At 45.9% G+C, this 58,582-nt stretch overlaps 12 protein-coding genes across 12 annotated transcripts; 4 read left to right on the top strand and 8 right to left on the bottom strand.

Moving 5' to 3' along the window:
• Positions 1 to 867: 867 nt before the first annotated feature.
• LACBIDRAFT_335164 (uncharacterized protein) lies at positions 868 to 3,559 on the bottom strand (the record flags this gene model as incomplete). The annotated part of the gene is made up of 11 exons (XM_001890029.1): positions 868 to 1,214; positions 1,314 to 1,468; positions 1,524 to 1,545; positions 1,724 to 1,916; positions 1,959 to 2,103; positions 2,288 to 2,376; positions 2,488 to 2,554; positions 2,827 to 2,832; positions 3,197 to 3,207; positions 3,291 to 3,390; positions 3,546 to 3,559. The coding sequence occupies 11 exons, from the start codon at positions 3,557 to 3,559 to the stop codon at positions 868 to 870; spliced, it is 1,149 nt and encodes a 382-aa protein (XP_001890064.1).
• A 414-nt stretch (positions 3,560 to 3,973) lies between these two features.
• LACBIDRAFT_316754 (uncharacterized protein) lies at positions 3,974 to 4,480 on the top strand (the record flags this gene model as incomplete). Its single annotated transcript, XM_001890051.1, has 3 exons — positions 3,974 to 4,072; positions 4,127 to 4,226; positions 4,281 to 4,480. The coding sequence occupies 3 exons, from the start codon at positions 3,974 to 3,976 to the stop codon at positions 4,478 to 4,480; spliced, it is 399 nt and encodes a 132-aa protein (XP_001890086.1).
• Positions 4,481 to 10,010: 5,530 nt separating this feature from the next.
• On the bottom strand, positions 10,011 to 11,705 carry LACBIDRAFT_335163 (uncharacterized protein; the record flags this gene model as incomplete). The annotated part of the gene is made up of 5 exons (XM_001890028.1): positions 10,011 to 10,574; positions 10,635 to 10,763; positions 10,816 to 11,106; positions 11,190 to 11,522; positions 11,595 to 11,705. 5 exons carry the CDS (start codon positions 11,703 to 11,705, stop codon positions 10,011 to 10,013), a joined length of 1,428 nt encoding a protein of 475 aa, XP_001890063.1.
• A 2,516-nt stretch (positions 11,706 to 14,221) lies between these two features.
• Positions 14,222 to 17,418, bottom strand: LACBIDRAFT_316752 (uncharacterized protein; the record flags this gene model as incomplete). The annotated part of the gene is made up of 12 exons (XM_001890027.1): positions 14,222 to 14,635; positions 14,696 to 14,986; positions 15,043 to 15,231; positions 15,287 to 15,466; positions 15,522 to 15,621; positions 15,674 to 15,834; positions 15,888 to 16,092; positions 16,144 to 16,347; positions 16,395 to 16,471; positions 16,524 to 17,056; positions 17,120 to 17,167; positions 17,220 to 17,418. The coding sequence occupies 12 exons, from the start codon at positions 17,416 to 17,418 to the stop codon at positions 14,222 to 14,224; spliced, it is 2,601 nt and encodes an 866-aa protein (XP_001890062.1).
• Positions 17,419 to 17,568: 150 nt separating this feature from the next.
• LACBIDRAFT_335161 (uncharacterized protein) lies at positions 17,569 to 18,784 on the bottom strand (the record flags this gene model as incomplete). The annotated part of the gene is made up of 6 exons (XM_001890026.1): positions 17,569 to 17,732; positions 17,879 to 17,961; positions 18,110 to 18,177; positions 18,232 to 18,348; positions 18,446 to 18,503; positions 18,633 to 18,784. The coding sequence occupies 6 exons, from the start codon at positions 18,782 to 18,784 to the stop codon at positions 17,569 to 17,571; spliced, it is 642 nt and encodes a 213-aa protein (XP_001890061.1).
• Positions 18,785 to 23,286: 4,502 nt separating this feature from the next.
• LACBIDRAFT_316748 (uncharacterized protein) lies at positions 23,287 to 23,597 on the top strand (the record flags this gene model as incomplete). Its single annotated transcript, XM_001890050.1, has 2 exons — positions 23,287 to 23,352; positions 23,412 to 23,597. The coding sequence occupies 2 exons, from the start codon at positions 23,287 to 23,289 to the stop codon at positions 23,595 to 23,597; spliced, it is 252 nt and encodes an 83-aa protein (XP_001890085.1).
• A 4,428-nt stretch (positions 23,598 to 28,025) lies between these two features.
• Positions 28,026 to 30,018, bottom strand: LACBIDRAFT_295997 (uncharacterized protein; the record flags this gene model as incomplete). Its single annotated transcript, XM_001890025.1, has 8 exons — positions 28,026 to 28,656; positions 28,709 to 28,856; positions 28,905 to 28,997; positions 29,056 to 29,270; positions 29,363 to 29,366; positions 29,460 to 29,532; positions 29,787 to 29,814; positions 29,917 to 30,018. 8 exons carry the CDS (start codon positions 30,016 to 30,018, stop codon positions 28,414 to 28,416), a joined length of 906 nt encoding a protein of 301 aa, XP_001890060.1. The 3' UTR covers positions 28,026 to 28,413.
• A 2,249-nt stretch (positions 30,019 to 32,267) lies between these two features.
• Positions 32,268 to 41,629, bottom strand: LACBIDRAFT_295996 (uncharacterized protein; the record flags this gene model as incomplete). Its single annotated transcript, XM_001890024.1, has 24 exons — positions 32,268 to 32,998; positions 33,051 to 33,198; positions 33,246 to 33,338; positions 33,394 to 33,654; positions 33,700 to 33,813; positions 34,013 to 34,270; positions 34,328 to 34,564; positions 34,604 to 34,849; positions 34,908 to 34,974; positions 35,025 to 35,173; positions 35,223 to 35,906; positions 35,966 to 38,362; positions 38,417 to 38,488; positions 38,546 to 38,809; positions 38,861 to 38,957; positions 39,136 to 39,229; positions 39,269 to 39,293; positions 39,499 to 39,508; positions 39,610 to 39,724; positions 40,022 to 40,274; positions 40,743 to 40,797; positions 40,882 to 41,206; positions 41,259 to 41,435; positions 41,609 to 41,629. 24 exons carry the CDS (start codon positions 41,627 to 41,629, stop codon positions 32,408 to 32,410), a joined length of 6,753 nt encoding a protein of 2,250 aa, XP_001890059.1. The 3' UTR covers positions 32,268 to 32,407.
• A 1,054-nt stretch (positions 41,630 to 42,683) lies between these two features.
• LACBIDRAFT_295995 (uncharacterized protein) lies at positions 42,684 to 45,035 on the bottom strand. Its single transcript, XM_001890023.1, has 8 exons — positions 44,916 to 45,035; positions 44,733 to 44,860; positions 44,196 to 44,675; positions 43,820 to 44,134; positions 43,654 to 43,770; positions 43,522 to 43,598; positions 43,284 to 43,459; positions 42,684 to 43,229 (listed from the first exon to the last, which is right to left on the bottom strand). Exon 4 carries the CDS (start codon positions 44,122 to 44,124, stop codon positions 43,864 to 43,866), a length of 261 nt encoding a protein of 86 aa, XP_001890058.1. The 5' UTR covers positions 44,125 to 44,134; positions 44,196 to 44,675; positions 44,733 to 44,860; positions 44,916 to 45,035; the 3' UTR covers positions 42,684 to 43,229; positions 43,284 to 43,459; positions 43,522 to 43,598; positions 43,654 to 43,770; positions 43,820 to 43,863.
• A 6,696-nt stretch (positions 45,036 to 51,731) lies between these two features.
• On the top strand, positions 51,732 to 53,243 carry LACBIDRAFT_335154 (uncharacterized protein; the record flags this gene model as incomplete). The annotated part of the gene is made up of 1 exon (XM_001890049.1): positions 51,732 to 53,243. The coding sequence occupies one exon, from the start codon at positions 51,732 to 51,734 to the stop codon at positions 53,241 to 53,243; it is 1,512 nt and encodes a 503-aa protein (XP_001890084.1).
• Positions 53,244 to 53,770: 527 nt separating this feature from the next.
• Positions 53,771 to 54,346, top strand: LACBIDRAFT_316740 (uncharacterized protein; the record flags this gene model as incomplete). Its single annotated transcript, XM_001890048.1, has 1 exon — positions 53,771 to 54,346. One exon carries the CDS (start codon positions 53,771 to 53,773, stop codon positions 54,344 to 54,346), a length of 576 nt encoding a protein of 191 aa, XP_001890083.1.
• Positions 54,347 to 56,447: 2,101 nt separating this feature from the next.
• On the bottom strand, positions 56,448 to 57,213 carry LACBIDRAFT_335152 (uncharacterized protein; the record flags this gene model as incomplete). The annotated part of the gene is made up of 4 exons (XM_001890022.1): positions 56,448 to 56,704; positions 56,775 to 56,961; positions 57,023 to 57,118; positions 57,166 to 57,213. The coding sequence occupies 4 exons, from the start codon at positions 57,211 to 57,213 to the stop codon at positions 56,448 to 56,450; spliced, it is 588 nt and encodes a 195-aa protein (XP_001890057.1).
• Between the last annotated feature and the right edge of the window lie 1,369 nt (positions 57,214 to 58,582).

Here is a 58,582-nt window from a genome sequence, read left to right as displayed (position 1 = left end):
TGTGTCGTCGTTGTCGTCCGTTGATGCGTGGCCGTCGTCGTCGTCGTCCGCTGACCTGTCGTGTCATCCGTTGACGTGTCGCCCTCGTCGTCGTTGCTGACGTGTCGTCATCCGTCGTCATCGTCGTCGTCGTCCGCTGACGTGTCGTGTCGTCCGTTGGCGTGTTGTCGTCGTCCGTCGTCGTCGTCGTCCGTTGACGCGTCGTCGTTGTCCGTTGGAGTGGTGGCGTGGTGACGTGGGGATGGGTGTCGTTGATGATGGTGGTGGGTGAGGAAGAAGAGGGTGAGTGTGGATGATGCCAAATCAAATGTCGGCAAACGCCGAGGCTCGATTTGGGCATCGGCATATTAATGTTTATTAATATTATTGATTAGTAATGTAAATTCCAGTCAGTGCATTCCGGTGTCATTCCTTTTTGTCCATTCCGGGGACCATTCCGGCTACTAATCAGGAATGACATCATTCCCGAGGAATATTTGTCCCCCGGAATGTCATTTTGGCTGGTGTCTCTGCCAAATTTGATTCCTCTGGATTCCGCCGGATTCCACAGGAATGACCGGAATCCGGAAGGAATCAGTGGGGCATGATAAAGACCTCGTCTGAACCCATTGCAGTTAGCAACGGGCTGGACCAGGGATGCACGCTGTCCATGTACCTCTATAACCACTACAACGCGGGGCAGGTCGACGGTTCAAGAGGAAGGAGTGGGGAGATAGGTGGAGGCTTTGTGGACGATTCAATGGGGGCAGCTGAGGGGGGGACGATGGAGGAGGTGGTAGAAAACGCGATGGAGCTCTTCGCTAGGCCAGGGGGGCCGAAGGAATGGGCAGACACGCATGGGGCAGTCTATGACTACGACAAGTTCGCCTACATCGGTTTTTCGAGGAGGAAGCATAGAGAACCAGGGTCAAGAAGGCCACTGCCGGAGATAAGGCCAGACATCAGAATCGGACAGCATACCATACGGCCAACGAAGAGCCACAAGTTCTTAGGGTTGATAATGGACGAAGAGCTGCGATTCAAGGAACATGCGGCACACGCTTTAGCAAAGGGGACGAAGTGGGTAACACAATTTCGAAGGACGGCAAAGATGGCAAAAGGAATGAAGGGGGAGTTTATGAGGGCTATGCTATATGGGGTGGCGCTACCTAGCATGCTATACGCGGCAGATGTGTGGTGCGTGCCACCAGTGAGGAGGGAGAGTGGGAGGCAGACTAGAGGGATGAAGGGATTCATTGCGAGGATGGAGAGGGTTCAAAGGCAGGCGGCAATACAAATCACAGGAGCGTTGAGGACGACACCGACAGACTTACTACTCGCACACGCCGACATCGCACCAATCAAATACCACTTGCGCAAGATATGCCACAGCGCGGCACTGCGGATTGCGACACTGCCCCAGACAAATCTGATTGGTAAAGCCGCTAGGAAGGCAGCAAGAAGACACGTCAAACGATTGCCATCACCACTACACAACATTATGGCGATGCTACAGGTGCAACCCGATGAGGTAGAGAAAATACCACCTGTTAGAAAGCACCCACACTGGAAATCGGCAATAAAGACAGTCATACTGGAAAACAAGGAAAAAGCAGAGGAGAGGGAGTTGAATAATGAGGCGGAAATCAAGGTGTATTCGGATGGGTCAGGATACGAAGGAGGAGTGGGGGCGGCAGCAGTGCTTTACAGAGGGTTCAGGCCGGTCAAGGCTCTGCGACACTACTTGGGGACGCTGGAGGAACCACGGTGTATGAAGGAGAGTGCGTGGGGATGATGTTGGGGCTGGAGCTGATTAGGAGAGAGACAGGCTGGGTGATGGAAGCGACGATGGGAGTGGACAACCAGGCGGCAATTACAGCAACAGGGGCAGGAATGCCAGCTACGGGATCATATATTACCGACAAGATACACACGAGCTATCGAAGAGTCATGGAGAGGCACAAACACCTGAAACTCACCTTGGGCTGGGTGCCGGGACACAAAGGCATACCAGGCAATGAAAGGGCGGATGAAGAGGCCAAGAAGGCAGCAGAGGGCGCGCACAACAACACATCAAACCGGATACCATTCCTGATGAAAGGGCTGTTGAAGAGCAAAGCGGCGCTACGACAAGCGTACAGAGCAAAGGTCAAATTACAGGTCACCAACAAATTCAAAGACAGTCCCAGATACCAACGGGCTACACGCATTGACAGCACAACCCCTTCAAAGAGATTCCGGCAAATGACAGTGAAGTTATCACGCCGGCACGCAAGCATACTCATTCAGCTCAGGACCTGCCACATACCGCTGAAACATTACCTTTACCGGTTCAAATGCGTAGAATCGCCTCTTTGTGAGGCCTGTGAACAAGCCAATGAAACAGTCGAGCACTATCTACAGGAATGCCCTGCATACGGGCCCCAGTGCGACAAATTCCGGGCAGCAGTACACCGAGAGATAGACTCTATTGCGAAAACGTTGTCCGACGCGAAGATGCTACCACACCTCTTTGAGTTCATTTCGGGCACAAAACGGTTTGAAGAGCAATATGGCGACCTCACATACAAGGACTCTGAAGACAACTAGAAGCCAGCCCAGTGACGAAACGGCTGCTGCATCAGCCACGGCCCACCTCTCCCCTCTCTCCCTTCCCTCCTCCTTCCCTCTCCACCTCCACTCTCCCTCGCTTCCCCCTTTCTATTTCTCCTCTTTTCTTTTACTTCTTTCTTTTACCTCTTTCCTTCTCTCCTTCCCTCTCTTTCTCTTTCTTTTTTCTTTTTCTCTATATTCACTTCCCCTACATTACGCAACATATATTCTTCAAATCGCTCCATCATATCTTACCTACACCTAAATTACACTACAGGCCACCGCTGCCATATTATCACCGCGTGTCGCATTTGCAGACCCACCTTCACGGATTAGTAGACACCCGCATTTAGGCCAGACTCGCACGTAGACAGTCCTTGTATGTAAATTCCGGCATAGGGCTTCGCCCCAATGGAATAGAATGGAACGAAAAAAAAAAAAATTCATCCGTTCCCTGCAACTCCCGCGCCCTCCTGGCAGCATGTACGTGTTAGGTTTAAATGTGAAGTCTTTGTGTATGTGTAATTGTCTGCTTAGGTGTCATTTCAGTTCGTCGTAGGTAGTAAAAGGAAATATAGTAGTTTTGTTAGCTAAAAACTTGTGTAGAAGAGAATATGATACTCACGTTGCGTGAAACTGCCAACACATCAACAATGCGCTTGAAAACAATCACAGGTGTCAGTATTGTGCAGGATGAGCGACGCAGCGTAACTACTCACTTTGCGTCGCCTTTCCCACTCCTTAGGAGCCTGTCCCAGCTCGTAAACGCGAAGCGCCACCTTTCCGTAGCATGTCCATCTGTTCCCAACACTCCTGTGCCTATCCTACAGTGTTTACGCGCTTTCAGCGCTTTGATTAGAAGACAAATATTGATCTTATCACGCAATGTGATTCATTATAACGTGACTACAATAGCTCCCGCCAGCCTTGTAATCCATTACTATTATAAGGCATCACGGATTTTTCCGACACACGGCATCTTCCGCATCTTTGGTCACGGCTTCAATGCGTCCTCGAGACGATTTCCATGAAGATACGAAGATCCCTTCATATGTCTGTCTCTTCACGTACTGTGCTACTTGGGGGCCGCAATCTACTCCTAACTCAATAGGAGGCCATGTATCGTGTGAAGTAAGGTGTCACCAAGTCCACCATAAAAAAACACAGATAATAATATTACTGTATGTTCTTGCTCGATTTTTACATTCTGGGGCTCATAGGAACCCTCTAGTTAGTGAGAAACACAGGCCCAGTTTATGAGAACCTGAGTGGTGACATTCCCGCTCATCACAAGCTTTTTCCAGGGTCATCACCAAAAGACACAGAGCATGTCATATTTTGTAAGTTCTTGCTCGATTTCTACGTTTTGAGGCTCAAAAAAACCGCCTAGTCAGTGACAAACATGTGCCTCATTTGCGAGAGGCTGCACATTAATGTTCCAACTTGTCGCAAGTTTTTTTCAGGGGTCATCACTAAAAAATGCAGGGCATGTCATGTTGTTGTAAGTTCTTGCTCAAATTTTACGTTGTGGGACTCATAGGAACCACCCAGTTAGTATGAAACAAGGGCTTTATTTCTGAGACGCTGCAAATCCAACTTGTTGCAATGTGTTGGGGTGGCACTTCATCAAAATTCACAGAATATGTCATATTATTGTGAGTTCTCACTCATTTCTTACATTCTGGGGCTCATATGAACCATATAGTTAGTGGGAAACTTGGGCCTTTTCTTAAAAAAGCTGCGCATCAGCATTCGTCCTCTTCGCAATGCTTTTGATGGAGACATCATCGAAAAACACAGCCACGTCATATCATTGAAAGTCCTTTCTCAATTTCTATGTTCTGGGGCTCATAGGAGCCCCCTAGCTAGTGGGAAACTTACAGCCCATTTGCAAGAAGCTACGCATTGAATTTCGAACTTGTCGCAATGCTTTCGAGACATCACCAAGAAACACAGATAACACAGATAATGCAATATTATTGTAAGTTCTTGCTCAATTTTTATGTTCTTGGGCTCATAGGAACTGTCTAGCTAGTGGGAAACATAGGCCTATTTTTTGAACAATTGCACATTGACGTTTGCGCTCATCGCAAGATTTTTTTGGGGTGTCATCACCAAAAAACACAGAACATGTCATATTATTGTAAGCTTTTGCTTGGTTTCTATGTTTTGTGGCTTATAGGAACCATGTCGTTGGTGGGAAATGTGGGCACCATTTTTTAGAACCCATACATCTGCGTTCGAGCTTGTCACAATGCTTTTGGGGGTCATCACCAAAAAACACAGCATGTTAATGTGTGATATTTTGTTAATAATGTGTGATATTTGTAGAACATGTTGATAATGTGTGTGTGATATACATACATATTACCTACATCTAAGTAACATAAGATTGCTGAGGGGGAGGTCGGAGAAGTGTTCTCTCAGCCAGCACCGAACATAATTGTGCGTGAACAAACGGGGTCCAAACAGGACACAGAACACAAATCGGCAAACGCCGCGGGGTGATGGAGCGCCGAGAGAAGTCAAACTTGAGTCAAACGTCAAAATCCTACCGTGGAGATCCCGCCAACGCTACGTGGGTGCTTGCCTGTGTTTGCGGCAGGTGATCACTGAATGTGACGTTGACGCATTCTTGTACGATTCACGTTGCAAGGATCCGGATGGCTTCCCCTACACAGGTATAGATGAACGAATACATGCAAAGTCGAAGGTCGGTTGACATCCGCCTAGTGTTTGAAAGTCCGGTTAGGTTAGGTTATTGGGTGCCCAGGGGCTCTAACCGAGACCGAGACCGGTTAGGGTTCGTTCCCAGACCCAAAATAACCTAACTGGACCGAAGATAACCGATGAAAACCGGTTATTTCATTTCCAGAATTGACTAACCACTAACCGCGGTCCGGTTTTTTTGTGGTTAGGTCCGGTCTGGTCTCGGTTATTTTCCAGTTAATTAACCTAACTTCCAAGCACTACATCCGCCTGTGTTTTTCCCTTTGGTAAAACACTTGTATTGGGCCTATCTCACCAAAATCTCCACACTTTTTGACTCATAGAGAGGAAGAAAGAATATCCTCTCGGGAATCTCAGACCGAAACACGCATGTTTCCTCCTTATGCTTTTACTGCGCTCTTTGTCCATGGAAATCATGACTGGTGTGCCGTCCTCTGGCTGTTTCCGGCACAACCTATCCATCTCCACCTGTCTTCAAGTTGGAGTTACAAGCTCCACCACCTCGTCCCACTCATTGAACGACAAACCCCCAACGTGTCGATAAAGATTCCTCATATGGCATAATGGCAGGTCATTTTCTGTCGCTTTGGCTTTGGCTTCTGGGAACCTGTGTGTTCCGGTGCTTCTGAAGCGATCGGAAAGGCAGTGGCCGCAACAGACAAGAGGTGATTATGGGCGAAGAGTGGCTCTTTGTGAAATGGTTCCAATTTGGGGGGCAAGTAGGGTGGAGACTATAGTTGCCCAAGTGTGATGGAAGCGCTTGGACGCCATTCACTGCAGACGCTCCCTGTGATGTTGGGACACGCTTGTTCTGACGTTTCAAGGCTCTCCATGTATCCGGCATTGTTTGGACGTTGGCAGGTCTCTGTTTCTGACCCCATCTCATCATCAACATTCTCACCTCTCCTCTTCGCATTTTCTCTGGTCGCCTCCCTCCCCCTTCATCATCTTTCATGGATTGACCACCTCACAGGCTTACGCAGGCACCTTCTCATTCCCATCCCCACACTCCTCAGCCGGGTTCTATTTCCCAAGCCAAAGCCGCGTTAGCTCAGGGGTCAAGTACGGCCCATCTTTGAAGGCTTCACGAAGCAGTAGCAGGGTGCCTTTGAAGTCAGATGGTAATCGCAAGCTGTGACACACGATTTGTCTCGGGTTAGATACCTGTTCTTGTGGAGGGGGCTGGTTATCCTATCACGATCAGGATCGCGTTCGCTGCTCACCACATCCACCAGTACCACAATCCTCCGCCGCTTCTTCATCTTGCCCACCCTTCTTCAGCTTCCTACATCCACGTCGTGTGTGCCGACTCCCTTGGCTTCTCTGTTCACCTTCCCCTCATAAAACTTCTCCCTCACCTGGAGCAGCATTGACAATCCCCTTAATGCGCTTCTGCACGCATTCTCAAAGAAACTTGTGTTACTCAATAGACCCAGGCCAATCCAACTTGCTTCTGCTGGTGTTGTTGCGAGGGGTTCGAGAACCAAGGGCTATCTGGATCTTGACAGCTTGCTTGTGATTTCGTGTCGTTGGTTCTGACTTGTCCACCTTTGGAAATGTGGTGCGATTGAAGGTGGAGCAGGGAAATGGCATGTTCGGGCGGAGCGTGGGCCTCGTGGATGGCTGTGCCTTGAAGGCACTGAATAGACATGAGGTGTGAGAGGGAGGTGGGATGAGCAGACTCACAGACTGGGCAGAGGATGATGAACTTTGTTAACGAAGAAAGCAACCAAGGTGCTTGCATCGTGCAACATCCGTGGTGTCGCTGAGGAATTGGAATATTTCTTTGCTACTTGTGATCATGGGTGATCATTCATTCCTGGGAGCTCCTCTTGTAATCCGCAGTTTGACTCCTCTCGTCAGCAACTATCAACAACCACCTAGGTGTTACATGCTAGATGCCTGTGGTGGTCTTGGAGGCCAAGGAACGTATACGTCCTAGTTGAAGAGGACACGGGGAAGGAAGGTGTTCATGACGTGTACCACAGTCGTGCTGAAATGTCCGTTCTTCGGTGAGAGCATGACTGATAGGAGGTACGGTGTCCTCGTGCTATTGGCTTCTTTGCATTGCAGACAACTACAATCACAATCTCTAGAGGGGCAGCGAGACAATCCTGCGCAATCTGTGCGATGCACTCAAGTAAAATTTCAAGCGTCCACTCAAAGTTATATGTACCCTCTTTACCTATCATCATTACTCAGTGGAACGAATGCGACTCATTTTTCTTAACCATTTCCACTCCCCTACTTCGTGGAACTATGTTTCGTGCCAGTTCACCAGTGAATGAGAACAGGAAATAATATTGTTTGACGTCTGCAAGAGCAGTTGCATAATTGACCAAAAACTACTTATAATCAACTATTGTAAGCGATAGGACAGGGGTTCATGGGCTTGCTGACACCGACTTTAGAGAAAAAACATTCCACCTCTGGTTTGACACTGGCCAATAACACATCCTTTCCATAATGAGGCTTCCAGCCAAGTGCACAAGACCGATCAGCATGCGGACGGCAAGTGTGCGTAAGCAAAGGCCAAGGCAGGGTACTGGTGTTTGTAGTTGCTACAGAAGAAAATAAAATAAAATAAAATAAAAAGAGGGGAAAAGCAAGGAATATTTCTTATCTTATCTTATCTTACAATCATGAGCTATAAACTACTGACCCATTGTTCCATCTCCACCTACAACTGGCCTTTTGGATACCTGCTATCCCCCCCATCACAATCTACTCTGTTTGGAATTTTCCAGTAAATTTTATCTGCCCTACTGCCCTCAAATTCTGGCCTAGAGCATCATTTCCTGCTCTGATTCTCTTTGGAGGTAATTAGGGAGCTGAAATTGCTAGGACATCTTGTGCAGGCCTTTTATTAGCTAATTAAACTGTATTTTGTAATGGGCTAGCAGTGATATTGTGTGGGCTGAATTAATGCCCCCCTGTGATGATTCAAGAAAATGACTATCCACATCCAAATGATAAAGCCCTGGATTACTTTAAAAAATTTGGGTGGGAGCAATTGATCCTTTGCTTGATGGGCTGTATGTGAAGCACCTCCATTTTGATGTTCACAGGCCATACTACAGAATATATTTCGTAGAAGATATCATTTTCATTTCCCTTTGCATGATTACAATTCTGTACAATTACAGCTTTTTTTTGCAGTCAGGATCTCCCTGATTAATGCTAGATACTCACACATAAGCTTTAAAAACAACTGTTTCTCTGCAACAGTAGGATGGACATAACAGCATATTTTGTACCTTGACACAATCCCAAGTATCAGTTCCATTTTTTTACCCAAGGCTCAGGCATCAATAGTTGTTGCATAGCTGACTTGAATCTAATTTCTTCAGGAATGGGAAGAACCCCAGAAACCTCTTTTGTTTAGGCATACATTGAATGATTTACCCATCCTCTGATTTCAAATGACTGTGGCACTTCATCTCACATTTTTTCAGCTAATATTCAAAGCTGATCAATTATCCAAATGTCAAATTGACAATCACATTCTTTCCCTGTTGAATTTCTTATCCCAACAGTTATATTGTGATGTAGTTGAAAATTGAACAGTAAAATACATAGAAATTTTGTAATAGCTTGTATTTGCACAATAATCTCAATGTATCTTCTATTTTACATGATATAAAAATGTGGTGGAAGGCCGCAGAGAGGGCAAAAGTATACGAGCAAGCCAGAGATTACACAGCCACTTGCTATCACATAAGCGTGCTATAACATAAGCATAGCTATCACATAAGCGTAGCTATCACATAAGCATAGCTATTATGTAATAGCAACTACAAACACCAGTAGTCTGCCAAGGCCAAAGATTCTGGATCCGACTGGCCTGCATTCGCCAGAATGTAGTAGAGTTCGAGAAAACGTACCCTGAAATAGAGCTTCAGTTCTGCTTTGGTAAATGAAGTCGCCTCGGGGCTTGAGCCAATGCCCAAGTCAATGTCGGAAAAACCCGGGAAGCCTTATAAGGCAGGTAAGGCACGTAATCACCTGAACGAATTATAATCCAATTATAATCAAGGAGAAATGTACTATAATACAAGACGTGACCATTTTAACGCAAAGGGACAATTGTAAGGTACCACTCAATTGTAAATGAAACGAAAATTTGTAGTGAGCTCGTAGCTCAATTGTAATGTGCGATTTTCTTACTAGTCAATCTGCGGATTTGTAGTCGTGTTGTTACTTTGTACTGTTGAACAATTGTTATTAGAGGGAATCGAACTCTGAACCTATTGATTACTTACTTTGTTATGACGTGCTTACTGACTTGGCTATAGTTACCACTTGGTTATGGGGACATATTTAGCAATAATATCTAGCTTAATTTGTCATGACGAGCGCTAGGCTCGCAATACAGTTGATACAGAGTGCTGTTCTCGCTCCTCGTAAACTTAGCTAGATAGGTGAAAGAACAGTAATAAGTAAAAAAGTCGGTCCATAATGCAATAAACAAGTGAATCCAGTCAATTGCAGTAGCTAGACATTGATACAACGCAGATGTAGTAGCTCAGCATGCTCAATCGCCGTTCAACGGCTGCTCGTCGACAATGCCCTCACAATGCTGGACCCAGCTACTTCGCATTTGCCTTCAATTTTGCACCACGTGTCTGCCGACTTGGACGAGTGAGCGCCGCAGGTATTCCGGCACCTGAATCAGCATCAACTTGAACAACCGAAACCTGTTTTGGGCGTCAACCACAGGGAGCTTTAGCGGGTGGCGCAGGCACATCAGCAACAGCCTCGGAGGTTGAGGGAACTGGCGTGGGGACTCGACGACATCCACGGGGTGGATTGATTGATTGGGAGATGGGTGCGACAGGAGCAGGGGTGTGCGCTTCCATGTTTGGATGCAAATCCGGCGCCTGTTCCACATCTGAGTGGGCGTTCACACACTCTACATCGGTTGGAAGGGTCTGGGGGAGTGGGAGTGAGCTAGAATTTTTCGAAGTGGGAGCTGACGAAGTGTCGGCTCCCATACGCAGTCCATGGAACATGGAATCGAGACCTGGGTTTTCATCAGCGTCAACCCGGACATGTGGTGCTTCTTCTTCTTCGTCCTGTGAGTCGGGAGCGAGGAGGAATTGTGGAAAAACTTGCATGTTCCAGTATTTCAGGAGCTTTTGAACAGTTGGCGCATCCTGATTTTCGATTAAAAGCTTTTTGTAAGCTTCTGCCTCGCTCGCGTAGTTGATTCCTGTAAGTTTTCCGACACCATGCTTGTTCAGCTCAGGATCACCTCTGAGAAGAAAACGAATCTAGTAATAATTTTGTTAGCCAGAGGACTTATATGCCTAATGAAGAGCTGTGAAGCGTACGACAACTGCGGTGTTGCTAATAAATCCAAAGGTAACACCATCTACACGGCCGTGAAAGGGACTGTTTTTGTTGAATGCAGCTCTCTCCGATGTGTACGATCGTGGGCCATAGGCGATGAGATGTGCCATCTAGTATTGTAAGTAGTACGACGAGTGTTTAGAAGTCTATTAATGAAAATACTTGAGAAATACTTATGGAGATCAAGTAATCACTTCTGAACATGCCCTCTTCGTCATTAATATTGCCATTAGTATAGAGAACTGGTGCATTTGAGGGGTAGCGTGCTGTAGGTGTTTTCCTGCGGGGGTTGAAGCCAAGAAGTGTTGCAAGTTCAGGATTAGCTTCCATGCGCTTCTTGTCACACTTGGGATTGTAGTTGAAGAGGCTTTGGTCAAGGCCAAAAATTGCCCCTGTGCTCCCATGCGTGCACAGAAGTGTGTTCGAGCGGCCTGATGAGATGCTCGCTCGGAACTAATTGAGCACATTGTGAGTTTTTATGATCTATGCGAGAGGGAGAGATCACATACAATACTTCAGAAATTCTCATGCTTCACCATGTAGTCATGGTATTGAGGAGGAATGCACATGTAGAGCTCTGCAGTTTGGCCGGCTAATCTTGTTGTTGAATCGAGGTACCAGTCCTCGCTATCCCATGTGAAGTCAGGGCGAGAAATATCGAATGGGGAAGGTGTGCTCTGCTGAATCCAGAACGAGTAAAAATGAGCAAAAACTTTCCCTAGTTTACCGATTTCTTCGTCGTGTGCAGCAAGTTCTTGTGACAGAGCTTTGGAGCCATTGTTTTGACAACGGGAAGCGGCAAGTTCTTGTTTTAGCTGTTGGTTCTCAGCCTTCACAGCATTGAGCTGGCTATGCGCATCGTGCAGTGCCTGGCCGAAGAATGAAAAGTTAATAAAATCGGAGATCAAGGTGATGGCCATAAGTCAGTCAGTCATACTTACCTTAAGAAGCGCGGCAGTGTCCAATCCAGTGTGAAGCTCTGACCCGACGCTGCCGTGACTGGCTGTCGAGTTGTCAGATCTGGATGTGGAGATGGAGTCAAGGCCAATCATTGATGGTGTGAGTGACGTCATCAGAATAAACTAAGGGGAGCTTTCACGAATCACAAGTGAATCAAGAGTGAAAAGAGAGTGGGGATGTGTTTGCTGCGAGAAACTGCCTTGTTTAAATGAGAAGTGCGTATGGTACTGTTTCCTGAACGCATGCAACGGTGAATCGGATTTCGCTCCGGAATTTTGACAACATGCAGTATGCAAGGTCTACAATTTAGGTGTAGATAATTTGATCTGTTGTTGCATTATTGCGTGTCAGCTCGAGTAATGGAAAAATGAAAGAACAAGGTTGGGCCGGTGACTAAAATTAAATTTCGGTAACTTAACTGATGATAATACATTTTGAAAAGCATGGGCCGGAGAAACTTTGCCTTGAGGCCAATTAATTACCTCATCGACATGCATCAGATTAAATAACTCTAAACTTTTGAATGGGTGCCGATCTCAGTAGCACTTGTCTTGAGTAAACTTTGATGTGAGAATGAGTGAAGCAAGAAAGGCATGATGAGGGCAGAGAAGGGGGGGACGGAAGTGGCGGCAGAGGCATAACCAGTGCAGTTGGCAACTTTGGCTTTTGGATTCCTTGTCCATCATTGGACTTTACAGATGTCAGACTGGATTGCAGTATTGTTTCTGGGCAGCTAAAAAAATCTGTTATGCAAACGGTATCCATGGTGTCGTTTGACATGATGCTTGCAATTAGTGTTTGAAAGTCCGGTTAGGTTAGGTTATTGGGTGCCCAGGGGCTCTAACCGAGACCGAGACCGGTTAGGGTTCGTTCCCAGACCCAAAATAACCTAACTGGACCGAAGATAACCGATGAAAACCGGTTAGTTGCAGTTACTAACCGGTTAGGACCGAAAAAATAGAAATTCGATTAAAACGGCGTATATTTCTCATATTCCTTGCAGTAAACATTATTGCCATGCGTCGTAGCTTTAAAACAAGCCCAAGAACGCTAAATTCGGTGAAGAATTGACAATTTTATAATAATATTCTTGAAAGCCTACTATTTTAGCCAATAATTTAGAGATTTGACCATAACTCTGTCAGATTTTTAGTGTTTCTCATGCTTTTAGATGCGTTTTGAAGGGGTATAATAGGGTCGGTTGTAACCGGTCATAACCGGTTTTTTAACGGTTAGTTAACCGCAAAATAACCGGTTATTTCATTTCCAGAATTGACTAACCACTAACCGCAGTCCGGTTTTTTTGCCGTTAGGTCCGGTCTGGTCTCGGTTATTTTCCAGTTAATTAACCTAACTTCCAAGCACTACTTGCAATGGTGGCTTTGTACCCAATTTCGGCTTTGGTAGCAGGGACAATTTGGCTGGTGGGCATCAATTGTGCCAAAGGAATGGACAAGCAGCAATGTTCTTGATCTATGTAACCATTTCTTTGTTAATACTTTTACAGATCATCATTTGTATCAGATACTACACTAATCTATACCTCCTTTTTATATAATTCTTATTTCTATATTCTATTTATATCAGAGTGCCTCAGGTTTTCATTTCCATCTGAAGTCAACAGTGAGTGCCACCGGTGTGGGGAACATGGAATAATGGAACATTGACAGAAAAGCATCCCACTCTTTAAAATTTCTCTCACAATACTCTAATTAACAATTTCTATGGTAGCCCTTGGCCTTTCAGAATTGCTTCAGACAATTTTTGGAAGGATAAGAATAAATGCAAGAGCTTAATTTCTGTTTGAAGCATCATCACCCTTATGAACACTAAACCTATTGAAGTTACTTCAGATTCAGTATTGAAGCCTGCCCTTAAATATCTGCCACAGAACATCAAAATAGCATTATATACAACATTGTGCTATGCATTTTGCTTAGAACACAGAGCCTCTATCCCATACGCCGTATTTGTGCCAACCATTCATTTGTTTGGCTGTGTTACCTCCCAAGCCAGCCTGCACTGGTTTTGTTAGAGTTATTAGAAGATATGCCTGTTCTTATTTCACAATGAATTTAAAATATATAGGAAGCCTTTCTTTATTTCTACATATTTAAATTGTTTTCAGAGCAACAGACTATTATTGTAGTGTTCATTTGTGTGAATATGGTTCCCCAATGTATTGTCTGCTTAGTCATTCCCACATGGCATCTTTGAACAATGTAGCACTTCATCTGAGTGATCAGCAATTGCATGAGACCCAGGGGGACTTGATGTGTGTGATCCTTGCTGAACGAAGGGTTCTGGTTAGGGTCCACCCTGAAGTTTTTCTTGACAAAGCACAGCTGCATCGCCTGGACATCCCTACCTAACCTTCAACACAATCCAAAGGCTACCTTCATCAATGTTCACTTGAACTGGAAGCTGTTGAGACTAAGTATATTAAGCTTTTAAAGTTTTCTTTATGTGTGGCACTCATCTTCCTCAGCCTCACATACAAAGACACACCAAGACACTGAAAACCAACCTTGAGCAACAGAACAATTCATTGCAATGTTCAGTGACCTAAATCTACTCTGCGTGCAAGGGGTAATGACTTCATCCTCAATCACATATCCGAATCCATGTCCATCACCAGATACTCATCTGAATATTGTGATCCATAATCTGTTGCAAGAAGACCTCCACGAATGATTGATTCAACAGAGATAAAAACTGAGAGTGAGTGATGTCGGGCCTTGACTCGATTGAAGCGAAGGTCATTATCCCGTCCACGATTCTCCAAATCAGGTGGAAGATCCATGGGTAGGATAAGTGCCATGTGATACTCCTTGTCAAGAACTTGAAGTCCAAAAATGTAGAGTAAGCATGCAAAGATATACTTCTCCTCATCAATCTTGACAATGATGCAATCATATCGTGGCTTGCCATGGAATTTTGGGTTGGCACGAAGAAGGTCGGTGGCTACACACCAGTCATCTTTTGATTCATAGTTAACTCTTAGCAATTGAAAGGGATTGATCTATTGAATTCAGATACCATCATAAGTGGACAAGAGTAGTCTTCAAAGGTCAAAATTTACCTGATCACTTGGTCCAAACCTTACCGATCTTCCAAGATATCTTGTAAAAAAGCGTCCAATCTTCTTGTGAAAATCTTTGAATGCAGAGTCTGCACTGTGTTCATCCTCAAGGTCTGAAAATGCAACTGGTGCACATTGAGAACCCAAGGATACATGGGCCATTCCAATGATGTTTCGTGTCACCTGGATTTGGCTATCTTCAGCAGATGCTTCTGCCTGGGATAAATCAAGGTAGTCAATGTCATCGCGGATGACAGTTGCAACTAAATCGGCATGATCAAATTTGAGTATCTTATTTATGTCAATTTAAAACAGGACTTTGAATAGTTAGAGAATTTAGCAAATACCTGTGGTGCAACATTCTTGAAATTTGTTCGGAACTTGTAGCTGTTTTTGAATGCACCATGACATTTTTCATTGGGCTTTGTATTATAGTTTCGTGTCACCCCTTTTCGCTGGATATCGTCAAACATATGCTTATGTGTATGTGCTTTTGGAAATGACCACGATTTAGCTGGGTTAAATGGCATATATTCCTATATATATAAAGGTAAATTGTTAAAGGCAATGTAAACCAATTATTGTACATACATGAAGTGCTTTCTCAAAAACCAACAGTTCCTCTCGACCTTTTTGAATAGTTGTCTCTGTATGAACCTTGAGAGATGCATACATATCAAGTTCAACATAGCTTTGCAGAAGCTTGAGTAGCTGATATCCTCGAGGAGATGCTTCCTTTGTAAAAATATTGTGGAGTGCAAAGATAAGAACCTAACCCAGGTCATGAAACTTGAATTTTGAGAGGAAATTCAAAAAGCTGACTTACTTTCAACATGTCCTCATACTTGCTTCCATCAGCAAATTCACCTGTCTTTATAATGGAGGTAAAGTGGTTTAAACCACTCCAAGTAGGGAGAGCATCAACCCTGTAAATAAAGATAAATATATTCTATCTCAACAAAGAGATCAAATCCATACTGGGTATCAATCAACTTCGAGACACCCTTTCCAAGTTCCTCAGCTACACTTTTAACCTCTTCCCAGATATGATCTGAGAATAAACCTCCATGATATGCATGAAGGCGATCCCAAGAAATTGCTCGGTGAATATCAGTGCGAGGAAATTTCCAAAAAACATTCTTTGGAAGTAAGTCATCAGTGAAATATATGAATCAACCCATTTGAATGTTACCTCAACATCCCGAAGACCAACATTCTTCAAGGTTTCTTCTGTCTCAGAGGCATTAAGTCCTATTGTGGACTTGTAAATCTTTTCCATGTCAGAGGAAAAACGAAGGGGAAAGTCTGATGAAAGGTTGGCAAGCTGATCCCCAGGAATGAGGCAGACTGGGCAGGGAAATTTGCTGTTGACCCCACGAATGAGGGCAATAATACATCTGCACAGAAAATTGTGAAGTTCAATGTAAATTGCAGATGTCAATACTTACTGCTCCTCATAGTCTGCAGATGCAATAAGCACAATGGGAAACATCCACCGTTCAATATCAGCAGTTGTTAGGTGGTAGCCAGTTTCTGCATATTGCTCAACAGACTTCAAGATTTCATAGAATGCCTTATGCCAGACAACTCTTTTGAAATTCACATATTTCTTTTTTCCAGTTTCACCTGAGTCTTCTTGCAACTGCATGGCTCTATGGGTAAGCTGCATGCAATTATAATTGATGAGAAATCTTCTTACAACTGGAAACCATCCAACACAAACTCTAAGGGTTTATCTTCATCATTATACTCTACTGTGATTGTTGTTTTCTCAAACTAATATAGTCAGATCACTTTTCCACCTGCAGGTGAACAAAATTCTGCTTACCTTAGTTGCCCGATTTGCAGCATTCTCCCAAATTTTTGACAAGTCAGGTTCATTTTTCAAGGTAAAAGACTTGGGGTCTAGAATACATCGATGGATGAGGGAGATGAGTTCATTGGTTTGATTCTTATTCATGTGGGTATCAAGAATCAATTCTGCCAGTTCAAAATCGAGACGAGAACGGAAAGGTTTCCATGGCTCGGGATCAACTGGAATGTCAACACTATCGAGATCCTGGAAATTGCTTTTGTACTCATCAAAGCTAAAGAATTGAGGTTGGCGTCCGCTTCTTGGATGGTACTCCACTTTGATGTCATTGAGCTGTGGTGCCTGCTCAAATGGACTAGAGGACCCTTCGTCAGTATGGACTTCACCATGGGGCTCAGTGTTGTTGTTATCGGTGTTGTTGATCGTTTCATTTTCATTGAATATTGCTATGTTTGCATCATAGGCTGGGTAACATAAGCAGATGTGTGCTATCAAGTAATACTTACTATTTTCCACATTTCCTGCTTGCAATTGAGTATGTGTATACCCTAGATTGAACTGATCAGCTTGGAAAATCAAGAAAAAAGTGGAAGGGAGGAAATGAATGCTACCAAGAGGAGTGTAGGCAGAGCTTGGCCCAATCACAGGGATAAAAGGGTCTGGACCAAGGCTATTAGCCAGTAATATGCCATCAAGCACTGTACAGCTTACCCAATAACCCCTCTTGTTGTACCTGTTCCTCAAATGCCCTGGATCTTGCATCTGAAGCAACTGCCTCAGGACGAGATTTGCATGATTTTTGGTGCTGTGTTATGCCCTTTGACTTGAAAGGAAGCCCGCAAAAAGTGCATAGAGGGTCTAAAACAGAAGGCTTTAGTGTTCCTTTTGGACCTTTCCCTTTGGGAGGCATTGGGAATGAGGAGGGACGACAGACGCGTGTTCAGCGCGGCGCGCGCACTTTGATTACAGGACAAACATTGATCTTATAATGCAACGTGACCATTATAACGTGACTACAATAGCTCCCAATAGCCTTGTAATTTATTATTATTGTAAGGCATCACGGATTTTTCTGACAAACAAGGGCTTCCGAGATGGCTTTGGCAATTTCGTAGCCACCACCAAAGGGAGCTTTACGCGACTGCTGCGCACATGGATAATAACTTGAATGAGTGAACTTGGACAACGATCCGGTGGCTCCTAAAGGGGTTGAAGTTACTCTATCTAAAAAATAATGTTATTTGTGTTGTCAAAGAATTTGAGAAACTCGCTGTCCCGATCTTGTTCAGACGATTGGTAACATCTTTTTCGTTTATGTAGGAACCTCAACAAGGAGTGGAGTGTGAGAATGATGGGAGGGGATTACTCACTCGACGGGTTTACACGAGGAACAAAGGCAGTGGCTACTGGAGGACGGAGGTCGAAAGTTGGAATCTCTGAGAACTGAGGGTGCCTGAGGCCATTCATGGATCGAGAGAACATCATGTCGCCGCCAGTGATGGGATGGTCAACCAGTGGAAACCTCGAACAGATCTTTGATGTGGAGCCTCGACCTCAGAAACCCGCAATAAGACCCAGTCAAATTGCTAAAGAGGCTGAACCGTGGACTGAGGTGGAAATATCTTGCATGCATCTGCGAGGAAGACCTAAATGCGATGAGGCGAGTCCTCTATAGAAAAAATATCAGCAAAGGAGCGAAGCTTAACACAGACGTGGAGCGTACCAACCAAGCCCCTGTGCCTTTCCAGAAACTTCCGTCGATCTCGCAGCTGCCATCGTTGATGCAGTTCAGAATTGGCCTTGAGAAGACGAACTTCATGACTTCTGCGGGCGTCGAGTGCTACACGAGCAGAGCTAATACTAGGATGCCGTCACTACCTAAACGGAGAAGGGGAATAAGGACTTGGAGAAGTGGCAAAGAACTCACCTGAACTCACTGAAATTTGTGCAGGGACGGCGTGTGAGTGCCTCGAATGCTTCGTCGCATAGTAAAGCCTACAGTAGAGTTGTGAAGTCCAACCGCTGCCACTAGGGCAGAATGAGGCCTTGTTTGGGCAAAGCGTGTTTGTGACAGGTTTGCGGTCAACCGTGACACGACCAACTCATGTTCTCCAAATTCTTGACCCTTTCTTCAAAAATGTTAACAGGCTTGTGCAAATTCGAAGACCCCCACAAGTGAGCTTTTTCTTTGACCCTCCTGTTACCCTCATCGATTTCAAGCCGAGTCCCCACACCACTGTCATTCCGATCAAGCCGAGTCCCCACACCACTGTCATTCCGATCAAGGTAGTCTCGCTCTCCGACACCCCAAATCAATACAATTTCACGGACTGTTCCCTCATCGTCTCGCTACCATCTTTCCCCCGTGTTCTTGGTCCCAACTTCCCCATAACTTTTTGAACCATGTCTCGCACTTGTCCCTGCAAACCTCTCACTGACTTCACTGGAAAGCGCGAGTCATGAGGTCTGGATGCCATCTCAAGGACCTTAATATCACCGCCAAGTACTCATTAAGCAGATGTGCTATGTATCAGCTGGTGCCGTCTGGTTTTGTTTCTACCACACAAGCCACTCCGGTGTCCAAGTTTGTTGGACGTGCGTCTAGCAAAGATTTCTCATCTGCCAATGATGGTGGGACAAGTGGCATGTCAGCGCTCGACCTCCTTGAACTCCCCACAGTTCTTCGAGCTGGAATGAGCGATCCCCTCCGGAGTTGCTGATTTGTCTTCTTAAACGAGCTTGAAATGAAATGGGGGAAGGGGGAATTTCTCACACCCAAGTACACTGTGCTCTGTACCACCGAAAGTTAAAAACGCAAACAATGGCTTTCGTTATCTTCAAAACAACGCGGTGTCAGTAAGGCCTGGCTGCCCTGATGTCCACCATTGTCCTAGACACGCCGATTCGCTAACCGTCTGTCAGGGGTAAGTTTGACCTGTCTATCCAGTTCAGAGCGCGTCCATCATAATCTCGAAAGCTGAACGTAAACGATGGCTTTTGTTATCTTCAAAACAATGCGGCGTCAGCTGGCTGCCCTGATGCCCACCGTTGTTTCAGACACCCTGATTCGCTAATCATCTGTCAGGGGTAAGAGTTTGACCTGTTTATCCAGTTAAGAGTGCTAACCGGCTGTGTTTTATCAAGACTTGCATCTCGTTGGTTGGCGCCAGGTGCATGTTCACTATTGACAGTTCCTGATAGGCCTATGTAAGTATCATCATGACGAGTATTGACGGGATTCCTGATTGCCTTCAACGAATAGCCTTGAGGACTACGAAACCACTCATGATGGTAATGCAAAGATCACAGGACAGCAGTTCGCCTTTTGAAGCTAACGAGAGAATCAACAGACTCTAGATGCATGCTAACCCATCTAACTCTTAGTAAGTACATCCCAGTTTATGGGAAGGATAACAGAATACACACGCCTTGTACTACTCAAGGCCCACTGGCAGTGGGAATTCCGCCAACTTCATGTCAAAAAATAGCGCTCATCGTCAGATGCTTTAAACACCTGTGGGATACAGTGGATGAAACGATTCAGGCCTTGTTTTCTCCATGTTCGTATTACTGCTTATTCTCTGTATTTCTCTCCAGGTGATTCGTGCTTCACCTTTACCCCTTCCCATTGACATCAGCAATGCCCTGGCTGGCCTAGTACAACTACCAACCTGCACATGTATCGATCAGCGCCGATCACTTTCAGATATCCTTTGGAGCTGCATTGCTACTATCTTCGCTTGCACTTGGCTGTCAGTACATCCGAACATACCAGGTCCTGATGAAAAGCGTTGGAAGATTCTTCTTAGGAGGCTTGAATTAATGTTCTGGTCTCTTATCTGCCCTGAGATGATCATCTGTTGGGCTTGCAGGCAATAGTTTGCCGCGCGGAGCTTGCGAGATAAATATGGTGGTGCGTTATTCCAGAGTTAATGAACCGTTGAGGACTGACTGCGGTTAGGGCTGGGATGGACAAAAACACATGGTTACTTTCTACAGATGGGGGGATTTATGCTCATAAATGGAGATGAAAGGAAGGGCGTTCTGACGCCTGACGTGTTCCATAACCTGCTTCAGGAGGGCAAGATTACCTTCCCCTCGATTACAGAGGCAGAAATTGAAGACAGGAGCAAGGCTGACAGTCTGTCCAAAGCAATAGCGGTTTTGCAGACGACATGGTTCATCGCCCAGTGCATTAGTCAAGCAGCGCAGGGACTAGTCACTACTGAAATCGAACTAACCACGCTGGCGTTCACTGCCCTCAATGGAATATCATATTTCCTGTGGTGGAACAAACCTCTCAATGTCGCGTGTTGCGTGCCAGTTTTTTTGCTCGACAAACCTTGCAAGCCTGTAATGATTCCCTCCTTCAATACGCCTAAGAGTAAGTTGTTCTATTTTATGGACTTAAGAAATGAAATGATAAAATATAGGGTGGACTTGGCGACTCGAGGAATCTAGAGGTTGGTTTTGCTCTGTCAGCAGCTTTAACATGTAATTCCAAGTGCACTGTTAGGAGTTCCTCTACTTGTGGCAGGTCATGAAACCGCCAAGGTTCCTCACTCTAATCCTAAAAGTAAGTTCATACATATCTAGCGGACTTTTGGTAATGAATCAATGAAATGCACCAGAATGGCCTCAAATCTTTTCCAGCATATTTTCGTGGGTTCATATACTCTGGTTTTTGAACTTCCTTGGCCGTTTAACAGGTTACACAGCTAGTGAGTCCCAGCCTTTTACAATGTCTAATGTGACATATGATGGAGCATATCTTAACAGTGGGCGCTATCAAATTTGCTACCACCTGTGCATTACTAGTGAAGAACGCTTTGGTGGAGCTCCCTTTACTTTCTTTCAGAGTGATCGAGGTGATTTGTCACAAATTCAACAACTTTCGAAAATGCGATATGGTTGATGAGGATGCTATCTGGGTTCCAACGTTTTACGCACCTCCCAACGGAGTCCATGGATTCTTTTGGGTCCACATAATGGCCATTATCGTTGCTACACTCTTCGGAGGCATCCATTGCGTTGGCTGGAATTTCCCCTTCCCCTCTCACACAGAGCTGATGACCTGGTGTATGTGCTCCTTAGCCATTGTCATTGTTCCATGCCTTTTTGTGCCTACAATCGTGGAGAGGTTTATGGGAATGGATACAATCACCACCAGAGTTAACATCTTCTTGGTAGCATTTGGCATTGTGATTTATGTTTTCGCACAGCTCACCCTCTTTGTCGAAGCTTTAACCTCCCTGAGACATCTTCCCCCTGGAGCATACGCTGTAGTCGAGTGGACTGCCCTCTTACTCCATATGTGACCAAATTACGACCTGGACACCACATTATCCAATTTTTACGTGTGGGGAGAGTTTCTGTATGATGCTCCTATTTATTGTTCATTGACTTATTACTGCTTGGACGTATGTCTCCTACAACGCTTCCTTTGGCATTTTTTGTTTGGCAGATACTTGAAAATAAGTAAATTCGCGGCGTTTTCAGTCCCCTAAGATTCGGAAAATATATAAGTACTCAATGATGATGCAGATTAGCTAAATAATTACTATCGGATGTGGGCGTCGCTTTTTTAGAACGACGATACCATTCTTGCGGGAGGTGGCAAATTAAAGGCTGTGCAACTTGTTGTGGTTGTATCGTTGAGTGCCCAACGCCAAACAACTGTCCTCACGTTACTAACCATCCTTTCCGGGTTGATGCCGTCGACTTCACGACTGTAGGATCCGAGCCCCGTCACTGCAGAGCCATGAACAACGTCAAAATTTGGGTGTCAAGACGCAAGAGGCGTTGCCTTCACGCCCTAACCTCAACACTACCTTTATTGCAGCCCCTTATCTTTGTGGACTGAGTGGGCGATCAGGAAGAGATCCAAGATGAAAACTTTGGATTCGTTAGGGAAGGGACGGCGGGATTGTTTGCCGACGAATATGATGGAGGCCTGGACAGACGTACTATGTCTCTATCATCACCACTACGAGGGGGCGAATGAGAAAGGGCCGGGGTTCGATATTGACCACAATGATTTCGTCACCGTCCTAGGTGTTTTATGGGTCAAGGACCCGGAACCCGGAAGGCTGTCTTCGAACATCGAAGAGCCTCTTCCTCCGAAACAGCGGAAAGCTGCAGGTCATCTAACGACCAACTTAGGGGCGGCAAATCTATCACTGCGCAAATGCGCTGCTTTGGAGTTTGCCACGTCATCCTCAACGTACGCCGACCTCACCACGACCACAACCTGCACGGTCGGGGTATCCAAGTTCCCTTGTGGCGATAAGTGGCAGCCGGATCCGATTCCACCACTCTTTTAACGCACTCTCCTCCTTGGGATTGTTACGGTCGCCTATCTCAATCTCAACTTTTTTTGGCCAACATGCTCAAGGTTTTGTCTCCCCCCTCATCGTCTTCTCGTCTTCTCTTCGATTTTCACATTTATGAAAATTGACAGCTGGCACGCCCCCAAACCCCTAGACAATAAACTCAACATAGCTCTTCCCAACATACTTATCGGCGCTTCTTTCTCCCCCCATCTCCTTCCCGTCTTCTCTTTGCTTTTCACAAATATGAAGAACGACAGCTGGCACCCCATTCAGTCTCAGGCATCAGAAATGACACGGCAATCCTCAATCAAGACTTAACAACCTGTCGACCACCGCTCCAGCCTTACGGATGAAACGTTCACCGGCTTGTTGAATCAGAGACCAGACTCAAGCAACCTTCGCGTTCAAGTTGATGCGAACGCGGGGAAAGGGGTGCTCAATGCACGATGTGCATGAGATCCACGGTGGCGCTGAAGAGCCGCAGTGTTCTTTGCAATTACGCCCAACTTGAGGTATGTAGGTTCTCTGATCCTCTTCTCTACGTCATCAAAAGTTCAGACTTCTATCGCAGGCCGCGTCCGCGTCGGTTTCATCACGACCATCCCTCTCTCCGGGCGAGATGCAACACTTGAATCTAGGGAACGTTTTAGAAGCCGGTTTCCCTAGTGACAGCTTGGTCAAGAGCAATGATTTAGGGGGAACTGGCTCTATTACAAATTCGGACGAACTTGAGACCATACAGCTGATCTTCCTTTGATGGGATTCGTGGAAGACTCCTCACATACCGCGGTCCGTTGGGCTACCACTGCCACTCCTAGGTTCGCCTACCAGTCTGGGTGGCCTTATCCATACCCAAGCTGTATTACCTTCCCCGGGCTTTTTCTTCCTTCTCCCTCTGTTTCTACAGAGTTCATCCACGAAGAACATTCGCACCCCCTCCACAACAAAGTTGACATCGTGACCCTTGCTAAGCAACCTGTTGACGACTTCTTACAATAGAGTCAGGGGTTGAATGCTTGCGGACTTCTTGGATTTGAAGAAACTTTCACGTTCGAGTGCTACTACCGCGCAAGATCGACTTTGATCCTGAGGAACTGGGGTGCTCGTTGCTCCTCGTGATCCTCACTGCTTGAAGGTACACTTTTTGCTCATCCTCCTCCGCATTATCGAAAGTTCATACGCTCCCTCGGTTTCGACGTGCCAAGGTAGGAACACATAATGCCATTCATTGACTCGGTCCTCCTGCGTGAATCATAGACCACAACTCGGCGGGGTAGCTATTGAAGGGGCTCAAGGAAAGCTCGGTTGAAGCAAACTTGCTGGAGAAGTTGAGCAAGGCGGAGGTTGAACAACCTTTTTCGAAGGGTTGGGATTGGACTAGGAGACGTTGGGTACCATCAAGCCTACATGGAACCCAAAGTTCCGTGACCAGCGCCGACGCAACGTCGGGAAAGACAGCAGTGATTGCACTGATTGTGGTAGGGTGCCCCTTCCGACAACAACCAGTCAACGAAAGCCAATTCAATACCACCCCTTCCACCAACACGTTCTCCGCCCTAACCTTCCCATTCCTAATCGTTCATCAGCGCCTCCAATGAGAGCCTACAACTCGACGCCCAGCTACAGCCGAACTAGTGTTGACGATAGTCCTCCCCGCTTAACTGCACCCTATTCTCGTCAGTTTTAACCTCCGTATGGGATGGATGATAGAACTTAGCATAATCGGTGGGTGATTACGTTTACTGTGAAGCAGGACTTAAAGTCAGGCGATGAATAGATGGAGGTCGAATACAACTGCGGTGTTCATGCGCATGAAGATTGCATGGAGAATAATTCTATGGACACTGTCTCTGCAGACAACGACAACGGAATTGTTACACCGTTACACGATGTGTCTGAATCCCAAAATGCTCAACGTTCAACGTTCAACCCTTGCCCATACGTATGCGAGCTGCGCCCAGCTTTGAACGTCCCTACTATGGCGAAGCTTCTCGGCTGGTGAACGTAAGTGTGACGGTCAGGTCACCGTCACCATCAATTTTCCCACCCTCGGTTACGCTGTCAGAAATCATTCTGACCATGACCACGGTGAGCCTACATTGTTCAAGTCCATTCCAAGGCAATCAATCACTGACTCTCGTCGCCTTCTCTAACCAGCTTCTCCGTGTTACCACCATCCTTTCCGTGTTGATGCCGTCGTCTCAGGAGCTCTGAATAGAAAGGTACGTCGGCTTAATGACTGCAGCATTGGAGCTCATCAGCCATTCTCACTCTAATTTTGCAGACCCAGGGCCCCAGGACGCAAAAGGCGCTGCCTCGACGTTTTAACTCCAGCGACAAGTTTCAACCACATTCATGGTAGTCCTTTGTTTTTGTGGACAGGCCGAGCGATTGGGTGAAGATCCAAGATGAAGACTTCAATCTTGTTGAGAAAAGGGAACGTCGCCGATGAGCGGTATTGAAGGTGGGGACAGACGTACGACGTTTTCGTCATCGTCCCTTTATAGTGGCGAAGGAGAGTGGGCCAGGATTCAAGACTTGAGACCTCTATCTACCATGGCATTTCGCTTTCCCCAGCCCGAACTTGACCACGAGCCAAGTACATGAATCACCTCCTCTTCCCGCCTCCTTCCCTCCTGCCCTCTTCCTGTGGACCCGTGTGCCTCTTGTTTTAGGAGTCAAGTAGTTGTAACCCCGAAGGCCGTCTTCTCGAAGAGCGAACAGCTTCTTATTTGAAACAGTGGCGAAGCTACAGGTCATTAACGACCAACCTGAGGCAGAAAATCCGTTATCACGCCAATGCGATGCCGTGGAACTTGCCACGTCATGTTCCACATACGTCGACCTCACTACGACCACTACGACATTAGAACCTACATGGTCGGGGTATTCGAGTTGCCTGTCCTACTTGAGCATGCATATGATGTGCAGATACAGGCGATAGGTGGCAGTCGGATCCGAGCCCACCGCTCCTTTGACGCGCTCTCCTTGCGATCGTTACAGTCGCCTCTCTCAATCCCAACGTTTCTTGGCCGTTCTTCCCAACATACTGGTCCTTCTGTCTCCGCTCTCATCGTTATTCCGTCTTCTCCTCGCTTTTTCACATCTACGGGGATTGACAGTTGTCACTCGAATCCCCAGATGATAGACATAAACTCAACATGGCTCTTCCCAACATACTTACCGGCGCTTCTTTCTCCTCTCCCATCTTCTTCCCGTCCTCTCCTCGCTTTTCACAACTCTGAAGAACGACAGCTGGCATCCCCTCGAGTCATTAGGCGGTAGAATTGACTTGGCAATCCTCAATCAAAACTAAACAACCTGTCGACCACCATTTGGGTGTTACGAGCTGGACCTGTTGGATTGGAGACTGGATCCAAGCAACGTTCGCGTTCAAGTCGATGCGAACGCGGGGAAAGAGGTGCTATATGCATGTGATCTACGGTGGTGCTGAAGGGTCACAGTGTTCTCCGCAATTACGGTTAACTTGAGGTATGTAGGTTCTCTGATGCTTTTCTTTACATCATCCAAATTCAGATGTCTTCATAGGCTGCAGCGGTTTCGTCACGGCCACCACCTGCTGACTATCCCTCTCTCCGGGCGAGATGTAACGCTTTTATCTCGATTTGAGGGAACATTCCAGAAGCTGTTTTCCCAGAGCCAGTCTGGTCGAGAACAACGATTTAGGGAGAACTGGGACATTGTAGATTCGGATGGAGATGCACCAGGAAGGGCTTACTCAGTCGCATAACGACGTTGAGATCAAGCAGCAGATCTTCTTTTGATGTGATACCTGGAAGACTCCGCGCACATACCGCGGTCCATTGAGTTCACCGCTGCTAGGACTTACAGTATCTGCAGCTAACAGGGGTATGGGCCATTTGGTACGTTCTCCCTCTTACATGTCACTTCCCCTGTATACATCTAAACTCCCAAACCTAGCAACAATGTCGTCTCCACAAGCCACCCAACCCCTCACATCTCGCATTCGGGTTTACTCACAAAGTTCGTCTACCAGTCTGGGTGTGCCTTACCCGAGTTGTAGTGCCTTTCCCCAACCTTCTCCGGGCCTCTTCTTCCTTCTCCTCCCTGTTTCATTTACGAAGAACACTCGCACGCCCTCCACAGCAAAGTTGACATCATGACCCTTGCTAAGCAACCTGTTGGCGACTTCTTACAACAGGGTCAGGGGATAAACGCTTGCAGACTTCTTGGGTTTGAAGAAACATTCACATTCAAGTGCTACTACCGCGCAAGATCGACTTTGGTCCTTAGTATCGGGTGCTCGTTGCTCTTCGTGGTCATCACTGCTTTAAGGTACACTTTTGCTCACCCTCTGCACGTCATCGAAAGTTAACATCTTCTGCACAGGCTCCTTCGCTTTCGACGTGCCAAGGCGGGAGCGCACAATGCCGTTCATTGACTCTGTCCTCCTGCGTGGATCATAGACCACAACTGGGTGATCGAAGGGGCTCAAGGCAAGCTCAGTTGAAGCAAGTTGCTAGAGAAGTTGAGCAAGGCGGAGGTTGTGGGGATCGAGTTATACCCTTGCCCAGCAAGCTGGCGAACAACGGCCTTTTACCACTTTTTCGACGATTAGGCCAGGAGGCGTAATGCCTCTAAATCAACCACGACCGTCAACCCTTGTTCGCCTGTAGCTGAGCGTCGAGTTGTAGGCTCTCATTGAAGACGGACTTTGGAAGTGCCGCTGGCGAGGGTTTGGGATGGGGAGATTAGGGCGGGGGACGTGTTGGTGGAAAGGGTGGGATTGTATTGGCTTCCGTTGACTGGTTGTCGGATGGCGCGCCCTACCACAATCAGTGCGATCACTGCTGTCTTCCCCGACTTTTGCGTCGGCTCTGCACGGAACGTTAGGTCCCATACAGGCTTGATGGTGCCCAACGTCTTGCAGTGTAATCCCAACCCCGATTACGTCCTATCCTCGTCAGTCTCGAATTTTGTATTGGAATAGAAGTCAGCGCAATCGGTGGATGATTACGTCCACTCAGCTAGAAGCGAAGCAAGACTTAAAGTCGGACAATGAACAGATGGAGGCCAAATACAACTGTCATGCTCAAGCTCGTGCTTATGGAGATTGTATTGAGAAAACTATAACGTACATGCTTTCTCTGCGGAATGGTTTCACTGTTACACAACGTATCAACGTTCAACCTTTGCCCGGACCACACCAACATGTAGTTGATGCCCGCCGACCGCCATGGTGGGCGATTTCTCGTTCGCCCAATAACTACCAACGCCCAAACGATGGCAAGGGGAATGATCGTTGAGTTGAACCCCGTGAATTTGCAGCACCTCTTTCCGCGGTATTAGAAGCCAACTCCGAATCATGAGTCGATGATTCTGGAGCATCATCACCCTGAATTCCGCGACGACGTATACTACCCAATCGCACTGGCGCCGAAGGTCTGGACGAAAGCGGACTCGTTCGGGAATGGGTCAAAGACACGGGCGATGACGGGTCCATGAAGTGATCGTCATCCGAAGGCCACCGGTCTCTGGAAGTCGCCATCCGATTTAGTGGAGAATTAGGAGTGGAATAGACCGTTGGTTGACTACCACTGGGAGGTGACTTGGGCTCCCTCGAGAGTGCATTGTGGAAAGTTAGGAGTGTTGGGATTCTCCCTCAGAGGCGAGAGGTCTGCGCGTCGGGATTGAGAAGCAATAGGTCGAGCTGGTTCGCTCAGCGACCGGGAGTGGCGCGCATTCATTGTAGCACTTTCCCTTACTTCCTCCATTTTGGGATCAAATGGTGAGCTGTCAAAGCCTGCCGGTGACTCAAACGTGGAGCTGCGTTGCTGGTATGATACTGAGTACGTTTTCCCAACATATCAGAATGATAATTCTTACCCCATTTCGAAGCGAACGTTCCCTGGAGACGATGACATCCTCATCGTGCGCGTGGCCTGTCCGGTGAGAGGACAAGGTCGTTTCTGGAGGATGAGTTTGGTCAAAGCTTAGTAACTCTGCTTGCAAGTGCGACTGGACGTCTTGCAGCCTAAAGGAACGTAAGTGACAAAGATGACAACACATATCGTATCAATACTTTGTAAGCTTGAGGGTCTCAAGGACTTCTTTAGCCAGGGCTTGAACAACTTGTTTCTCTCCTTTGCTCTTCAGAGTCGATTTGCGTATTGGACTGTTAAATCATCAAACGATCAGAAAGTTTTCTCAACGTTTACCACAAAGAGGTTTACCTCGTGATATGTTCCATAGACTTTTGGAGTCCAGCGTTGATTATATCCTGTCTAAATGTGCCGGTGTGGACCAAGGCTTTCAGTATCTTGCAAGACTCAGATAACATAACTTCATATGCCGTTTGGCTGCTAGTCAGCTGAGACAAATCACGCCGACGGCCATGCCAACGAAGAAAACCTGGGAAAGGCCGCAATGCCGACAATGAGTTGATAAACTATAAGAGCCAGTTCAGTTTCAAAAGGAGGGCTGAGAAAGGATAGTATGCCATCGGTGTGAGTTGAAGAATACGGTTGAACTAAGACGTACAGTACTAGTACCTCCGAATCTTCAAAAATTTGCATGATGTTTCTCGTCCGGATCGCCTCGTCGCCTTTGTGAAAACCTTCCCGTCTCTAGTGCAGACCTTGCCCTGATATGGCGTTGGTGTTGTTCAGGGGCATATGATGATCGCGGGAGCACAGAAGTGACCATTATTTCTGATCTTCATCCCAAACAACCATATGTTCATTCCAAGGCGGTGAATGACTTTCCCCCGTCACCGTTCCTACCCAGCTCCTCCACGTTACTACCATCCTTTCTGCCTTGATGCCGTTGACTTAACGACTGGAGAAACCGAGCCCCGTCATCCATCGCTCTCTTCTTGTTAAGCCATGAAAACGTCAAGATTTGGTGTCAAGGCGCAAGAGGCGTTGCCTTCACGCTTTAACCTCGCCACCAAACTCCAACGTACCTTTATTGTGGCCCCTTATCTTTGTGGACTGACGAGAGATATAGATGAACACTTAGTACTTAGGGTCCATTGGGGAAGGGATGGCGGGATTGTTTGCCGATTAGTAGTGATGGAGGGCTGGACAACGTACAATGTCTCTATCATCACCACTACGAGGGGAGAAAGGACCGGGGTTCGAAACTCGAGACCTCCCACTTTCCGTGTTTCCCAGCGCAAACTCGACCACAATCATTTCGTCACCGCAGCGGCCCTACTCCCTATGGCCTCTTGCTGAGGCCGTGCTACTGTGGATCCCTGCTCTTATCGTCCTAGTGTTTTATGGGTCAGGAGCCGGTACCCAGGAGGCTGTTTTCAAAACATCGAAGAGCCTCTTCCTCCGAAACACCGCAGCCTGGAGGTCATCCAACGACCAACATAGGGCGGCAAATCATCACTGCGCAAATGCGCTGTTTTGGAGTTTGCCACGTCATCCTCAATGTACGCCGACCTCACCACAACCACTACGACCTTGTAGCCTGCACGGTCCAGGCATTCAAGTTGCCTTGTGGCGATAGGTGGCAGTCCATCACTCCTTTGACGCACTATCCTCCTTGCGATTGTCACGATCGCCTACTCCAATCCCAACTTTTTTTGGCCATTCTTCCCAAGATACTGAAAGTTTTGTCTCATCGTCTTACCGTCTTCCCTTCGCTTGTCACGTCTATCAAAATTGACAGCTGGCATTTGGCCGGATCCCCACACAACAAACTCAACATAGCTCCTCCCAACGTACTTATTGGCGCTTCTTTCTCCTCTCCCATCCCCTTCCCGTCTTCTCTTTGCTTTTCCCAAAGATGAAGAACGACAGCTGGCACCCCATTCAGTCTCAGGCAGCAGAAATGACATGGCAATCCTCGATCAAGACTAAGCAACATGTCGGCCACTGCTCCGGTGTTATGGATTGAACGTCCACCGTGACCAGCCCGTTGAAGAGACAGGACCCAAGCAATGTCCCCGTTCAAGTTGATGCGAACGCCGGGAAAGAGGTGCTCAATGCACGATGTGCATGCGATCCACTGTCGCTTTGAAGAGCCGCAGTGTTCTTTACAATCACGACTAACTCGAGGTATGTAGGTTCTGATCCTCTTCTCTACATCATCAAAAATTCAGATTTCCTTCGTAGGCCGCGCCTCTCTTCGGGCGAGATGCAACGGGAAATCATGGGAACGTTTTAGAAGCCTGTTTTCCGGGACAACTTGGTCGAGAACAATGATTTAGGGAGAACTCTTCCTTTGATGAGATACGTGGAAGACTTCCCCACATACCGCGGTCCGCTCGCGACACACGTTCGCCTACCAATCTGGATGGTCTTATACCCAAGCTGTAGTACTTTTCCCCCACTTTCTCCGGCTTTTTCTTCTACTCCCTCGCTGTTCAATCTACAAAGCACACTCGCACCCCCTCCTCACTAAAGTTGACATCGTGACCCTCGCTAAGCAAGCTGTTTACGACTTCTTGCAAAGGGGTCAGGCGTTAAACGCTTGCGGACCTCTTCAGTTTCACTACCACGCCTAGGTTCGCCTACCAATCTGGATGGCCTTATACCCAAGCTGCAGTACCTTCTCCGGGCTTTTTCTTCCTTCCCCTCCCTGTTTCTCCGGATTCCATCCACGAAAACACTCGCACCCCTTCCCTTCTACAACAAAGTTGACATCGTGGCCTTCGCGAAGAAACCTGTTCACGACCTTTTACAACACGGTCAGGGGTTTAACGCTTCAAGTGCTACTACCCCCCAAGATCAACTTTAGTCCTGAGGAACCTCGTTGCTCGTCGTGATCATCACTGCTTTTGAGGTACCCTTTTGCTCATCCTCCCCCACACGTTATCGAAAGTTTACACCATTGACGTGCGTAATGCCGTCATTGACTCGGTGCTGCTGCGTGGATCATAGACCACAACTTGGCGGGGTAGCCGTTGTAAGGGCTCAAGGCAAGCTCGGTTGAAGCAAACTTGCTGGAGAGGTTGAGCAAGGTGGAGGTTGTAGGGATCGAGTTACGCTTGCCCAGCAAGCTGGCGAAGCACTCCTTTCACCCCTTTTTCGACACTCAGGCAGGGAGGCGTAATGCCTCTCAATCGACCACTGCCATAAACACTAGTTCGCCTGTAACTTGGCGCCGAGTTGTAGGCTCTCATTGAAGACGAAAGAGCCGCTGATGAGGGTTTGGAATGGTAAGATTAGGGCTGAGAACGTGTTGGTGGGAGGGATTGAATCGGCTTTCGTTGTGGTTGTTGTCGAAAGGGGCACCTGCTTTATGTAGGGTTTATGGTACCCAATGTTTCCCCAGTCCATTCCCAACCCCGACAACGCCCTATTATCGTCAGTTTCAAGCTCCGTATGGGATGGATGGTGAACGTCCATCGAGTAGCAACGAAGCAAGGCTTTAAGAAGTCAGGCCTTCAGGCGTTGAAGAGGTCGAATACAACATGTGCAATGAGATTGCATGGGGAATACTACTATCTGCAGACGACAACGAAATTGTTTCGCTGTTATACAATGTATCAGAATGGAAAAAGTGCTCAGTGCTCAGCGCTCAACTCTTGCCCAACCCCCCGGCAACACTAATATGTGCCCACCGCCATGACTATCGACGTATGCTCCCAAACGATGGCAAGTAAGATGGTCGTGGTCGAGCTGAACCTTGTGAACTTGCGGCGCCTCTTTCTCCGGTATTGGAGGCAAACTCCGAATCATGAGTCGATGATTCCGGAGCATCGTCATCCTGAATCCTGCGACGACCTGAACCACCCAATCGCGCTGGCGCCGAAGGTCCGTACGAGAGCGGAATCGTTCGGGAATGGGTCAAAGCTACGGGCGATGACGGATCCATGAGGTAGTCGTCGTCTGAAGACCGCTGGTGTCTGGAAGTCGCCGTCCGATTTAGAGGAGAATTAGGGGCGGAATGGACCATTGGCTGACGACCGGGAGGTGAGTTGGGCTCCCTTTCTTCCAAATCCTCTTCGAAGGGAGTGTCTTCTAGAAAGTTTGAAGTGTTGGGATTCTCGCTCAGAGGCGGGAGGTCTGTGCGTCGGGATTGAGGAGCAATAGGTCGGGCTGGGTCGCTCAGCGACCGGGAGTGGCGTGCATTCATTGCAGCACTTTGCCTTACTTCCTCCATTTCGGGGTCAAGTGCTGATCTGTCAAAGCCTCGTGACTCAAACATGGAGTTGAGTCGCTGGTGTGATATTGAGTATGTTTTTCCAGCATATCGAAATGATAGTTCTTACCTTATTTCGATGCGAACGTTCCCGAGAGACGATGGCATCCTCGTCGTTTGCGTGGCCTGTCCGGTGGGAGGTGGAGGACGTTGCTGGAGTATGAGTTTGATCATTACTTAGTAATTCCCCTTGCAAGTGCGACTGAACGTCGCGCTGCCTAAAGGAACGTAAGTTACGAAAATGGCAACAACAGCATATTAATACTTCGAAAGCTTGAGCGTCTCAAGGACTTCTTTGGCCAGGACTTGAGCAGCTTGTTTGTCTCCTTTGATCTTAAGAGTCGATTTTCGTATTGGACTATAACATCATCAACGATCAGAAAGTTCTCTCAAGTTAACACAAAGATATTTACCTCGTAATATGTTCCATAGATTTCTGGAGTCCAGCGTCGATTATATGCTGTCTAAATGTGCCGGTGTGGACTAAGGCCTTCAATATCTTGCAAGATCCGATGACTTCATATGCCGTTTGGCTGCTCGATAGGTGCATGAGTTCTGGAAGAATCCTGGCTTTGATTAGCGCGTTTCGGCCATTATCCGAATGTTCAGCGATAATAAGACAAATATCGAGGGTATATTTTTTGCAATCGATGTCTGTGACGGTGTACCGAGGACTATATTCATTGATCAGGGGAAAGCGACGACAGTACTAAACACACAAACACACCTTAACCACCTGACCACGTGTGCAACTATCCCGCTGTCGATGACTGGCGAATGCGGAGAGTGTTGAACGATCCTCAATAGCAAGCGGAAAGCTCTGAGATGTACACCTAAAGCGACATCTTCTTTCCTCAAAATAATGCACAAAGAAGGTAGGGAATCTTCAACCAGTCGTCCAGCATGGTCTGGTGCGGCCATAAACAAAGTACAAAGAGCGTCCAGGCTTGATTCTTGAGCTCCTTTTTCACCCACACTAAAAATTTCTCATGAGCTTGAGTCTCCATTTCGAGGAAAACGAAAGATTCCTACATCGCAACCCATGACAGATACTCGCCAATCCCTTCATTCATAATCCTCCCGGAACGCGAGGCAGAGCCCGTAGAGAGCAATTGGATGATGCTGGAACAATCGCGACGCATAGCCGCATCTTGACCCTTCAAATACTTTCCAATGGCTGGAACAAACAGGGGCTCAGCCGCAAACCACTCCTTCTGGTTCTCGTGACAATTTTTAATCACAGAGTGAGCCGCCTCTAGGTATGACCGGACAACGTTTTCATCATCGATCCTGTTAAAAGTTTCGTAAGCCCGGGGATGCAGTGAGAGAAAAGGGGTCAAGAGTCACCTCAATACATCGACGAGTATATTCAATCTTCGTCGTTCCACAAGCTTGGGGACCACGATAGGAGCCCACTCCCGAAGAAGTGACGTGACCGACGGATTGCGAAGCCTCTTTTCATCGAAAAGAAGAGGGATCAAATCAGGTAGAATATCGCTTTTATAAACCCTCATATCACTCGACCACGTTTGGTAAAGTTCGGTGGAGAGACCAGAATCGGGGTCACTGGAGTACAAGGTCAACCTATGTGCACTACCAGAACAATAATGATAAAACACTGACTCGAACAACGAAAACAATGCCCTAGCGGATTCGTCGTGAAGAAAGAGGATGTAGCTCAGATGCATAACGATGCTCCGAAGTAACTTGAGAGACTGCTGCCGTTGAGACTGATCGTTGTGTAATCTTAAAGCAGAGGTTAAAATGTCTGGGTTTGCGTTCACAAGTCGTTCGTGCTCAAATGAGCCGCCTTTGGCGAGCACTTGGATGGTCGCTTCAACAGCAGCGATGCCCACATCTCCACCATTGCTAGAATTCAATCAATATTTTAGTAAACGGAGTCCTGATGAGATCATTGAGAACTTACCGTACAAGATAAAGCAGCTCCGCTTCCTTTTCGTTCGATACAAACGTAAATCCTGACAATGAAATGGCTGCAAAAAGTTATGGGTTGAAGAATAGCCAAAAGACCTGTTACAATTACCTTGTAAGATCGATGGAATTGAGGTCGAGGACTGGTTTTCTAGACTATGAAGCAGTGTTGGGAGCATGAAACCGCGGGATACTTCTGAAGTCTTTGCCAGTACTGATATTGCCCCAGAAGCTGCCTCGCGGACGTTTCCCCGGTCATTTCTAATGTTTGTAAAAATGGATAAACTTGCCCATGGAATCAGTGACTTACTTGAGGCTCTCAAAGAGTATGTCGATCTCAACGCGATTCTCTAAATACGGCGCCGCCTTGGGAAGGATGCGACACCACAGTTCGCGAATATCATCACTGGCAGCTGTCAGGCAATGAAGAATGCGAATGATAGAGGCTTTGGCCATATTCTCCATGTTGCCATAGCGCGAATCGATTGCATTTTTTAGTGCCTGAATTGCCGAAATACAAAGCCGAGGCTCTGTGTGTTCCAACAGAGGGAACAAAGTGGCTCCACCGTCGTCTTGAGTGAATGAAGGCCCGAGCAAAGGAAGGAGGCAGTTCGACAGAAATTCAAGCAAATCATCCTTTGCTGGGGTGTACGCTCGGAGGGTCGCCGATAATACTTTTGCATGAACGAGTCTTCCACGTGTCGTTTCATCCGATGTTTGAATGTGAGTACGGAGCTGAACAATAATTGGTTTTCGCACACGGACGTCTTCGCTGTGGAGTATCTTGAAAATTTGGGTGAAATCTCCGTCTGCCACAAGATCATCCGCTAGTGAATGTGAGAGGCAGTCGGCTGCAACCTCACAGAGCAAAGGAGAACTCTGTTCGAGCTTAGGTAAAAGGGCCTTCCTCAAGCTTGATCTCTGTGTAATCGGGCCACTTGCAAGAACCACAATTGAGTTGCTTGCTGCAGCCCGAATTTGTTCTTGTGAATGACTAGGTTCATGATTGTCAGTGAGGTGATATCAGACCGAGGATAGTATCATTCGACTCACTCCACCAGCATAAAAATCAAAGCTATCTTGCCTGCTTCGAGGTAGTCACAAGCAAGCATTGGAATGATAGCGGCCAACAGGTCCGCTTGTGTGTGGTCCAAGCGATCCCCTCGAGCGACCAAATTGCGTATGATGTCTTTCTCCACTAAGTGTTTTCGTTCTGGTGCAGATCCACTACCTATGGTTTTAAGGGCAGTAGCAGCGCCATCGCGCACCTTCGGTTCTTTGTGAGCTACAAGGTTGATGATGTCGCTGGCGTGGCCATTTCGAGCCAAGGATAACGCTAGCACCTCAAGTGCCCTAGTGACGAAGTCCAGAGCCTCCGAGTTGTCACTGTTTGATAGTGAACGAAGCAGGGCAATGATGTTTGCTTTTTCCAGTGACTCGTGATAATCCGCGTTCATTAAATTTTGTTTCAGGCTGATCATGGCGGATGTTTGTATAGGCTTCTTGGCATGTTCAATGAGGCCAAAGATTTTTGGGAAGTCATTCAGGAGCGCAAGGTCAGGTCCAATCCAATCCCCAATCGCCTTGACTGCATATTCGATCAAAGAATCGCTGGGAAGTTTAAGGCGATCCAGGATGACGGCCCGTAGAGTTTCCCGGCTTCCGATATCGGTGATGGAAATAGCCGACAATGCATTGTGGGCTGCATCCTGAGCATACGATGATCTGGACCTTAAGTACCGATCAGCTGGTTTCATGGGGAAAATGATTACATGTGCATACCCGAGAAGTTGTAGAAGGCCACCGCACGCCTCGGAAGACGTACGCAGGAATGGCACCAAACGTGTGAGAATTTTTGACGCAGTTTCAAGTCCGTCATCCGGATATTCTTCAAGATGTGACTGCAGTTCCTTAAATATGCCCGCTTTCAAGAGCACTTGACAATTTCCGTCACTATTTTCCGAGGCGATTTGAATGCCACGCAATGCGGCCTGTCGTAGATGCTCGTTCTTAGCGCCTAGAAAGGCAACAAGTTTCTGAGTGGGGGGAACGCCAGCTCTGGTGATCTCTATCGCCATTGGTGTGCAGCAATCAGCCCCTAGGGCGACAGCATCAGGATAAGGAGAGGTGCAGAGCTCAAAAATGACATCGAGGAGGTGGTCGTGGACAATTTTTGAACGGGAGCTAGGCGAGTTGCGGACGATATCCCGCCAGACCTGTTGTGCCGGATGGCGGAGTTGCGATTCGGAGTGTTGAACGTACTTGGCAATCTTGGTAAAATCACCGGATGCGGCCCAGTCTCGACAGAACGCAGGCATTGCAAAGGCATATACTTCCAATGTGCTTTTCTTCGTAATGCTAAGCTTTGCAACTTCGGCGAAAAGGTGGGTGCGATCTTCCACGGTGGATTCTACAACTTTCTTGCACGCCGACAGGCAAGCGGTGACGACGCTGGAGTCAGGATGATCCAAAAACCGTACGATTCCATTAACAGCTTTGGCGCGCACATGAGGGATAGCCAGTGCCAAAAGTAACCTGATGATGAGCTTGACGATCTCGGGGGATTGCAAGGGGCAGTCATTAAGTTTTCTCAACAAGTCCGTTTTGACAAACGTCTGAAAGACCACAGGGTCTTCGTTCGTCACACACGTGTTGAAAACCTTGATGACAGTAGCCGCTATCTCTGCATTCTGATCGTCAAGTCGAATCAAAAGCCATTGAATGGCCGAAGGCCCGGGACGGCGGAACAGCTTGTCTGCTACCAAGGGCAGAAGTTCCACAAAAAAGGTGATGACGTCGGCGGGAGGGGATGAGGATTGGTAGTATGGATCCAGTAAACCTAAAATGTGAGCCTGGACAATGCCATCTTGGTTTCGATCATTCCGGGCCAAGTAGACGATCTTTTGCAACACAATCTGCCGGATCGACGTGATCCTGTGGCTGACGAGAGGTGCGATGGCCGACCACAGGCCATTGTTGAAGCAATCTTCAATAATTCTTGGTGCAACTTCTTTAACGAAGTCAATAGAGGGATGTACCACCTGTTCATGAGGGGCTGGAATGGGTATCTGGGGGATAGCCAATGCCATAGCTTCGTATGCGGGCTGTACGACCGAAAGCTCCATGCGAACCATCTGGCGAAGACAGCGAACGGCCAATTGACTGGACAACTCGTTCATCTCCACTAAGTACCCGGCTAATCGTTGACACTGCCCACCAAGTGCTAGTGCCCTCGCCATGGGAGGCGCAGAGACAGTCTCCTCTGCGAACCGTAATACCGATTCCACCGGTTTAGCTGTAGAGGAAACAAGCTGATGAAGTTTTGGAAGGATATCCGGAGCGATGTCTGGAGGCGTGAATCTGACGAAGTTGGGTGGAAGGTTCTGGTTACCCCCAATACAGGTGGCAATATTATTCATCGCATGCTTCCGGATCTTATCACTGGGGTGTCTGTGTTGAACAAATTTATTCCAGGAAAGACGCGGAGGAATGACTTTAACATACGTTAGATTTTCAACCACATTTCTAGGGCTCGATTTTGCGAAGGAATCCTCAATGTATACTTCTGATGAGGTCCTGTGGTCGCAGTCATCATTCTGTAAGCTGTGATCATGACAGAACAACATAACGAACCTATTTCGACGCCGCTGGTCCTCCTGCAACTCAAGTTGTTGAGCCCTTTTCGCAAGAATCCCTCTGTCCCTTTCGACGACAGCTACCTCATTTTCAAGTTCCCTTTGACGCGATTTAATGACAGCTGTCTCGCGCCAGTTGTCAGCTTCTTGTTGCGCGACACGTTGCCTGTCAGCTTCAAGTTTGAGCCTCAACTCGTTGACAGCTCTTTGCTCCTCCCGCATTCGCTGTTCGAATCGGACGACAATTTCATTCTCAAATTGGCTAAGAGCGAGTTTAGTTTCAGCCCTGTGGCCAAAATGGAAGAAACCTCACCGGCGGGCAACAGCTAGTGTTCCTGGAGAAAATATCTCATCTTGTGACTGCAATACAAAGTCAGCCTGGGGGATTTCGCGAGCGATCGACGATTTGGCTTACAGAAGGCATCTCTAAGCTGCAGCGTTCAGAAGGTCATTTAAAAACCGAAATCGGCGGTTCTACTTATGCAATTCAGATAAGCGCCGCAGTCTTCAAAAAGACTTTCAGGGTCAAAGCTGTGAAAACAGCGCTGTACATGGGAAAGCGCTCTGCAGTGTATCCCGCAGCCTTACTTGCACGATAGTACCAAAGCCATTTATCTTTGAAAACGTCATGTCGTGGGCAGTACTGATTCCTCTTTATCTCAGCCTCCCGTCGTTCTGAAAGCTGGAAAGTGATCGCTTAGTCCGCAACATGATAACGTACAATGCAATCTGAGATTGACAGTTTCCTATGATGGACCCCATTTACAACGATAAGTAAATAGGGTTGATCCGCGTCACAGAAGAAGAAACTTGCTTGCAGGTAAGAATAGATCATGCTCTGACAATTGTGGTTGGAGCACGCCAACATAGCGTCTATACAAAAACAACGTTGAGCGTGGAAGTCAAGCCCCCTGGAGAAGATGGCAAGAGACGGTCAATGAGAAAACTTACTCAAATATGTCTGTGATGGCGAGCATCAGGTCGACAAACATGTGTGTTTTGCAGGATTGCGTAACGAGTTTCAGGTGTGGGGCAAGTCAGAAGATTTACGGAGACCTTAACCGACACCCATTTCCAACGGCGCTCGGGATTCACCGCAAGTTGGTGGTCCGGAGATGAAAGTGGACGCCCGATTCAAACATGAAAATGAGGCGCAAATTTGTGCACCACCACCGCGCTATGCTATTGGATAAACGTCATTGTAAGCCAACTCGGAGAGGACAGCTTTGACAAACTTTTTCAAAGGATTGACATTCATGTCATCGATAACACTGTGTACGGCACCACAATCGATAACGGGTCGACTGCAACACAGATATCTCTACATCGACCGTTATTCGTCATTGTCCTCCTCGTAGATTATTTTCCTTGTGTCGGGGTCGCCTGATATAACGCCGGGTAAGAGTAAAAGCTATTAAAAAGGGGGGCAGAACAGCGCCGGCAAAGAGGGCGTCAAGTTTCTTTGGAAGCTGACCAAAAAAAACGTGGCCGAGTTCGCATGCAATTCCGCACTGGCGCCGTTTGACATGATCGAGGGGGTAGAAGGCTTGCGTACTTCAAACTGGAGCACCAAAGGGGTAGAAGCCGACAATTCGACGCCACACCACCAGCCTGAACATTTGACATAACCTAGTGTGGCTTGAGGGGAGTCCTTCGGACGTGAAAAACACAGAACGCCGAACTTCATGTTAAGTCGTGCCGAATGGTACCCCGTGAGAGAAGGGTCTCTAACGGCAAGATAGAAGAAATCATCCAAATCAATCAGATGACCATGGTCCATGGGTACATGCAGAGACCAGTCACCAATTCAAGTTGACACAATCCGTTCCCGGAGGGCCGGAGTCGACCTGCTGACTTCCTGGAGGGTTTCCCCAGATTTCCCTTTGCCGCCGAATGATCCCGATGTCGCCTGAACCGAGCACGACGAAGGATACAGGCTAGGTGGCGACGCGGCTGCATAAGTCGAACGCGACCTTAACATTCCCTACGTGCCCCGGCAATAGGTAGCAAAACGAGCCATCCTGGAGGTACCAGAATTCGCATCAAAACCCACCCAAAGCAATCTCAAGGGGTACTCAACCACACTTCCCTCGCTAGCTAAGGGTGCAAGTTACCTATTGAAACGGATATTAGTGCCATCACACACTCGAAAATACATCGAGAAACGGACTTATGAAGAACACCGGGCTCCTTACGCCCCATAGAGTCGGCAAGTAACTTGAACTGCGACATCAGAATCAAAGAGAGTAACTATCAAAATTTGAGAGGCGGCATTGAGTATGCAGTCGAGGGTTAAATGCATCGACTGATCGGACTGACGTTGTGGGTGCGTACAGGCAATGCAGTTCACGCTTTTCGAACGGAACGGTTTTGAGCGGGGAAGGACATCCTGTTCCCCAATTGCTCGTGCTTTCTTTTCTTCGCCCACAACCCGGTAAGGTAGGAAAGTCTTCAGATGATGACAGGGATTGGGATTCCAAGAGAGATGGGAGGGGTAAAACTGTCGCGTCTTCCAGCCCACAATCAGAAAAGAGGTCGGCACCTCAGGAAGAGCCCGCCAAAGGATGAACGAATACATAGACTGCAAGGTGCGGCATAGTGTCAAGCTACCCTTAGGATAGCCCATTGATTGCGTGATTCTTCGACTGAGTTTGGTCATCTAAAAGTCAATGTTAGCATGGCATTCCCACGTAAGCATGTCAGAGACTTACTCTTTGCACAGGCGAGGCTTTTCGATCCGAATGAACTAAATCGTTCGTAGGACCAGAAGAGGCCGAGCCGCAGGCAAACCTGTCCCCGACAAGACCGTCATATGGGCCCGCATTGAGTTTTCGGTTAGGCGACGAGGGGGAGAGAGAGGCTTGGAGAACGCTGCAGGAGTAGGGGACCTACAAGGCCAACAAGCTCCCTCTGCGGTGCGTGTCTTGGCGCTGAAGGGTGGTGATTCATTGAAGTCGACACAAGTCGAGGATGTCACGCTCAACATGACTTTCACATCACTCTCAACAGAACAACCATCATCAACTTTACTCTTGCAAGTTGCTCGACGCAGCCCCCTCACACATTCTCCTCTCCAGGTCATTCGAAAGGTCTTGCTCAACAAGACTCGGCCTCCCTAGTCAACTTGAGCCTCTCCACCTCCATCTCCGCATAACCTCCTCTCGTGGTGTGAACGAAGGGAAACCATTCTGCGCGCCATTATAACACTCCTAACGCCCGCCCTGCGTTCACCACCAAAGCGAAATGCTCCAATGCATTTGAGGCTTTCTGGGATCGCTTGTTGCTCTCCAGCCAGATATGGAAGATGCAACGACAGATTAACTAGCTAGAGAGGAGGAAATGAAGCGGTCGAAGGTGCCTGCTGTTATGCGTGCAGCGAAGCGTGCGGAAGGAGAGGGTTGTGAAGGATCTTATTTGAGAGTCGAAGGAGGGCAAGCGGGTTGTTGGACAGATGAAGGAGGCGTATGAGCGTAAGCTCTTCGAGTTGGCGGGAGAATGGAGCCGCGAGTGCAGAAAGATTGCCAGGAGTTTGACGTGCATCTTCTTTTCCAGCTGTTGATCGAGTTCTTTGAAGTCCACGAGGACTTGGTTGGATCTGGTTACGAGGTCGTGAGGGTGCGGATGGGGTGATGTGTGCTGGCAGCGTTGCGGGTGAAGATGTGGTGAAGGCGCAGCTCAGTTGGGGCAGAGTGAATTCCGAATCTTAGTCTCGGATGGGGAGTAGGGGTGCTTTTACCCATGGATGTAGTCCGATGCTGAGTGGAAGGAGGGGAATGCGACGCCGATAAAAGAGCGATTGCTGTCCGTGAATTGTACCCACATTGAAGTGACCCGTCGGCGTCAACATTTCAGGGTTTTTGGTTCAGCCTGGGGTTGGGCTAGAAGACATCCAAGTATTAACAGCCGGATAATGTGTGAAGAACGTTGGTGCATAACGTGGATGAGCGCAGCGTAAAAAGAGTCACGGTTGAAATTGGACATGTGTGCTGGAGCCATAAACACGAAGGAGGGATTAGATGAGAATTACCACTGATCGAACTTGATCGTCCTAATTGCTGAGGTAGCATTGTTGAGCTATGTTCGTTGATCTAATGACGGAGAATGGTTCTGTTTGGCAACGTTGAACGTTGATGACTCAAGTGCACATCGACGATTATTATTCGTAATAAGATTCCCATAGACATTTCTAACCATTCTCCTCAACCGCAAATTTCATTAAATCCTCGAACGTGCTTCCCCGATGCAACTGGACCACTAGTTCCTTTGGCCGCCCAGTTTCTCCACTCCCCCAGATGACCAGAGAAAGTGTCACTCCCCAGCCGCTCGATCCTCCCTCGATCGCGACACAACCCAAATACATGACCCGCGACGGCTCAGCCTCCTGGAATTCAACATATAACCCACTCACTCCCACCCTTCCTAGTCAACATCGGCTCGCCTACGGCCTCCCTCTCCACACACCCCCAAAACCGCGTTGGCCACCCAATACCGGCTCAACGCACACAGAGTCAACACAATCATCTCCACCCATTAGTCTTCCGGTCCTTCGAGCGTTCAACATGTCCCTTGCGAGAGCGCATTATCGATCTGGGTATAAACGTCGACTTTTGCGGATTTACGACACCATGGTATGCGGTGAGGGCGAAGGGAAAGATGACGATGAGTATGCCTATGCATTTGAGCTGCGTATCGTGGTGTCAGAATCCTGGCGACGATACTAGTGAGGCTGCTCATACCTGGTAGGTTCAAAATCTGGAGGGAGGTGGGAAAGCCATGCCACGGTAAAGAGGGTGATGTTCATGAGCGTCATGGAGATGGTCTAGGCTGTCGAAAGGTTCTGAGGGAAGGAAGGAAGCGGGCTGGAGGGGTGAATTTTTTTCCCAGTGGACACGAATGTACTACGTAATCTGACCTGATTGGAACGAGAGGAGGTCAGGGCTACGACAAAAGGAGCTATTGATAGATGTTACCCACCTCCGAATTGAGATTCGTGGCGGTATTTCACGGAGGTAAAGGTAACGTCCAAGTATTTTTTCGAAGTTATGGTGGGACTAGATCAAATATAAAGATCAATGGCTGGATGTGGCGTGAAGGTATTGTGCGTACCCTGTGGTCTACGTGCTTGAGCGGCGTTGACTTCGAGTAGTGTAGTAGAATTAAACTGCCGCTCGCATTCCATGACGGGTATGAAAACCGAACGCTTGGGGGATCGTCGGGGAATGACTACAACAATGTTAACATGTAGTATTCAACGACAGAATGTCGTACTCACCTCTCGCCCAACGTACAGCTCCCAACTCGATGTTCATACTCAAGCTACCGAAATACACCATTAAGAGAGAGAGACACCAGCGGTCGTGCAGTTCTGGTATGCCGTAAGCCGTACAGGGTAGTTTGAAGATACAAGTCGTTGTTGAAGGAGTAGCGGGAGGACGAAGTTCGTGCAGTTAGGCCGCTGATCGTGGGTACTGGTGTCCTTGAAACTGTGGCTCGACAGCAGTGTGTCGGGCAGGATAACGGGGTCCTTTGAGCTTGTAAGGAGCGATCAAGTTTCGAAAACGCCGAGTGGAGTGCCATTAGATGTCGGCTGTGAACGTCGTTGAGTTAGTCGAGTAAACGACAAGATACGAAGTCTGAGCCTGACACACCTCGAGAAAACATTCACCTGCTTGGAAAATCGCGGGAGCAGCTGCAAACGACTGCAGGAGTAGTGAAGGTGGCGATGTTGTCGACGAGGTCGTGGTGGTTGGAATCATCTGGCGAAGAGTATCTCTATTTGTCCCTCTTAGCCTTTCTTCAAATCTGGTCCGCGCTATCAGGCCGTGGATGGCGGGGACCTCGACCCATTCATCGTCCATTTCCGTCATGATTCATCCCCCACCAGACAAAGATCCAAGAAGCCGTGCGTCCGTGTCGTCTGAAAGGCACTCCCAATGATCGACATCAGTCAGGAGGGCGGTGAGAATGGCAAGAACAAAGTTGGAGGAGGAGGAGCTGTGGAACAGGCATGTTGTCAAATTTGAGAGGAGTGCGAAGGTCGGCTGTCGTTGATCGTTGGTTTCATCGAGGAGAAGGAGCGGGCGAATCTGGGTGTCTGAGGGAATACGCTGAGTTTTCAGTGCAGATAGCTGGTTTAATGATCCTTAGCAACCGCCGGTTTTGAATAGAAAAGACTGTGGACTCACTTTACATTCTCTCCATCAGGAAAACCGACCTAGCACGGCCAACGGTGGGGGCTTGACGAATCAAATATGTTGGGACTCGAACTGACCCTATAAGCCACCGCGCAGCAACTCCAGCTCCGAATTTTCAGCTATCAAAATGGATGTTCAGAGAGGGGCGAACTCGACGATGATCCGCCCACTCACTTTGAGACATTCTATTGTTAAGACGGAAAAAAAGATGTGTAGATTGCGCGCCGTTTTCTGGTTACAGGTATGAGACTTGACAGCGCGCAACCAAATCTGCCATGGGTACTAGAGAAAGAAGGTCAGCAAGGCCCACGTTCGTAGAGTCCACTCGTAAGCACCGCATATACATCAGTCCAATAGGCGCGTTAGGCGCCAACAACGGACTTTAAGTATTCTCTCGTTGTGAGCCCTGCAGGTGCCATACGAAAACAACACACTAGAAAGTTGAGCCCACTCACCAAAGACAGTAAACGACCGAGGAATGAGAAAGACGAAGGCGAGGGCTTGGAGAAGACTCTAGAAGACCGGCGTCAAGAGTCGGAAAAGCCCGGGCACATTCGCAACTGTCTGTAAAAATAGACACAGGCACGCCTTCACCTCGTGGCGCGATTGGGGTTCTGGGTCTGGCAAGGGTTTGGGCGCTGACCTTTCTTTCCCTCCCTCCCTCATCCTTGACGTCCATCTTCGATATCTCATCATGAGCGGAGCGAGCTTCTTTGCGGGCGCTCACCACTTCGTCGCCAACAACGGCACATTCATTGAAGCTAAGACTGTGAGTGTAATGTTTGCTAAAAGTATCTGTCAAGCAAGTTGACAGCGTTGGATCTGTTGTAGGTCCACATCCACGGCAATGAGAGGACGGGGGTCATTCCATTTATGCCAAACCCCAGCACTCGGTTCACTGGGCGTACAGAAGCCATTGCGAAACTTAAGCAGCATTTTTTTTCCAACCCAAATGATGTAGTTCAGAAGAGAAAGCTTTTCTTGTTATATGGAATGGGGGGTATTGGAAAGACTCAGATTTGCTTAAAGTTTGTTGAGGAAATGTCTGACCAGTGAGTACCTATTGTACACCAGTCTGGCCCTACTTGAAAAATTGAATTGTCCCCAGCTTCTCTCAAGTTTTTTGGGTTGATGCATCCTCCTCAGGTACCATCATGCAGGCACTGAAAGGTATTAGTCAGTCTTGTGGATTGGATGGCTCATCTGAGTCTGCTCTCTGGTGGATTGGCTCTCTGAAAGAGAATTACATCCTGATCTTTGACAATGCTGATGTTCTGTCACCTGCTGCACTGGAGGGATATTTCCCACCTGGAGTGTGGGGAAACATTCTGATTACTAGTCGTAACTCTGCCATGATGACTCTGACTTCATGTCAGAATTCTCTTGAAGTGACTGAAATGGAAGAGAGGGATGCTATTGCACTACTTCTGAAAGCCAGTTGCTTGGAATCATTCACATCAGATCATCAAATTCATGCCTCTAAGATTGTAACAGAGCTCTTCTGCTTTCCTCTTGCTATTGACCAAGCTGGTGCTTATATTGCTTCTGGGGCCACAACTATTGGAGACTACCTAGCAAAATATTCAGAGCATCAAAAAACATTATTATCTCATTCTGAATTTACTGGGGCTTCTAAGTATAACAAAACTGTCTATGAAACTTGGGAGCTATCATACAAAGAAATTCAGCAAAGGGCTAAATCAGATGATTCTTATAAGGCCAATGCAGCCAACAGTGCAATGCTACTTCTAGAATTATTTCCTTTCTTCCATCATGAGGAAATATCTGAGGAAATCTTTTCTTATGCTGCCCTTCTAGAAAATGATGAAACTCCTATGTCAGACTTACCTCTTGCCAGTTCACTGCTGGATCAAAGACTACTCCCTCTTTCTGAGACAGGTACTTGGGATAATTTCATTTTTAGAGAGGGAATTCGAACGTTACTGTCTTTTTCTTTAATCAGGAAGGGCCTATCTGATAATGCATATGCAATGCATCCACTGGTTCATACCTGGGGCAGGGACAGATTGACTTTGAGTCAGAGGAAAAAATGTTGCTCAATGGTGTATGTCATGTTGTCTTGTTCACTAAGATGGAATGCAGACCAGCCATATGGATTCCAGAGGACCTTGGTAACACATGTGAGAGCAAATATGGAGTATTTAAAAGCAGAAAGCAATCGGAATATCATCAATTATATGGATGATGCTTATGCAAAATTTGGGAGGCTGTTGACGGAACAAGGATATTCAAAAGAAGCAGAAACCTTAGAGGTTGAAATTTTGGATAAAAGGAACAAAATGCTTGGAGTGGAACACCCAGACACAATCAGAGCCATGGCAAATCTAGCACTTACATATCAGAGCCTGGGAAAATACACAGAGGCAGAGACACTAAACATCCAAGTTCTGGATGCAAGGAAGAGAATTCTTGGAGTGGAACACCCATACACAATCAAGCCATGGCAAATCTAGCATCTTCATATGGAAAACTGGGAAAATACACAGAGGCAGAGACACTAAAGATCCAAGTTCTGGATGCAAGGAAGAGAATTCTTGGAGTGGAACACCCATACACAATCAAGCCATGGCAAATCTAGCATCTTCATATGGAGCCTGGGAAAATACACAGAGGCAGAGACACTAGAGATCCAAGTTCTGGATGCAAGGAAGAGAATTCTTGGAGTGGAACACCCAGACACAATCAGAGCCATGGCAAATCTAGCATCTTCATATGGAAACTGGGAAAATACACAGAGGCAGAGACACTAGAGATCCAAGTTCTGGATGCAAGGAAGAGAATTCTTGGAGTGGAACACCCAGAGACAATCAGAGCCATGGCAAATCTAGCATCTTCATATTCAAACCTGGGAAAATACACAGAGGCAGAGACACTGGAGATCCAAGTTCTGGATGCAAGGAAGAGAATTCTTGGAGTGGAACACCCAGAGACAATCTGAGCCATGGCAAATCTAGCATCTTCATATTCAAACCTGGGAAAATACACAGAGGCAGAGACACTGGAGATCCAAGTTCTGGATGCAAGGAAGAGAATTCTTGGAGTGGAACACCCAGACACAATTAGAGCCATGGCAAATCTAGCAGTAACATATCAGAGCCTGGGAAAATACACAGAGGCAGAGACACTGGAGATCCAAGTTCTGGATGCAAGCAAGAGAATTCTTGGAGTGGAACACCCAGACACAATCAGAGCCATGGAAAATCTAGCATCTTCATATGGAAACCTGGGAAAATACACGGAGGCAGAGACACTGGAGATCCAAGTTCTGGATGCAAGCAAGAGAATTCTTGGAGTGGAACACCCAGACACAATCAGAGCCATGGCAAATCTAGCATCTTCATATGGAAACCTGGGAAAATACACAGAGGCAGAGACACTGGAGATCCAAGTTCTGGATGCAAGGAAGAGAATTCTTGGAGTGCAACACCCCCATACCATTCTAGCCATGGAAAACTTAGCAGCCACCCTTAGAAGTCTGGGAAAGTACACAGAGGCAGAGAAGCTAGTCATCCAAGTTAAGGCAGTCAAAAGCAGAGTTATTGGAGCAACATCCCGCCATGAAAATGTCACTATGACCAATGTCCAAGAAACTGAGGAGACTTCAAGAATGAATTCTGACAAAAAAGGTGTGTACTCATGTTAATTACTTTCTAAACCATATCTCATGTTTATATAATTAGTATATTCTTTGTCCAATCTTGTAAAGAAAACTTCAAAAATCATGTCTAAAATAGCACATCCATTTCATAAGAAGAACACTCAACAATGATGAATTAACAGGAACTAGTTTTTAATTCCCCTCCCACAATGATTCCATGCTTCTTAGTGATATTCTATCCTGTACTGATGTCTTGATATGCTGTTTAGTATATTGAATGGAATATTTTTGTGTGACTGTTTTAATTAACAAGTGATTTAATGTAAGTATATCAAAATTATTTCATATTTTTACAGACTTTGAAGAAAATTGGCCCATGACATTGGTGATATTCTTCTCAGAATGAAGGACAAATTTCACTACAACTTCACTGTGATATGTTTAGAACTTTCACAGGACTTTTGCAGGCACCAGGTTAGCTATATATACACAAGTGGAATCAACCAACAGAGGACTCCTGACATGTGGCTCAAAAGTTGGACCACAAAATGAACAGATTTCCTGAAAATATGGAACAAAAAAATTTATGTTGGTGCTGGAAGGCCATATTCATTGTGTGGACAGAAATGTCATGATGCCAGGAGGCTGGGTACCAGAAACAGACAGATATCCAAGCAGGTATGTGATAGATGGTAGCTTTGGGGTTCAATCCCTGAGGTATAGTTGTTTTGTATTTTCTCACTCCATTTATTATTATTTTTGAAATACATTTCTGTTCTCCCTGAGCATGCAATAAATCACACCATTGGCTCTGAATTTAATTATTATAGTAGGTGTACAGTCACAGACAATCAAACTCTGCTTATTTTTGTGCCCCTTTTTGTAACCATCAAACTGAGTCCAGAGCCTTGGTAGAGTGAAAATATACTAGCATTGAATATTAGAAGAATATTTTCACTGGCTGTGAGGGTAGCACAGAGTCCTTGCTTTTGATGTGCTTTTGAATTGATTTCACTTCGCTTTCAGGTTTGATTTTGGACACGGCAGCTTCCAAAAGTGCCGTTCAACTCTGATCGTACAGTTGAAAGCAATGTGAAAGCAAGCCAAAGCTAAATGCCAAGCTTGTCGGAGTTTGAATATGATAGTCACAAATTATGTAGTGGGTATAATCCCATCCATTCCCTCCATAATGTCTAATATGCCTACGTGTACAGAGAGACAACAAGCAGCAGATGCCTTGCATCAAGCTTTCCTTGTAAATTTTATTGCTGAGCTAGAGAGCTGTGAATTGAGGATGGCGAGGACTGTTGATACAGATGAAACCATTTCACCTGTATAAAATTCAATTTTAACGATTTTACCGATAAAGGTCATTTCTAATAAATACACTACATACAATTGCAATGATACAAAGAGTCAATGTGCATACCCAGTGCAGTTGACTAAAAATGCAAATGCGTGCAATCTGAAAATAGGACAAGGCTTTGGAACTGGCAGCAGTACACATCGTGACATTATACTTGGATCCTATCTAGGATTCACCTACCATGAAATAGAGCACGAAGAGGTTCTAGAGTAAACACCCAACGCAGGGAGAAGAATTGCATTACTACCAAAGGGTTTAGAAACACATAATGGATTTATTGTGAAAACTCATGCTTATACAAGAAATACAGAAAAGACGACATAGACACTTAAACGGCATGTCTGAAACATTGAAAGACTAAACTACACCTAGGTAGTAAACATACGAAGACTTAGCGTGGCTCACGGCCATTCAGAAAGTCATGTACGGCAGTTCCCGTGTACGCATCAAAGACTGATGCGTCTGAACGTCACAAGTCCAAACATGAGAAAAAGACACCTTCTATTATATGAAATATAATAAGAACCCCCTGACAATTAAGAAAGACATTTGAAAACACCTTCGGAGTGTCTCCTGACCTCTGTAATGAAAAGACAAGCCAAGACAAGGCATTTTAATTAAAAACTCGGAAACGACGGAAGGCCGAAGACTATTGGTAAACGCATACGCATGCGCATCAACGCATCAGGAAATGTTAATCATTTTGTGATGTCATCTGTCAAACCGGTAAACCGGGCCATAGAAAGAAACACATGAGATCATGCCAAGCTAAGAATAGCTATGTTGGCTAACTCCGCGTATGCATCAAACACTGATGCGTTTGAAAATGAAAGACGCGACACTACAAAATCTGTAGTGTTCACAGAGATAGACTACAAAATATACCACACATTCATTAAATTTCATATTTGTAATTCGGAACAAAGTATCCCACATTAAAACACATGTAAAACATAGATAGGGGTTCCTGGAGTATATAAGGAGTGCGCTGGCAGGTCAAAAGGCAAGCAATCGCCCCCCGTTGACCAGCTAGTTGCACTCCAAGTAGGAACTTAGGAGGTGGACAGTTGTAATCAATTAAAGGAGGTTTCTTTGTGGTCAGAAAAGTACAGTGTGAACGAAGCCAGCGTGCTTGGGAGTCAACTTACTTGGAGACTTTTGAATAAGAGGTTTTAAAAACACAGTATCATTTAGACGAGACAGCATACTCGTACCCTTAGTTTTGGAGTGTAGTGACATAAATAAAAACTCATGGGAGTCATAAAAGTCAATTGAAGTCGTGTTTTGTGTTAATAAAAGAAACTGTGATCAAAGAATTTTGCATTTAAGAGACCAAGTTCCCAGAAAGACATACTTTGTTCTATTGAACTATTCTAAACCACACCTTATAATAAAAACCCATTTTTGAGACGAAATCTCTTGAGACTTAAACCTAAGAAGACAAAAGTGGTATTTCTTAATACCAAAGGCCCTTGAACTCGTGCACTGAGATTGTGATAGTGTGTGTGTGTGTGTGTGTGTGTGTGTGTGAGTGTTTAGGTGTTTAGGGTTTTCCCAACGCGCTTGATCCTTTTTTGCATGTTTTGCACTTTCACAGTCATCCCCGTGCAATGCGTATCATCTGGAGCCCACCGCGAGGGTCTCCTTTTGCTTTTGATAAAGCAAAGACTTGAAAGTTTAGTGATCTACGGGATCATTTATTTAAACGAAAAGTTTAAATTAAAAAACCGCTAGCCTTTGAAGCAATCTAAATACTAGTGCAGAGCTGTTCACCACAGCACCAAAAATCAGACAAACAGCAAATTCTATTAAAGCAGGGGAATCGTCAGGTTTACCACCTCCATCTAAACGAAAAGCTAAGCAACCTGCAACAGCAGTAGCGCAAAGGTTTCTGTTAAGAACCGAGACAGTATCCCAACCGCCTCCTTGTGTGACTCGTAGAAAAACTGTTAGGGCACCTGATAATATAAACTCGAACTCATTAGCCCAAAGAAATATTACAAACATGCCAGATAATAACCAAGATGAAGCTCCTGCCACTGGAGGCAGAAGATCGTCTAGACCGATGTCATTGCCAGGCTCCCAAGGAGCCTCTAACTTCGACAAGGAAAAACCCATTGAGCTGTTAAGATTCATTGACCAAATGGAGGACTTGTTCACAGAGCATGGTATTGATGATGATCAAGAAAAGAAGAAACAGTTAGAAAGGTATACAGACCAAATGACAGAATTTGAATGGCGAGCATTTGACACTTTTGCTCCCGAAGTTGAATACAAGGAGTTTAAACAGGCGTTGATCGATGACTATCCAGAGGCAAAGAATGCTGGAAAAGGAACACTAGCAAATTTGAGAAAAAATTGTAATGACCATCAGCGCATTGATATTGATGACATTGTTGCACTTAAAAGCCTCACTAGAGGTTTCCGAGCAGAACAAAAATTACTCTTGGTGCCACCTGCCTTGGTGAGCAACAGAGAATTGGTAGAACTGTTTTTAGGATGTCTAAGGGATAGTTTCCGAGGACAAGTGGAAGGAAGTCTCAATATTAAATTTTCCAAAGATGATAAAGGAAAAACTGCTGAAGGAAAAGAACGCCGTCCAGAGGATCCATATGCTATCCTAGATGTAATTGAAATGGCTGAGACTATTGCAGGACGTGCACAAGGGATTAGCTCTTCAAGTGATACCCAGGTTGGTGTCAATGCGACAGAAACACGGACGACACAAGAGCATCACACGCATACTACGCCAGTACATAGTGTTAAGCTAGAAGATGATATCCGAGAATTAAACCAGAAAGTTGCGTTACTCATGGATAAAATTACATTGAGTGAAAAAGCACAAATGAGTGCCTTCCAAGCATCTAGACAAGAAATGAACAAATTAACTGAGACGTTAATGACCCAGCATGTTACCTCAGCACCCACCATGAGGCAGACACAGCCTACTTGGAGAATGGGTTCAGACGGATGCTGGTACTGTGAAGAAACAGGGCATTTCGCGATGAATTGTCCTCATAGGGAAGAACATATTAGAATGGGAAAAATTAAAATGTTCGGTCATAAGATGTTTTTCGCGCTCACAGGACAACCAGTACCTAGAGGGACAAATGGGAAGTCTGCTAAAATGATTGTTGAGGAAGCTAGCAATAAAGAGATGATGGCGCAAAGCAATATGTTTGCATTGCCTGGAGACATTTACACCCAGAACAGTGGAGAGCCAGGTATCGTCCAGTTGGGAATAGATGCTCGAGTTAAATCAGTATACACCAACCAGATTAGAGATTCGAGAGATGATATGTTAGATAAAATGGCTACTCGAATTGATACACTGTTGGGTAATAAGGTGCTGGCACAGGTGGCACGTCCATTGGCACAAGAAGTTGACATAGTCAACAATATGAAAAACATTCTGTCATATTTTGAGGGACAGCAAGGTCAAGGTCAAGAAGCTGCAAGTTATGTAGCTACTAGACACAGTCAAGCTGATACTCAGAGACAGCAGGGTTTCTTGTAGGTTCAAGGATTGAGTGATCTGGTAGGAATGCGGTCAATACCAGAAGTAAGAAAGCTCTTGAGAACCAAACTAAAGCCAAAAACCACAGACAACTAGCAGAATTCAAAGATTCTGATGATGAGCAAGAAGAAGAAATTAAAAAATGTGGAGGAAGAAATTCCTCCTGTAGTAATTAAGAAAACCCAGAAAGCTATACCAAAACCAAAAGAGAAGCCTAAACCACTTCTCCCAAGGGATGATGAAGAGGAGGATCCAGTGCCTAGGCATAAACAGTTACCATACTTAAATATTCCTGACCTGAATGATCCAAGACAAAAAGAAGAAATAAAGGTTGATAATTTTGAGCCAATTATTGATACTGAGAAAAGACCTGTTTCTTATAAACACCAAGCACCAATTGAGAATGTGACACACGAGAGAGAGGCTTTAGTGAATCTCTATAATGCCCCAGTTACACCAACGGCAGAGACTTTGATAAGCATTTCCGTATTAGACACGACTTGATTAAAGCTTTATCTAAGAAAAGGATGCCAGTACAACAAGCTCAAAACCGAAAAGTTACTATGATGGAAGAGCCTGACGTTGATGTGGTACCGTTAAAACCTACAAAATTTGAATTGGAGGCGGACACAATATCCATTAACGATTTAAATATAAAAGTGGCTTTTATAGTGACAACAAGAGATGAAGGAAACATGCCAAAAGGGTCTATCATCATCAGTGATCCAGTAGCACAATACCTGCAGAGTTTAGGCCCGTCTGAGAAACCGAAACAAATCTATGTTGCAAAGGAGTCTCATGTGTTGCGAACTGTCTTCCCTGTAATTAATAGAATGGGACAGATTGAATGTTTATTAGACGCTGGTTCTCAAATTATTGCCATGGATGTGGAAGTGGCTAAGAAATTGGCCATCTCATGGGATCCAGACATAAAAATTCAAATGCAGAGTGCAAACAGGACAGTTGAACAGACCTTGGGTCTTGCCAAGAATGTACCTTTTATCTTTGGAACTATAACAGTATATCTACAAGTCCACATCATCACTGACCCAGCATATAAAGTGCTACCCTTGAAGCTGCTTCATATTGGCTACTTGGTGTAAGACGTTTAATAGTGGAAACAGATGCAAAGTACCTTGCTGGAATGTTAACTAATCCTGGCATGGGACCAAATGCTACTGTAAATAGATGGATTGACAAAATCCTCATGTTCTACTTTACGTTGCAACATGTAAAAGGAAAGACCTTTGCAGCGGATGGACTTTCAAGAAGAGATTGGCAACCTGGAGATGAAGTGTTTTCAAATTCAGAAGAAAACATGGACGAACCAGTGGGCACTCTAGAAGTATTAGCAGATCCTAATGGTGGTGAACTGCCATTGGATTTTGTAGACTTTAAGGACCAAATAGATACTCGTGGAGGTTATATTCTATCATTAGCATTGTCAATTGATGACTTTTATGATGAACTTGATAGAGAAGAAGCAATGAGTGAGCAGTTTGTGGAAAGCATCAAGCAAAAGATTGAAAATGATGATGATAACCTGACTTGTAGTGAAGAACAGAAGGATTTCTTAAGAACCTTCGTAGTATCCACTTTAATCCCAGATTTAAGAGCCAGGTATGATGAAATGGAAACAGAGGACCCATATCCTGAGGAAGGACACTCTTTCCTAGAAAAAGCTCATGATGATTATCTGCCGTTAGTACAGATTTGGTTGAAAAATCCAAATGTTCGACCTGAAAACCTTACAGACAAACAGTATATTTCATTTACAAGATTTGTGAAAGGGTTCTTTGTTGACAAAGAAGACAGATTATACAGAAGAAGCATAGACTCCAGACACAAACTGGTAGTAGACAAATCACATAGAATGTACATGATGCATGCAGCTCATGATAGTCTTGGACATAGAGGTGCATATGCTACGAGAATGATGTTAGGAGAAAGATTCTGGTGGCCAGACATTGAATGTGATATTATGTGGTATGTGAAAACATGCCATCGCTGCCAAGAAAGGTCCAAAAGAATTATAGAAATTCCTCCAACAGTTACTCATACACCCTCTATTTTTCAAGTCCTTCATGCTGATACTGTTCACGTGACACCTGCATCTAATGGATGTAAATACATTGTACATGGAAGATGCACTCTATCCAGTTATATGGAAGGAAGACCTTTGAAGAAAGAAACAGCTCGGACTATAGCACTCTGGCTATTTGAAGAAGTAATTTGCAGATGGGGCTGCCTATCCGAAATTATTACAGATAATGGTGCTGTATTTCTTGCAGCTGTAAGATGGCTTCAAGAAAAGTACAGAATAAAAGGAATACAAATTTCTGCGTACAATTCTAAGGCAAATGGAAGAATTGAGAGACCACATTGGGATGTAGTACAAATGTTAGCCAAATGCTGTGGACCACAGAACCTTGCTAAATGGTATTGGTTCTTTTGGCAGGTACTATGGGCAGATAGAATCACGGTTAGAAAGTGTTTTGGTTGCTCGCCATTTTTCATGGTTACTGGTGCACATCCACTGATTCCGCTCAATGTGCAAGAAGCTACATGGTTAGTTAAATTACCAGATTGTGTTTTAACTACAGAAGAGCTTATTGGCTATAGAGCAAGAGTGTTGGCCAAACACAGGGTTCACATCACAGATATGCGAAGAAGAGTGACATTAGAGAAAATGAAAAGAGTAGCAAAGTATGAAATTGAACATAGGAATAAAATCATTGGTAGAATCTACAAACCAGGGGACTTGGTTCTTGTCCAAAACACGAGCGTTGAGTCGTCCTTGAATAGAAAAATGAAACCACGATATTTAGGCCTGATGATTATAATCAGGCGTTCCAAGGGAGGTTCGTACATTGTGGCAGAAATGGATGGAGCTGTGTTTCAAAATAAAGTTGGGGCCTTTAGAATTATTCCTTACTTTGCAAGGACTAAGATAATGCTTCCCAACGATATTTATGAAATCATAGACCTCAACAAGGAAAGCTTAGACAAATTAGATGACAATGACGATTAGTTTATTAAAAACATGACAAGTCCTTTCTGAGTTAAACAGACAATGAAAACTGCAAATGGTACTCTTCAGAAAATAAAGGTGCATGTGCACAGAACAGATCATCTAGATTTTAAATGTACTATGAAAATACATAAGGACTCTAGGTGCCCTACTAAGTCCATATAATTACCTACTTAAGCGAGAAAAGCCTTGATTTCCTCATAATCCTTGAGCAAGTCAGCAACAGTCTCGTACTCAGCATTAACAACTTCAAAAAGCTTAAGCTCTAAGTCCATGCGCTGAAGGACAGTAATGACGCGGTTGCGCAAGTCCAACTCGGTAGTACAATAATGATCCAGCATGGGTTCGCCTGGCATGGGTTTGTCGAGTACGACTCTGGTACGCTGGGTGATAAAGTCCTTGATGGAACTATCAAGCGACAAAGAGTGTCCTATGCACAGAATGATAAAGATATGGCGTTAGCTTCATGTTATTTCTATAAAAAGACTGAAAGGACGTACCGCGATGACGCTGAAGGTCGGCAAGGTCAGTGGCAGACAAGGGATCAATCCGAGCCTGCTTGTTGCTAGACGATGCAACCTGACCATTCTCGATAGCAGCGGCCTTGAAGTAAATACGATGTTTAGTGTCCATGCCAGGGACAGCAGTGTAAGGAATACGTACAGTCTCTGCACGCTTGAATGGAAACTGACAATGAATTTATGAGCATTTGCTATGTATAATAAAAAGAATGCATCAGGTGGCTTACCTTGGTTGCAGCACGCTTTTTGCCCTTATCCTTGGTAGCAACCTTCGCTTCGACTTCCCCATTGAAGAGGTTGTTGATTTTCATCTGCGCGAATGACTAAGTAAATGAATTGATAAGACCTATGAAAATTAAGAGATACACACGGCGTCAGGACCTGAAGCGGCAGTAATGGGACCGTCAGACGCACCCATTGTGACGTTGACATCTTTTCATTGGGATATTTCATTCAGCTCCTTGACCCTTTCATTACCATTTCATTGAATTTTCATTAGAATATTTCATTATGTTCCTTGACCCTTTCATTACCATTTCTTATGGTTTTCAGTAGGATATTTCATTAGGCTCCTTGGCGCTTTCATTAGATTTTCTTAGAATTTTCATTGGAATATTTCATTCAGCTCCTTGACTCTTTCATTACCATTTCATGGAATTCTCATTAGAATATTTCATTAGGCTTCTTGGTGCTTTCATTAGGATATTTCATTGAGCACCTTGACAATTTCATTACTTCTCATCAGGCTCCCTGGCACTTTCATTACCAAAACTAGATAATAATGATGATATGTATCACATGGGTTGTTGGGAGGGTGATCACATGACCAATTTCCTAAAATGGTCAAAAAACGAAAGTTGTAGCCCTACACTGTAGCTTCCTGAATCTGTTTGAATTATGTTGTGAAGTGCTCCCTTTGTGAAGATATGATGTAAAAGATTCTTCCAAGTGCTGTGTTTTTTTTGCATTTTTCTCCATGCAAACAAAACCAAATAACATGATTCCAACACATCCAGAAAGCTAAATGAAAGGGCAACAAATATTGTATCATGGGAAAAATGACCAAAAAAGGAAGGTGCATTCCCTGAAAGAGCAATTGACACTGACAGACCACAAGAGTCAGATATAGACTACCAGGTTTGCTGATAGACTACAAAAAGTTGGACATAGGCTACAAAAGTCAGACATAGACTACAAACTTTACTGATAGACTACAGAAGACTACAAAAGTTGGACTTAGACTACAAAGTTAAGGTTAGGTTAAAAGGTTATCCACACTACAAACTTTTGTAGTCTGCGCTTTTCCATTAGAAAATTTTGTAGTGTCCGCTTTTTTAGACTACAAAAGTTTGTAGTGTGTGCCTTTTTATTAGAAAAGTTTATAGTGTCTGCTATTTAGACCACACAAGTTTGTAGTGTCCACTTTTGTGTTAGAAGAGTTTGTAGTGTCCGCTTTTTTAGACCACAAAAGTTTGTAGTCTGCGTCTTTTTATTAGAAAAGTTTGTAGTGTCCACTTTTTAGACTACAAAAGTTTGTAGTGTCCGCTTTTTCATTAGAAAAGTTTGTAGTGTCCGCTTTTTGAGGCTACAAAAGCTTGTAGTTGACATATAGTTTATAGTGTCCTCGACTCTGTATAGGTTATGGGGATGAGGTGAAAGGATTGACATGATTTTACATATTGCCATTGCTGCAGCATTGGTTTTTGACATCATGTACAAGTTGTCTTTCATGTCAAGAAAGGCTATTCTATGCCTTCCTAATGATAGCTACTGTCCTATCTCAAATC

The sequence above is a fragment of the Laccaria bicolor genome, genomic scaffold (genome assembly GCF_000143565.1).
Source record: "Laccaria bicolor S238N-H82 LACBIscaffold_78 genomic scaffold, whole genome shotgun sequence".
Taxonomy (NCBI): Eukaryota; Fungi; Basidiomycota; class Agaricomycetes; order Agaricales; family Hydnangiaceae; genus Laccaria; species Laccaria bicolor.
This window is presented reverse-complemented; position numbering and strand designations above follow the sequence as displayed.

Bases quoted from the DNA above. Each gene is read 5' to 3' on its own strand.
- LACBIDRAFT_295995 (XM_001890023.1), bottom strand. From the start codon at position 44,124: ATGGCACTCCACTCGGCGTTTTCGAAACTTGATCGCTCCTTACAAGCT.